The sequence below is a fragment of the Ovis aries genome, chromosome 20 (assembly GCF_016772045.2).
Source record: "Ovis aries strain OAR_USU_Benz2616 breed Rambouillet chromosome 20, ARS-UI_Ramb_v3.0, whole genome shotgun sequence".
Classification (NCBI taxonomy): Eukaryota; Metazoa; Chordata; class Mammalia; order Artiodactyla; family Bovidae; genus Ovis; species Ovis aries.
In genome coordinates, this window is record NC_056073.1 from 17,434,536 (window position 1) to 17,506,021 (window position 71,486).

Below are 71,486 nucleotides of genomic sequence, written 5' to 3' on the forward strand. Positions count from 1 at the left end.
AATTGCCATTTTCCGGCTGGTGGAAAATTGGAGAGGATGTGTGTGAGCCAATAAGCCCAGCATGGGGCATGGCAAAGGCCTTCCGTGAATAATGGTGACTATCAGCAGAGGAGATGGGGGACAAGCAGATGAATCCAGACAGCCTGGATCGGCCTGTGTAGACAACAGGAGGGAGAAGTTCTTGTGGACGGAGCTGCCCGGGAAGGCCAGTCCTGTGGGTGCTCAGCATGCGGATGGGCAGGAAGGGGCAACAAGTACACTCTGGGCATGAGAATCACAGGAGAAAACCTGGGATGGATAGAGAGGCAGCCACGGAGCAAGGGAGGAGAGGGAGGCCTGGAGTCACTGGGGAGAGGCCCAAGGGTGGGCAGGGCCTCCATACGCTGGGAGGAAATACCTCAAGGGTTTACCAGCTTAAGCAGCCTCTTGGGTAACCCCAGCTCATTTTGGAAAAAAATAGATGGTATTTATTTATTATAGAAGTGAGGGCACTTCTGGAGAAAGAGAATCGGCCAAGCCTAGGGCATGCTCCAGGACAGAGATCTTCAGCAAAACTTCTCTTGGGGAAGTCTCAGTGGTTACGGCCACGATTAAGGCTTTGGCCCTCCAGAGCAGCCTGTTCCCTGAGTCTACCTGAGGCCTTGAGCCCCAGCTGGCCCAGTCCAGCCACCGAGCGCAGAGGGACACAGAGACTGTGCCTCCACCCTCAGCCTGGGCAGGAGGAGGGAGGGGGGCTGAGGACAGGAGCTGTGTCTCTACCTTTGGGCTGGAGGCTCCAGCTGGCAAGGGTTGGTCCCTTCCCATACACTGGGGGTTTCCTGGGGGCTGGCTTGAGTCTTTTGCTCAGTGTCTCCCCCAGGATCCTGCGTGGAGATCCGTCCCAGTGTATTCCTGGGATTCAGGGCAAAACTCCTGCTTACTTAGAAAAGTATCCTCCCCGAACTGGGGAAAGGACAAGGGCTAAAACTAAACCAAGAGGCAATTTGGATGTTCTCTTACTTTCCATAATCTCAGAACACATTTTTCTGGCCTGCGAGGGGGTACCTCTCCTGGCCCCCAGTGCCGGGCCTTGGGGTTGGTTGGCACCAGGAAGTGCCAAGGATCTGGGTCTTGACAAGATAAATCCCTCTCCCCACCGTCTTGGCCAGCAGAGCAGAGCCAAGGCGGCCCCCCCATCCCCTACAAGGCAGGATCCTCCAGGGGCCGCCAGGCTGAGGCCGTTGTAAATAGCTTAACTGTGTTTACGTAGCAGCAACATGCGTGTTACCATTCACAGCGACCGCATTCCAGAGGGCAATCACGGGTGATTTACCCCGCTGCGCACGGCCGTCAGTCCCTGTGGTGGGTGGGTGGGTGGCCTCTGGGGCCCAGCTTTGCTGTCTCCTTCTGCTGCTGCTGCTGCTAAGTCGCTTCAGTCGTGTCCGACTCTGTGCGACCCCATAAACGGCAACCCACCAGGCTCCGCCATCCCTGGGATGTCTCCAGGGGACTGTTTTTAAAAAGCTGCTCCTACCTTGCTGTGCCCTGCCATGTGTGTGTTCTGGAACTGGGGACCCCTCTGCAGACTCCTCAGGGCCTTCTGAGGAGTCTGAAGGAGTCGTCGGGGGTGAGACTTCTGCAGCCCTTGGCCCTCCCCACCCCTCTTCTCATCTCTCCAGCTGGTGTTTGGAACTTGCCCATCACGTTCATAGAGATGGATGGACAAGGCTGCAGCCCTCTTCTCAGAACTGGCCCTGCTACCCGCAGCAGCCCCCAGCCAAGATATTATCAACAACTAACCTTTGTGGAGCCTCACTAGGCACCATTTTTCTAGGCTTATAGTTCAAAGAAAGTGCTGTCATGAACAAAACTGAGCAAGGAGAGTTTATAAAACTTGCTTGAGGATGCACAGTGGGTGAGGGGCAGAGTCGGACCCATCCGGGCAGCCTGCACTCCCAGCCACCACACTTCTCCAGCTCTCTCGTGCCATGAGCTCTGCCTGCACAGGTCTGACTGCTAGATGGGGCAGGGTGACCGAGTGGGAGATAGAGACCAGGAAGCAGAAGATTGCCAGCTGTCTATGCACGCTCCCATGCCCTGTGCATGCAGGTGCTTGCCAAGGAGGCGTGTGTGTCTCCCACAAAAACGTGCACATATGCATGGGTCCCTACCCACACAAGGGACTTCCCTGGTAGCTCAGAAGGTAAAGAATCTGCCTGCACTGCAGGAGACCTGGATTCGATCCCTGGGTCAGGAAGATCCCCTAGAGAAAGGAAAGGTGGCCCACTCGAGTATTCTTGCCTGGAGAATTCCAAGGATGGAGGGATCTGGCAGACTACAGTTCATGGAGTCAGAAAGAGTTGGACATGGACTGAGCGACTGACACCACCCACCCACACGCATATCCCATAAGTGCTTTTTATAAGCACCCTCTCACATACATCAGGGCGTGCACACATATCTATACCTGCACCCTCTGTAAATGAGTCCATCCTATATGGAGACGTACACTACATGCGCAGTCTCACGGACCCACATAAATGCAGACACGCACACCAACATGCATGCATGGGTGGGGAATGTCCCACCACTTTGCTAACCAAAAGCATCCTTCCTTTCCCTCGCTTCCAACCCAAGTGTCAGCCCTAACACAAATGAGGCAGAACTGCATCATCGTTCAACATCTCCTGTGTTCACTCAACCAGTATTTCCTGAGTACCCACTACATGCAGGGTCTCATGGCAGGGACTGGTGGAAGGCACAAATGGGGGCTCAGCCCAGCCTCTCAGGGGCACCATACACAGGGCAGAGGAGGGCCATGAGCCATAGGACACAGTCATCACTGTTGCCAAGAGCCAGCCTGTGTGTGTGTGTGCATATGCGCACATGAGCTCAGTCACATTCAACTCTTTGTGACCTCATGAACTGTAGCCTGCCAGGCTCCTCTGTTCATGGAATTCTCCAGGCAAGAATACTGGAATGAGTTGCCATTTCCTCCTCTAGAGGATCTTCCCAACCCAAGGATCGAACCCACATCTCCTGCGTCGAGAGCCAGCCTGGGGGATGCTAACTCAAAGAGGGCTCCGAGATCCACTATGGTGATCGTGTACGTGCTTCTGGAGGCCAAACTGCCTGCCCGATTGTAGGCACCCTTAGGGCCCTAAGTGTTCCTGCAGGCTTAAGGTCTGCAGGCGGCCCATCCAGGGACTCTGGATGGCTTTGGCAGGGCCTGGGACCTCTCCCCAACATGCTCACAGTCGAAGCAGAGCATGGCCAAGCCGGGTGAGTCACCAGGCAGGCCACACCCTGAATGCCTGCCTGCCCGCCGTCCCTCCAGTGTGCTGGCTCGGCTTTATCCACACAGCCCGCAAAGATGTTCATGGCACGAGTCTTCCTGATGCCCCGCTCCTCCGCCCGCCCTGCCATGCCCTGCACTGTGGGTTACTTAGGCTCTGCCCCAGCAATGAGGGGACAGGCCTTTTACACAATGCCTATTACCCAAGTGCCATGCCAAGAAGAACCCTGAGCTTGGAGCCAGGCAAACAACCTGCTGCCCAGGACTGGCTGGATGGGTGACCCGAAGGGGCCACACTTAGGAGGTCCCTGAGCCTGGTTTAAGCTCTGCTTTTGCCATCTTGAGAATTCTTAGTAGTTTTGAATAAGTTCTCTGAAGATGATGTATCCAGCCCCACCACCAAGACTTTCTGTGGATGGGTTAGCAGCTCTTCCCTGCCTGCTCCCACCTACCCCCCAGCCCCACCGCCCACCCCCAGCCTTCCTGCTGCTCCTGCCTGCCCCCAGCTGCCCTGCTGCTGCCAGGTCGGCCTCCTGCCCCGGGCTGGCCCCGACTGCCGAGATGTGGGCGGCTGTGGTTTCCCGGTGCCCACAGCGCGGCCGCAGCATGTTTGAAGATGAACTTGAGTGGTGTCTTCAGACTATGTTCCCTCTGTAGCCCAGTCTGTGGTCGCCCTTGCAGGCTCCCGCCCCATGGTCACTTGCCTGCCTGCTGCCACCCAGGCCATGAGAAGCTGAGAAGGAGGGGCCCCCAGATGGTACCCAGCTTCTGGCTCTCGGGTCATGCATGGACCGCTCAGCTCCAGCCCCACCACCCCTCAGGGACACTGCTGGCTGGACGCTGTCTCCCCCTCAGTTCCCTCAGCTGTGAAGTGGAGGTTAAGCAGTCCTCCCAGCAGCCCTGGTGGGAAGACTGCTAGTAGCACACAGGAAGCATCTGGTGGGAGTCTGGCATAGAGTGGGTGCCTGAGAGCATGTGGCTTCAGCCGCTCATTAGTTCAACATTTACAGAGCGCTGGGCAGGTGGAGGATGGAAGAGGAGGCCCGGCCAAGGGAGCTCGCAGGAGGAGTGGGGAGGGGCTGGGCTGGCTTTAGGCAGAAGGGTAAGTAGCTTAACCAGAATGCAGTCAGAATACTGCAGCATACACTTGAATGGTGGGGAGACCGAGGCCCTGGAAGAGGCGGTGACTTGCCTACAGTAGATCTTAGGGGTCTTGTTCCTCTGCCCACCAGACACTCCCAATGACAGGCTGTACTGTCTCCCTGGTCGTGCAAAAGTCACACCAGGCTTGGTACCCAGCTGCTGTGGCCATGTGGATGGGTTGTGTTCCAGCTTCATCTTCAGAGCATGAGCCCAGGTCTTCTTGATGGGATGTGGACATTACCCATGCCCCTTCCACCCTTTCAGGTAACTGAGTATTTATTAAGCACCCCCCTGTATACCCATCACCTGCAAAGGCTCCATGATCATTCTGGGGCACAACACAGCAGCCCTAGATATTTAGCTTGATAGAATCTAAAAGTTAAACATCTATAAAATAATCCATACCTCATCCATCATACTAAAGGTTAGTTGTACATGGAGAAACTCTTCTGTAATATGCAATTTAAATTAGGGAAGAAAAATGCTTACAATATAACTGAGAATATAGCATAGAACTTTGTTTATTTTGACCAGACAATGTAAGCTCTTATCCCAACACTTGTTATCAATGTAAAATTTCTCTTTAGAGGGAAACATATCAAATGCTTCTGCACGAGAAATAAATTATCATTTTCACTTTTGTATCCTCAATATAAATTCCTGCCCTTTGGCTTTTGGGATTAGGGGTGAGGAGGCCAGTATCCCTCCATTTCCACATCCCATAGCCCTAGGTACCACCAGGTAAGTGGTAGCCAGCTGCGGGTCCTCTTGCCTATTACCCCTTCCAATTCCCAGACTTTCCTCCTGCTCAGTTCTTGGGTTCACTTGCCTTCCGGGGGCTCAGTCCACTCCCAGCGGGTTTAGAGAAGACAGAGCCTTGGGAATGGCTTACTGAAAGCAGAGAGTTGCAAAGGGAAGCCTTCGTGACCGCTAAAGGCAGCTGGAGAGAGGAAGGGGTGGGGCCAGCAGCATCTTGAGAGGCTCACTGTGCTGGGATGTGGGGAAAGGGCTGTGGGGCCACAGTGGACACAGGCGGAGCTGATCGAAGGGAAATTCTGTAGTCCAGACACCAAGGAGCTAAGGGAGCTTGCGGACGAGCAGGGAGGGCTCAGAAGAGGTTTGGAGACAGAGCCCCTGCGCCTCCACTGGTCGCAACCCCACAACCTGACAGAGGCACCCATTCTTTGCCTCGCTGAGCCCTTGTCCAGCCTGTGGTCCCCAGGACTTGGGATTATGCAGCCCGGGAACCAGGCAATGAGTCTCATGTCTGCCCCAGGCTGCAAAATGGATTATATGTTTTTTTTTTTTTTTATTAGCCGTCCCTTATTAACTCATAATTACAATCGTGTAACATTTAATAGAGACACAAAGTGATCCCCATCGCTGCCCCACAGTCATTCATTAGCTAACAAGATGGAGCGGCTCATAAAAAAGGGCCGTTAAAAAAAATTCCGCAGAAATGGAAAGCAGGAGGTGATGCAAGCTGTGGTTAACAAAGGCCGGGGAGGCGTGAGCGGGTGTGAGAGGAATAACCCAACCCTGATAAGCCACAAAGCAGAGCCGGCAGCTCCCGCCTCCTTCTGCTGCCTGAGTCAGAGAAGCTGGGATGTGTTCAAAATCAAGCAATGTAATTAGCAGGTTGCATCATGCCCCTCGATTATAAATTACAATGGGCACAAAGAGGGTGGATGGAAGAGCAGGGATTATATGGGTAACTCAACCCTGGTGCCCAGGAGGGGGCTGGGAGCTGCCACCGGCCACTCACAGACCCTAGTAGCCTCTGCCTGTTGTATCACGGGACAGTGAGAGGCTTAATCAATGCCTGCTTTGTGGAACCTGGGATAATGATTTACAAACCAGAGGAATCGGGAGGTGCGAAAAAAAGATGACCCTCTTAACCCAGCCATTGTCTGCCCCCACAGCTGGAATGCCCAGCCCCCACACACTCCATGCACCTGTGCACACGGATGCCATTTGGGGATGATCCAGGTGAGGAGCCCTCATAGGGGCTGAGCCGATAAGATCTAAAGGGGCTGAGCAGGGATTTGAAGACACCGTCAGGGATGACTGACACTCAGCAAACAGAGATAGACTGCCGCGATGCTGAGGTTTGCAGAGCAGTGGGGGTGGGCGAGGGGATGGGAGCTCAGGTTGGATACAGGACAAGCTCCGTCCTGAGTCCAGCCCTAGGCTTTTCCACCAGCAGGTTGTGGGAGCCTGGGCATAGCCTCCTCTCTGACCCTCAGTTTCCCTGTTTCAATCCATCAGTGGGCTGTACGACCAGGGCAAGCCATTTCCCATCTACATGCCTCAGTTTCCCTAGCAAGCCTGACCTGAGCTGGCTGTATGACCTGAAATGAGCTCACTTTTGTGTTAGTGGGGACCTCGGTGTCCTGGTTTACCATGAGGGCAGTGACAATCATTCAAGTCCAGCTTGGACTGTCTCTGGGTCTAGAAGAAACACTCCCCAAAGCTCACCACGTAGCCAGGTAACCCACCCCTTGGAGGCCTGGCAGCTGTGCCATCTGGCCACCTGCGTGAATCACAATCTGGTGAGGCAGAGGAGAGTCAGCACAGGCACGCGGCAGGCTCAGGCAAAGCGAGGCACTGGTGGCACGGTTCCCCGAAGCCAGGGAGACACACCCTTCACTTCCTCCCGGTGGCAAAGGTTTGCCCTTTCCGTCTGACCTTTGAAAACAGCCTTCACTCCACAGTGTTTTCTTAGCAGCTCTATTCTTCCACAAGGAAAATAGTCCCATGAACTTCATTATCTCTGCAGAGGGAGGACAAGGAGATAGCTTTGCCCTTAAAGGTCAATGAACTCTGCTCTCTGCAAAACCAGACTCGGGGCAACTGACCAATAGGAAATTTTTGAGCAAGATCTGGCCCCAGCAGAGTTTCATTCTGGATCAGGGAGAGAGGTTGTGGCTGCCCCCTGAAGTGTGAACTTAGCCACTCTGGGGCCTCCGTTTCCTCAGTTCCATACTGATGGGAGAGGAGGAGGCGCCATCAACAGGAGGTGAAGGCTGAGCTGGAGTTCTGACCAAGGCTGCCTTCACTTGGACCAGGCCCCGAGTCTCTGGACTATCGTCCAGGCCATGGGGCTCATCGTTCGGGTCCCTTTGCTTATGCAGCCACGTAGTTGGAACTTGTGACTCTGATCACACTCTGCCCTGCTTAAAGCCCATCGAAGTCCCCCATCCCCAAAGTCCCAGGCCAGGGCCCCACCTTCCTCCCTGAGTTACCCTGAATGGCCCATGCCCCCTCAGCCCACCCCCCGCCATTTCACTCCTTCACTCCTTGGCTCAGGCTGATCCCCCTGCCCAGATTACTCTTCCCTCCTCTTGTTCAGATTCAGCCTTTGGACCTCATTCCTGTGTCACCTGCTCCCAGAAGCCCTCCCCTAGGTGCCTCTTCTGTGCTTCCCCCAGGCGCCGGCCCTGAGCAAAGCTCCATCTCAGCAAGAGCTGTGTCAAACTGCAACGTAGCCTGTGTCCTGGGTCTCAACTAGACAGTGAGCTCCCATACCCAGGGCAGTCCCTGCATACAGTCAGTCCCCAGAAGCGCCTTCCTTATTGAACTGCTGCCTTTTCCCACAACAAAGAAGAGGCAGATTTAGTCTGAGACCTTGGCCTGGGGGAGAATTATGGAAATTACTCATTCATTCATTCACTTACTCATCTGTGTAGTGAAGGGAGGTGGGGGGAGTACAAGACTCACCCACTTTGAACATTTTCCGGAAGATACTTCCAGGAGCCCCTGAACCTGGGGAGAAAAGTGTCTCTGAAGCCACCCCCCACCAGGGGGTGGGCAGACCCCCAGGTGGACAGTGACAGTAGGGTCACTGCCCAGTCTGCTTAGCCCAGCAGGTCCTGCCTCTTATCAGCTGCCATCTCCCTGCTCCCTCCGTCAACAGAAGCTGGGTGTGAGGAGGTGACGAGCGGGGGGGTGGGGGGGGGCGGGGGGGAGCGGGGGGGGGGCGGTGGGAGGCCTCTTCCCCACCTGTCAGGAGCTCCCGGCACGCCCTCCTGGTTGGTGCGGCAACCGTCCTTGCTTCCACATCGCCCAGGCAGGTGGCCATTCTTCTCCTGTGTCAGGATGACAGGAGATCCCTAAGTCGTGACCTCCCTCAGGCGTCTGTCCTTGGTACCCGTCTGCTCCTGAGCAGAGAGCCAAAATATGAACAGAGATGCAGCGCCTGGATACCCTGCTCAGCAACGACAAGACCGAGAACAGGTGTGCTCCCATTAGGTCAGACAGGAGACTTGGACTCAACATACGGACACGCCCACCCGGGTTCCCACAGCTCCTGGGGGCCCACTTCACCCTGCAAAACACCTCTTTTCCTTCTTTCCCCACCCTTGGAAGTTGAGGTATGCCCCATAGTTGGCCTGTACCACATCCAATGTAGGTAGAGATCTGAGTGACAATACATTAGTCATATGCTATGGGCTTCCCATGGGGCCGCAAAGAGTCAGACACAACTGAACAACTAACCACAGAGCAGGACATGGGCTTCCAACGTGGGCTCAGCGACAAAGAGTCCGCCTGCAATGCAGGGGACACCAGAGATGCGGGTTTGATCCCTGGGTTGGGGAGATCCCCCAGACTAGGAAATGGCAACCCATTCCACTCTTTGCCTGGAGAATCCCACGGACAGAGGAGCCTGGCAGGCTACAGTCCACAGGGTCACAAAGAGTCAGACATGACTGAGTGACTAACACTTTAACTTTTTTAACTTTCATATACCTGGCACTGTTTGAAGTACCTTATTTTCATTCAATCAATAATATTTATTGAGTGTCAGGCTCTGTTCCAGGCACTGAGGGTGTGGCATTAAGCAAGGCAAACATAGTTTCTGCTCTCAGGAACTTTCTAGTGGGAGAAACAGAATAAGCCAAGAGGGACTTCCCTGGTGGTCCAGTGGCTAAGACTCAGCCACTCACAGAGCAGGGGGTCCGGGTTTCATCCTCGGTCAGGGAACAAGATCACAAGTACCACAGCTAAGAGTTCACATCCTACAACTAAGACCCAGCACAACCAAATAAATAAATATAAATATTTTAAAAAAGAATAATCCAAGGACTTCCCTAGTGGTCTGGTGGTTAAAAATCTACCTACCAGCGCAGGGGTCTCTGGTCCGATCCCTGGTCTGGGAAGATCCCACATGTGGTGGGGCAACTAAGCTGGTGTGCCACAGTAGCTTACTGAGCCTGGGCTCTAAAGCCCACACACCACAGCTACTGAAGCCCACGTGCCCTGGAGCCCACGCTCCGCAATGAGAGGAGCCACCCCAAAGGGAAGCCCAGGCACCGCAACTAGAGAGTGGCCCCCACTTGCCAAAACTAGAGAAAGCCCATGTGCAGCCACCAAGACCTAGTGCAGCCAAGAATCAATTAATTTAGAAATGAATCATATAAGAAGTGAGTAGATAGAAAATAGATTAGGCATGAAAAGTCAATCAGGAGAAGGGGTGATCAGCGAAGGTGTTTGATTTGGTGACATTTAAGCTCGCCCTTGAAGACGCTGAGGGTGGGAGCATGGGACTATCTGCAGGACAAAAATGCTAGGCAGAGAGAAGCGTGAGTACAAAGGCTCTGGGGCAGGAAATGCTTGGTGAGTTCAAAAAGCAGCTAGGAGGCTGCTGTGGTTGGAGCAGAGTAAGAGAGGATCAGAGCACAGAGAATGAGATATTGTATGATATTAGCTGTGTGTTAACTCATTCAGTATCACAACAACATTGAGTACCAGGTACTACGGTTATTCCCTTTAGCTGATGAGAAAACTGAGCTATGGAGAAGGAAAGTAAACTGTCCACCCAGGGAAGGACTTCCCTGGTGGTCCCGCAGCTAAGACTTCTCCTTCCCAGTGCAGGGGGCCCAGGTTTGATCTCTGATCAGAGAACTACATCCTACATGCTACATGCCTCAACTAAGACTTGGTGCAGCCCAATGAGGAAAGTATATTTTAAAAGAAACTCACATTTAAAAAAGAAAATCACCCGGGGAGCTTGTAAAGAACCTGGTTATCAGATTTCTAATTTTAACAAGCTGCCCAGGAGATTATGACAGAATCTTCGTGATCCCAGCTTTGGTGAGCCACGGGGAGGTGGCTGTGGGCAGACTGGAGGGGAGGACAGCACACTGGACAGGGGCCAGAACCTGGTCGCTCTGTGATCTCTGGGACAACTAAGTGACTGCAGTCTCTGAACCTCAGTCTCTTCATCTGTGAAATGAGAGGGTTGAACTCCATCAGTGAATTCCCCACTTTCCAGATAGCAGTGGAATTCCCCATTTAATCAGGTCTTCAGTGGGGCTCACAATATGAAACAAGGCAATGAGTCTCTTTCTAGGGGGTGGAGGCCCTCATACCCTTGGCAGTCTCTGAAGTATAACTGACCGATTCCCTGAGCTCCAGTCTCTAGAGAGCATGGGCACCTGCTCAGCTGCTTTGGGTTCTAGATGGATACTCTCTTCAAGCAGTGGCCCCTGGAAAGACCCTCAGCCCCTGGTCCTATAAATACTGCTTTAGGGACTTCCCTCGTGGTCCAGTGGTTAAGAATCCACCTGCCAATGCAGGGGACACGGGTTCAATCCCTAGTCCGGGAAGATCTTACATGCCAAGGAGCAACAAAACCAATGTGCCACAATTCCTGAAGCCCGTGCTCCGCAACAAGAGAAGCCACTGCCCTGGGAAGGCCACAAATGGCAATGAAGAGTGGCCCCCGCTCGCCACAGTTGGAGAAAGCTCACGGGCAGCAAGGGGACCCAATGCAGTCAAAAGTCATCAGATAAATACATAATTTTAAAAAGATATTGCTTCGGGAGCCCTCCGAGGAGCTTGCTCCAAACCCAGCTGTAGACTCTGAGGAGGCCTGGGTGCTGATAACAGGATAAGTTTGGGAGGTAAGGGACCTGGTTCTGGCACGCAGTCAGTCTCCTTCAACTTGCCAGGTCCTTGCACCTGCTTGCTGTCCTTGTTGGGAAGGGGAAGTGGCATGTCCTTCCTGCTGATACTTGGAATGATCTTTGGACCAGTTGTTGAGGACCTGAGTAGTGAGTGGCAGCTGGGGGCGGGGGGCGGGGGCAGAGGCAGCAATTTGCTTCCACGAGCATGGGCCCTCTGACATCTTGAACTGACCCTCCTTCTTTGCCTTGGGATGGGAAGGACACCTCTGTCTGACCAGGCCCCTGGAATTGGCCAGGCCCTTCCTGGCTGAGATCCCCGCCTGTGGCCATATCATAGATGAGGAAAATGAGGGCTGGAGAGGTCAAGAGACCGGTTTGGAGTCACGTGGCTTCAAAAGTGGTGAGAAAGTATGAAAGTGAAAATGTTAGTCACTCAGTCAGATCCGACTCTGTGACTCCATGGACTGTAGCCCTCCAGGCTCCTCTGTCCATGGGATTCTTCAGGCAAGAATACTGCAGTGAGGTGCCATTTCCTTCTCCAGGGGATCTTCCCAACCCAGGGATCGAACCCAGGTCTCCTGTGTTGCAGGCAGATTCTTTACCATCCGAGCTATCTCCTCAAACCTCAAGTCTGGGGCTTCACTTGCTGTTGTTAGGGTCCTCGTGGACTCGGGGGAAAATGCCCTGCAGAAGACAGACAGACAGATTCCTATCCTGACAAAGCTTGCATCCAGGGGAGGGTAACCTCAGGTTGAAGTCCTTCCATACATTCCCTCAACATCTAGCACAGTCCCCTGCCTACAGCAGGTGCTAAATAGCTGTGATAATCTGCTCCGGAGTTAGGAGTGAAATGATTTTCCTATCTGAGCTGCCTTGGAGTCCCTCTGGAGGGCTGGCTTCCTCACCCAGAGAATGAGGACAATACTGTTCTTTCTCCAGCCTGGTAGAGAACAGGAAGAGGGTGTGGTGAACAGAGAAATTGGCATAGGCACCTACTATGTGCCATGCTAGGCCTCCCACTGCATGATGGAAATGACTTACTCCATTTTATGGAGAAGGAAACTGAAGTTGCAAAGCCAGACCCACATCGATCACCAAAGCTCTTCTTCTTTCCACTGCATCCTGCAACCTCCCTATCCTTGTCCCTGTGCCCAGCATGGCATTTGGTTTGCTCTGCTTTTTATCCTAAGATCCCAAGTAAGACAGGACAAGATTGAAATAAAGCCCATAGAATCCCTCCCTTCTGGTTGCAAACACTCAGGGGAGGAAAGAGCTGGGTTTGTGCTCAGAGTTCAGAGCCCCTTTTCTGCCCAGCATGCAGAGATGACACAGATTCCTCAGCACTTCCTTGAGGCTGGGGGGAGGTGCGGGGATCAAGTGGTCCATGGGGTCCCCTTCCCCCCAGGATGGATGCTGGCTGCTTTTGAAGGCCTCATCGGGGTCTAGGGCCTGGCTGCTGGCTCTGAAGTGTGAAAACCTCTCTCCCCAACACAGCCATGTGGGTGCATGGCCACCCACACAGGGCTATGGCCTTGGACAGACAGAAGTCCTGGAGTCAAGAGGCTGGGCTTGACCGGGGCACAGCTGGCTCCTGCGGGGAGACCTTCCCGGGCCCCCAGAGTGAGTCTATGTTCAGGCTCAGTCTGGGAAGTGGCCCAAGGGGAGGCCCAAGCCTTGAGTCCCCTGAAGTCTGCAGCTGCTCCTGGGACCACCCCATGAGATGGGGGCTACTGGGTCCCGGAGAGACCTGTGGGGCCGAGGAGGGGCGGTATTTTCTCAGCAGGATTTATGTGTGTGTGCGTGTGTGTGTGAGTGAGTGTTTAACAAGGAGTGGGGCCTGCCTGACTTCTGAGCCTGGAATTTATACAGCCCCTCGTTGGCGGCTGCAGTTTATCTTAAGCGAAAGAATAATAAACTAAGTTGACAAGATGATGTATTCAAAGCATCTTCCCGTCACTGCACAGAGGCCTGCCCGCTGTTAGGATGTCTGGTGTGGCGGGGACCGTGTTATCGAGTGTTTAGCCCCCACAGATTGTCAACAATGCATTGTTTGCAGGCTTGGGGCAAGGCGGAGATGGGCCGGGCTGGGGTGGGAATAGGGGGTCTGGCTGTAAGGGCTGGCGAGAGGAGAGCCTCCGCAAAGGGATCAGGGAGGTGTCTGCCTTTGATGGAAGCTCAGAGATCAATCCCTCCTCCTTGCCCTGATGTTCCCTTGCCTGCCTCCCAGAGTCCTCCCCACTGCCCTTTCCACTGTCCCAGCCCAGCCACGATTAGAGGGACAAACTCAGGCCCCCACTGCTGTCTGCAAGAGAGCACCCCTACCCTCCACTTCTCGTTTTTAACTTAAGCAAAGAAATCAACATTAAACCTCAGCTGCAAGACTTCCCTGGTGGTCTGGCGGTTAAAAATCTGCCTTCCAATGCAGGGGACTCAGGTTCCATCCCTGGTCAGGGAACTGAGATATCACAGGCCGCAGGGCAACTGAGCACACGCGCCGCGACTACTGAGCCGGGGCTCTTGAGCCTGGGCCACAATAACAGATCCCGCGTGCCGCAACGAGGATCCGGCATGCCGCAACCAGGGCCCGAAGCAGTCAAATAAATAAATAAATACCTTTTTAAAAAAAGAAAAGGCCTCAGCTTCAGAAAACAATGCCAGACTTACTAAGCCCTGGAAAGGATGAGAGAAAGCCAGTAACCTGGGCTCACTCGTGCGAGAGCTCTCACCCCAGTCTCCTGACCCTCTGCCAGACGACCTTGGGCCATCCCGAGGCCTCGGGGACCTCCCCTCCCTGCGTGGGAGGGAGCCACAGTGCCTGCCCCACCTATGTTATAAATGACACTGTTGCCACATATTAAGAGCTTATTATGGGGATGAAGTAAGATGAGGATTAGGCAAACACTTTTAAAACTTGGAAGCTGAAGATAAATTCAAATTATTCTTTTCTCAAAGCCCTCTAAGCTTTAGGCAGGAGAGCCTTGGCTCCTGCCTCAGCCAATGGGCTCTTTCCCTCAGCCTCCACTATTGGGAAGTCCTTTCTTACACCTTACCGCTCTTGTTTCACTTTTAGCTGTTCTTTTAGGATGTCTCACATACAGATTCCAGTTCCAAATCTCTCTAAGGGCACCTCTTCTTTTCTGGCTCTAATTGTCCTGATTTCATCTCTGCCCTGAGGCTTAGAACTCCACCTAAACCTTCCTATAGGAGTGTGTTCTTACCTCCTAAAAGGCTGCCCACTCCAGCATTCTGGCCTGGAAAATTCCATGGACTGTATAGTCCAAGGGGTTGCAAGGAGTCAGACACCACTGAGCGACTTTCCCTTTCCACTCCTAGACAGTAGGGGACTCTCCTTGGCCCCACAGACCATGGCCCCGCTGGGGGTGGCAGTAGCAAGGACGGGGCGGGGGAGGGGGGGAGAGAGGCTCCACATATGGAGTACTTGACTGAGCAAATGGGTCCATTCCAGGAGTCAAGCTGGAACCTCATTTGGTCTCTTAACAGCCAGTATTAGCCCCATTTTGCAGATAAGAAAACTGAGACCGGGGAAGACTCCAGCTTTTGCCCTCTGGCAGATAACAGAAGAAAGACTCAAGACCGTGCTATCTGACTGACTGCGGAGCTGCACTTGACCTGGCAACCTCAAAGCAAGGAGGTGGTGGTGGGGGGGGGGACACCCAAAGGCTGTAGAGCTCTAAGTCAAACAGCTGAACAGGTGGGGTCAAGGCCACAGGAAGAGCCATGGGGGCTGAGGGCGGGGGCTCAAGGCTGTGGGAGTAGGGCTGGAGTGAGGAGCTGGGTAGGAACAAAGGCCCTACCTGGAGGGGCCCCTGGGGAGAAGTTGACGAGGAGCTCAGACCTGAGCACAGGACAGGTGTGTGTTCTGGGCCACCCGGGCTGGGAACAGAGATATTGAACAGCAGACAACAGCCTTCTCAGAACCCCCCTCCCTGCCCACCCCGTCAGTAGGACTCAGCTATTTATTCACTCATTCGTTTACTTCTTCATCCCTTCACTTCATCCTTTATTTTACCCTGGAGTCCAGTCCCTCGCGGTCTAACAGGAAAGAAAGACTGATCAGGGCCCCAGAGGTCCCCCTTCACCTGTCCATTTCTTCCCCGTGTAATGAGCGCCTGCCCTGGGCCCTGAGTTCTGTCTGTACGCTCATGCGCAGGCGAGGGGTTGTAAGAAACAGAAACAGACTCGCGTGTTTATGTGCTCATCAAGTCAACTAAGATTTGAGCACCCTTCATGGAAGGCGACAGGGCCAAAGAGAGGACCAGGACATATCCTGCCCGCGGTGAACTCAGGCCAGTTGAGGACATGAGAAAAGAGCCCAAATGTTTCAGCTCCGACAGCATGCAGCTGCAAACTATACTGAGCAAGACACAGCAGGAGAGCATGATGGTCCCCAAAGGGAAGTGAGTGTGCCCTCGAATTTTGGTTCATTCACCTGCTAGTGAGCACCTTTTGTGTGCTGGGCGTTGCTACCAATGACAGGAGGGCCTCTGGAGGAGGTTATCTCTTTGATGGGCAGGCTACTGTTTTGGGCCCCCTTTTAGGGACAGGCCAATCTCGGGCTAGAGAACTGTGGTCATGAGGAGTGGGAAGCCACAGACACTTCCCAGCCACTGGGAAGGAGACGGTGGTTAGGAGCTGGAGGGCACTTGGCAATCCAGGCAGGGGAGACTGCACCTGGGCCGTTGTATGTTCTGGCCCCAGCCCCGAGTGACCCAGGGCCAGACCACAAGATGCAAGCCGAGAACAGGGGGTGAAGTGGGAGACTCTGGACTCTGGTAGAGCCGGAGGACCCTAGCTCCATGCAAGGACATACGTGGGGATCCTTGGGGCCAGTTCATTAGAACAGATAGCCTCATTCAGGACTTTCTGGAGTCCTGACTTGCACATATCCTCCCCATCTGGAGGGAGATTTGCCTGCCTATTTACATATGTTTGCATAAAGCCTGATCCTAACCATATTCATTTCAGGCATTTTGATTAGTGTCATTGCTGTCCTTTCCCAGCTGGCTGTCCCCATGCCTTTTGCTCCCCCTTCTGGAAGGGAAGATGGGGCAGGGACCATACCCAGCTGCAGACATCTCAGTGATCTCAGTGCTCCTTGGCAGCCTCGCTGGGGGAAGTCTGACGTAATTTTCCTGAGAGCCAATCAGCCTGCCTGGCCATACCATGCTCTGCCTGAAGTTGCTGTGAGTGAGGTGGTCCCTGAGGACCCGTAAGCTGAGCCATGTGCTCCACGTTCTTGCTGGGCCTCGGGGAGCGCCAGGCCAGAGTGAGAACCGCCCGCGGACTTCAGAGCGCTAATGGAGTGATGAGTGAGCGTCGCCTGGAAGTCTGGGGGCCATCCCATGTGGCTTGCCTCCTCTGACCAGAGGGTCGGGGGCCTGCACAGGGCTGGGCTTGGGACCTCGTCCAGGACCTGACTGCAGCCACTGGGTCTGCAGAGCACCTCTGCACAGCACGCATGCTCGTACACAGGTATACACGTACACATGGCAGAGTGGAAATTTGACTCTGCCGTTCTCCTACAGCCCGGAGCAGGGAGGGAGCTAGCAGCTCTAAAGTACTGTGTGACTCTAAGCAGGGCCCTTGGTTTTCTTGAGTGATGGTTTCCCCTTCTGTACCTCAAGAGTCTTCCCAGTGTTGGCTTTTTGCAAATGCATGCTGGCAGTCTCAGCTCATCATCCGGGCCCAGAGGGGATCCTCCTGTGGAGAAAAGGCCCCAGCCAACTCTGCCACCCAGAGGCTCATAGTCTTCCTCCCCTGGAAGCCTCCCTCTGGCCTCAGATCTTGGGCTTCAGTGAGCACCCAATGGACATGCCTGCAGCCAGTCAGCTTGCACTCAATGTGATGTCAGGGGGTGGGGAGTCAGGGTGGCGGACCCATGAAGCTGCTGAAAAAATGCAGGTGCCCCACCTTCAGTTCCACCCCCACCAGCAGCAGGAGCTGAGGGGTCATCTCCGAAGGTCTCTCGCCCCCCAGCCCTGACCTCATGCCCACTCCTCCACCTCCCTACCACACACATCCTGGGCCGTGCAGGGCTCAGCTTGTCACCGACAGGCTCTCCACTAAATGAGGTGGCTTGATTGCCCCTTATCTCAAGGGCTTATCTCTGTGGTCACTCGCCTGCCAGACTCCAGAGAGCCACTCAGCAGTCTTCTCGAGCCCCAATTCTCCCTGGCCCCGAAGAGACACTGGATTCCAGTGACCCTCAGGGCTGGTCAGTCAGGTTGGGGACAGAAAGGGGATGGATGTAGCTAAGAGGATGGCTTTCCCCCCTTGCCCGTCATCCTGACAGCTTCAGACATGTTCTCGCTCACTGCCTTGTGATCCAGATTTGAGAGGGCTCATGCCTCCCGATATTCAGCCATCCTGCTCCCAAAGCAAAACACAGGTGGTCATCGGCAGTACAGTTATCTACCTACTTCCTCAGGTCCCTGAGGTGGGGCTGTGTCTCCTCTCAGCCTGGGGCTCCCTGAGGCTGGGCTGTGTCTCCCCTCAGACTGGGGCTCCCTGAGGGTGAAGCTATTCTCCCCTTTGGTGACATTCTCAGTATCATCCAGCCTGAGACGGCCCAGCTTCAGCTTCACCTATTCCATGCATAAGTGGTCAGAACTCAGGCCCTATAGGAGGCCTTCTGTTGCTCAAGGATCATTCCTTAGAGCTGGGCCTGATGACTGGACAGCAGGGGCCAGAGGAAGGGTCATAGGGCACCTCTGACGGAAACAGGGAATCACCTGTGGGGATGTATATGCAGTTGCAACGGGAGGCAGCGGAATGGACAGGATGACCCTTTTATTGACTCTTTGGGTCAATAAACCGTTTTTAAGTGCTCAGTGTTCAGCACAGGATGACACTGGGAGGGGGAGGGCGAGCTTTTGCTCAGTTTTGTTTTGAATTGAGAGGGGGTGGTTGTTAATAAAGACAGAATGGAAAAAGGAAGGAAAGAAAGAGGACGGAAGGGTGGGAGAGGAGGAAGGAAAGAAGAAGGGAGAGAAAGAGGGAGGGAACTCACAACCTTTCCTCTTTTAAGTCTCCCGTCAGGGAGTTGATTTGTTTAAAATCCTCTTATCTCCACCACTTGCTTCTCCACTGGTTGAGAGGTCTGTGGAGCGAGGCTGGTTTTTCTCTCAGTGACAACAGAATTCCAGGCTCCACAAACGGCCCGTGGGTGTCTGGGCAGAAGAGGAAGATGGGTTTGAGCTGAAGGCCCCGGGCTGCCTTTCCCCACTCTTTCCCCACCCAGCTTCACCCCAGAAGCAGCTTTGTCCAGCCCCAGAGCTCCAAGACCCAGGATGGGGAACAGGCTGGCCAGCCTCTGGGGGAGGCTTGGGTCAGCTGGGTCTCCCTCCAGCCCCGTCTCCTCCCTGTCCCCTCAGGCCTGGGTGGTAGTCAGGGGATGTCCTCTCCTCACAGCCTTCCCCAGTGCCAGCCCCGCAGAGGCCTCCCAACCTTCAAGGCTCTCCTCCCCATTCTGTGGGCTCCTCTCCCCAAGTGCTTCCTCTTCCAGGAAGGAGCCCTTGATGCCCTCCTCTCCCTTAGCCACTCGTTCACGTGTTCATCCTTTCAACACATAGTTCTGAGCCCCTGAGATGTGCCAGGCATAGGAGATAAAGGGCCTGGGGAGCTCAGAGTCCAGTGGAGGAAACCAAATGTCAACAGTCAATTAAAGCCCTTTAGGGTGGGTTACAGCTCGCTGCAATCTGTAACAATCGTATCTAACATCGACTGAGGCCTTACTATGTGCCAGGCACTAAGTGTTTTACATGAGAAACTCATTTAATTCTGGAAACAACTCTGTCAGGTAGAGCTATCACCCTTGATATTTCACAAAGGTCCCATGTGTCCAAGGTCTCATTGTGTGACGGTCAGGCCTGAATGGAAACCCAGGTAGTCAGGGAGAGAATCGATTGAGCTCTCAGACCCACTCCTGATGGTTTCTACACACCCTCAGGGCCACTCTGGGCCCCTTGACCCCCACAAGAGTCCTGGGCCAATCCTGCTGCGTGCCCTGCTCCTTAGCAGGGCCGAGAGGCCCATCTTGAGTGATGTGGCTTGCATTTGGCCTTGGCTGCCCCAGCTGCCCCCTGCCTATGGCCCACCTCTCTGTGGAGATGGGGGCATCACTTCTAAGTCAGGCTGTACCCCTGGCAGTCACAGCCCCCAGTCTCCTCAACACTGGACCCAGAATGAACCCAGGGTAGGACTCTCTGAGCTAGCCAGGAGGAGGGTGGTTCAGAGGGGGAAGAAAGTGGTGCTGACTGTGAAGAAAGTGCCATTCCCCTCGGAGGAAAATTGTCTCTGAAAATATCTTGCTGGCTACTCTCAAGGCTCAGCTGCCACAAGGCTCAGAGAGACTGGTGAAGGACAGCTGTCATCTCAGGGGTTGATGGGAGACTGGGCCCCCGACAGGGTGGCCTCTGGAAACTCAGGTTGTGAATGTCTCTCCCTGGGCTCTTTTAGCAGGCTCAGCAGTGCTGGGGGATGTCCCAGGCCTGAGATGTAGGAAGGGAAAGAAAGGGAGAAAGTAGGAAAGGAATTGAGAGCAGGAAGTGTGCACAGGCACACCTGCATGCTGAACACCTACTGTGCGCCCCCCACCACCTGGTACTGGGTGCCCACACAGGGACGGAGGCCCCAGCCTCCAAGAAGCGCTCGAAGTTGGCTGTAGCTGGTGGTGGCCCGTGGGCCCCCAAATCCCAGTACGGAATGAGGGCTGGGGTGGAATGACCCATCCCCAAGTCAGCCAGGCTCACCGCTCCCACCCCACAGAGGCAGGACCAGATGATCACCTCTCTGTCCAAGGCCTTAGGCCCCAGTGCCCTTGCCTCCTGGCCCAGGAAAGGGAGACTCCAGCCCCCACCCCAGAGAGGAGGGCGTCAGCTCCTATCTCTGAAGTTAACCATGGAGGAGGCTTTGCTCGAGGGTCTGTTCAGGTCCAAGGTTAGGGTCTGACCCCATCTGCCTGGCCCATGCCCAACAAGACCAGTGCAGGTGAGATGAATGATCCTTGGCACTGCCTTGTTCTTCGCTGTGGGGGGACAGAGCACAAAGAAGGCTCCTCACACCTCATAAGCCTCTCCCACTGGCCTGGAAGCCTCTCTAGGTCAGGTAGGAAAGCGAGAACCTACCAGAGCTGATGCCAGAGCTGATGGCCTGCCTTGTCCTGGCGCCAAGGAGCCTGAGGAGGAAGGTGGGACCAGCCAGGATGAGGCCTCCTCTTCAGACCAGGCCCTCCTAGCTCCTGGTTGCCAAAGCTGAGCCCTGAGCAAGTAAGTATGCACGTGGGTATTTGTGTGATCATATGTGTCTACCAGCCTACACGTATATGTGTGTGTGTGCATGTGCCTGTGTAGGCCTATGAATATGGAGGTCTGGGAACTTGAGGACTTGGCCGCTCCTTACTTCCAAAACCGCAAGGCCATCGGCTGGCCTCAAGTTTCGATTTTCCCAAGGCCCAGACAGGCTGATGAGAAGCAAACCCAACTGAGCTGCCCATGGGCACAGGTGGCCCAGTAACCCACTGGCTTGCCTGCTCCTGGGAGCCGGGTGGCCTCAGACCACTGAGGGACCCCCCTGGGCCTTCCCCATCACAAGGCAGAGGAGCAGTTCACGAGGCCAGGGCAGCCAGGCTGGCCCAAGATGAGGCTGGGGAGCCCCTCTGCTAGGGAAGCCGCCTGCTCACCTGCCCTCCAAGCAGGCCTGGGGTGGGTTAGGAGATCTGCACTTGTGACACGCGCCCCAGGTCAGCCGGGGTGGCACAAACACAGCAAAGTGTAATAGTTAAGATACCAGGTTTATCTCTACCTGAGTTTGGACCTCCACTTGATTTCTCCCCATCCTTAAAGTAGGGTTAATAATGTGACTTCGTAGAGATAACGTCAAGTCACAGGTGCTCAGAAGACAGTAGAAACAATAACAGGCAGAGTAACAGTAACAGCAGGTGGCCTCAGCCCAGCTCTGGTTGTGTGCCGAGTGCTCTCTGCCATCACACGACTCATATCCAGGAGGCTGGGGTACTGAGTGCAGGACCCCAGTCCTGTCCGCTCCCTTGTAAATGGCAAGCAGAAGCCTCCTTGCTGTGGGTACCATGTGGGCTGCGGGCGCAGTCCCACAGCTGACCTTGTTCACCTAATTAGGGCTCCCAGAAGCCCCTGCTCTCCTGGGAGATGCAACCCAGAGCCCCTAGGAGCCAGACCTCTTTCCTCCAGGCTAATTGGCGAATCATTTGCTGCCTTGATAGCGGAAGGTCTAGACATGACTGCTCCCGGGCTGAGCACTCCTGCCCACCACCCTGGCCCCTCAGAGCAGCGAAGGATTAACATGCAGGCTGCGTTTGCTCACCTAATTCCTTATCGAGCCCCTGTCCTCTGACAAGAGAGGCAGACAGTGTCTTTTTCCGGCAAAGGACCCTGGGAGGCCTCTGGACAAGGGGAGGAAGGGACAGCAGGAGATGCGGGGAGAAGAGGAAGCCAGGGCAGCTCTCCCCGCATCCTCGCTGCCCAGCCTCACCTATTCCCTCTCAGTAGACAGGGAGGACAGCTGCGGGCCAGAGCCATCTCAGCTCCCACTTAAACCCCCACTGAGAGAGGGACCCCAAACCACTGTTTTGAGAGAAGAAACCCCAGTGAGGGTTGGCAGCTGAGCCACCGTTCCATGATGTGGCACCTGCCTTGAACCCAGGTCTCCAGACACTCAACTGGGCACTTACGCCATATCTCCTGCCAGTGGGGCAGAGACAGAAAGCACTGCGTGGGTCCCCAGATTGGGGTTCCACTGGCAGAGGAGTCAGGGGGTACAGGCTACAAAGGGTGGGCCCCACCAGGGAGAGAAGGTGGAGGGGAGCAAAGCAGGAAGGAGGAGCCCACTCCAACGGGGAGGGACGGTTTGGGCCACGGGAGACGCCAGAGACTCCAGCAAGCTGAGAGACACGAGGCCTCAGTCCAGAGAAGAGCAGGTGCGGGTGCTCAGCCTCTGCTTGAATCACTCCGTTTCACTCCATCCCAGTCTGTTTACAACCTCTTGAGGTCCATATTATAATTCCTCTTTCCCAGATGAGAAAACGGGAGTCTAGAAAATCTCTACAACGTACCCAGGTTCGCACAGCTGTAGCGAGCAGAATAGTGAACCGCTTGTCCTGGCATCCAGCTTTGGAGGAGGTCCCAGGTCACCCCCCAAAACCAGTGCCAAAGAAAGGCAGAAGTCTCAGTCCTCATCCTTCAACCCCACCTCTCAATGTGCTTGATGCAGGAGTCAGCTAAGAATCCAAATGTCAGCCCCCAGCTGCCCACCAGCCCTCAGCTCCCATGCTGCTCAGCCCCATGCTAGGAGTTGCTCAATCTCCCCCGCCTCCAGGAAGCTTCCTGACCATCCCACCCCAACTGCCTCTGCCAGACCTCCAGAGCAGACCCTGTATTGGCCGAGATGCGGAAGGTGGGATCCTGATCTATTTGGATGGCTGCATGATGCAGGGCTTTGTGTGGGTCCAGACTCACACAGCTCTGGCTTTAAAACCTAGCTCTCAGGGACTGCCCTGGTGGTCCAGTGGCTGAGACTCCACACTCTCAGTGCAGGGGCCTCGGGTTCCATCCCCGGTCAGGGAACTAGATCCGAGTTTCCATGCCATAACTAAGGACTCCACATGCCACACAAAGATCAAAGACCCTGTGTGTCACAACTAAGACCCAGGACAGCCAAATAAATAAATAAATAGTTTAAAAAGAAGAAGAAAGAAAGAAACTTTAGCTCTCAGTTGTGTATTGTTTGGCAATCTGTGCCTCAGTTTCCTCATCTGTAAAATAGGGCTAATAATGGCACCAACTTCAAAGTAGGTAAAGATATAGAGATGCCACTGGGGAAGGAGTCCCCCAGAAAGGGTTAAAATCAGATTTGAAAAGCGCATGTTCTCTCTCTGACGTCCTAGAACATATTAATGGCACTTGGAATCTGAACTTCGAAGCTAGGAGAAGAGGATGAGGCCCACATTAGAGGCTGCCCAGGTCTACGGATTCCTGGACCAGTGCTCCTCCGCCTTGGCCGTGAAACCACAGGGTCACTGTAGCTGTGAGTGCTCAGCACCGGGCCCTCCCGGCCCCCACGCTCCCTCCTGCAGGGGCTGTCTCCACCTTCACCCCCGTGGTCTGAGGTCTGTCTCGGGCGTGGGGCTCTCTGCAACAGGCGCCTATTGTCTGCTGGCCTGAGTGCACCTGTAGTGTTCTTCCCAGCCCGGTGAGTCAGCTCTTGGCAAGCCGTGGGACAGCCACTCCACATCTTCTTAAGCTTGAAAGAAGACCTTTCTTTTCGCTTTTCTCCCCCTTCCTCCCTCTGCTCTCCATGAAGTGGTCATCTCCGCAGGGCAGCTGAGAACAGCATTCTCTGCCAGGATTTCTTGAGTCTTCTTGGTCAGAAGGCAGGGTGAGGCCTGGGAAACAAAGACGAGGCAGCCGAGTGCTGGCCAAAGCCCCTGAGCTGCTTGAGGGCACTGCTCATGCCTCCAGACTCCCTGCTTCCAGTGGGGGCACCTAAGTCAGGGCAAGTGCAGCCACACTTCAGTTATCCAGAGCCCACACAGTGTTCTGGGATCAGAAGACTTTCTTTTCTAGCTCAGTTCAGTCCAGTCACTCGTCATGGCCGACTCTTTAAGACCCGATGAGCTGCAGCATGCCAGGCTTCCCTGTCCATCACCAACTCCTGGAGCTTGTTCAAACCCATGTCCATCGAGTTGCACTTAGTATTTATTTTTATTTATTTGGTTGCACCGGGTCTTAGTTGCATGTGGGCTCTTAGCTGAGGCATGCAGAATCTTTTAGTTGTGGCATGTGCTTCCACACAGTTCAGTTGACCTGACCAGGGATGGGACCAGGGCCCTCTATATTGGGAGCATGGAGTCTTAGCCAGTGGACCACCAGGGAAGTCCCCAAAAGGCTTCTGAAGAGACTAAGGATGCTCCCAAGAGTTGTCTGACAAGAGTCTGACAATTAAACTTTACTGATCTACTTTTCCGCTACCTGAATCAGAACCTATCTGCCCTTACCTTACACGCTAGTCTTGCATGGCTAGTTATCTAGCTTACATACGTATTAAAGGTTTAAAGTCAGAATGGGGGGAAAAGCGATTAAGAATATTTTCTTCAACAGTAAAAGGTATCAAGTGAAGATACAAACAATAAAAAGGAGACCCAAGAACTCAGAATTCAGGGTAGGGGCAAAGAAAATGACATCCCCCACTTTCTAGGGGCATCGCTATGGTTCAGCTACAATAGAGGATGTTTTCAGTGGGAAGGCTGTGGATTATGGTCAATCTCTGCTTAAGAAGATTTGAAAAAGTGTGACATATATGTTTTTGTTAGAACTTTCAAAGAACATAATTTCATATTTCTTTGTGTTTTTGACATTTAAAGAGTTAAGTAAATGAGAGTTAATAAAGACAGACAAAGTGGTCTAGACCAATGCTCCCACTGAGAACAACCAGAACAGCTGGACAAAATAGTTTCAAAATCTCCATAAAGGCATCAGGAAGCTAACAAGACAGAAATGAATTTCCAGACCACACCTGAGACCTAGAAAAGTACACGTGGCATTTAGGGCCATTTTTCCCCTAAGAGTGTCTGCCCATCTGGGAGAAGGTCAGCTGAAAGTCCAAGAAGCCAAACAACTCTTTTGACAGCCTTAGGGGACTAAGACAAGGATTGGAGCTCCAGGCTTATCAAGAGGTGAGACTTAGGGAACCCTATCTCTCTGGGCAAGCACCACGAGAAAGCTTTACCCTAGGAGTTAGGGGTAAGCCAGAAGAAGACAGCTCAGTTTCCAACCATCCGGCCCCTAAAACTGAAGTAGGTATTCTGTGCTATCAGTGCCCCAGGCACCTGACAGACACAAATGTGAATCGTTTCTGAAGGATGGTAACATCATTCTGAACCTCAGATTATTTTTACAAACAAGACTGTAAATGTAATGTCTAATGCATAATCGAAAATATCCATATACGCGAGGGGTCAGATAACAAAATTTTTAAAATTTTTAAAGTCAGAAATGATAAGTAGAAGCAGATCCAGAAAGGCTACATGTATTAGAGTTATCAGTAAAGATTTAAAGTAACTATGCCTGCTATGTTCCAAGAGATTGTTGCGGTTATACTTGCTGTTTAACAAATTATCCCCAGAACTTAGTGGTATAAACAATGATTCTTTTGTCTTGTGATTTTGTGAGTCAGGAGTTCAGGAGGGGCTCAGCCGGGCAGTTCTCACTCAGGGTCTCTCTTACAGTTGCTGTCAGATGTCAGCTAGGGCTGGACAGCCAAAGCGGCTCCCTCACAGGGCTGGTAGTTGGCGCCGGTCATTGGCTGTGAGCCTGGCTAGTGTTGTTGACCAGAGTCCTATGCGTGGCCTCTCCAGCATGGCAGTTTCAGAGTAGTTGGATGTCTTACATGACAGTTGAATTCCTCCAGAGTGAGTGTCCCAAAAAGAGCTAGGCAGAAGATGCAGGGCTTTCTCTGATATTAGCCTCACAAATCACACAAGCGTCGCTTCTGGTAAATTCTACTGGGCATGAAGAAGTGACTTAGAACCGTCCAGATTCAGTCAAACAAAGAGAAAACACAGACCTCCCCCCACGACTCAATGGGAGGAATGTTGGAAATTTTGCAGTCAAGTTTTTTTTAGCTCATCTTTCTTGTTTGTTTAACTTTATTTATTTTTAATTGGAGGAGAACTGCTTTACAACATTCTGTTGATTTCTGCAGTCGGATTTGAAAACTTCCACAGAGGCAAAAAAGGTAAGTTGCTCTAGTTGAGAAAATTCCAGCAGATTGATGATCTCTTGTGAGCAATGAGATAGTCTAGGCTTTATCCAAATGAACTGTGCATCACCCCCAGGAGAATCTGAACATCTTCACAGCCCAAGGCACTGCTAGAGATGGTCAAGATATAATGGGTGTCCCAGCTTCACATCCACATTGACAATGATATCTCCTTCCCCTCACATCTCCTGAGGTCTCTGCTTTCCCCCTAAGTGGCAAGGAAACTTCTCAGAAAGCCTGAGAATCTTAAAAGCATGCAGTGGCAGAATTAGAAATTATCTCGGGTGTGGTATCTATCTACCCAGGGGCTCCCCAAACCCAGCTGATCATTTAGGGCACCTTCTAAGATATAAGATTCTCAGACTAGGGCAAGAGACTCACAACTTCGAGATCTGCCAGGGATTAGAATCTAAAATAGTCAAGGAACTTCTTTTATCTACAAGAATAAAGACAGGAAATCCAATACAAAAAAAAAAAAAAATGAGCGAAACAATAAGAACAGGCAAGCCACAAAAGAGGAAACACAATAACCAAGGATATGAAAAGATGGGAAAATTCATTAGTCATCAGAGAGATGCTTCAAACAATAGTATGCCTATCCATACCCAACTGAAGCACAAAGTAGAAAGGTGGATTATACCTGCTATGGGGAGAGAAGACTCCTGTGCCCTGGAGGTTGGAGGATAAGCTTATATATCCATCCTGAGAGCAGCTATCTGGCTGTATTTAGTGAAACTAAGTATGCAAACACCCCATATCCCAGAATTCCACAAATGAGTATAGAGCCTGGAATAATGATTATATAGGGTGAAAAGAGGATACATACAGGGTGCTTGCGAAAGCAAAATCTAGGGTAGTGGGGAGTTGGAGGTAGCTTAGGGTCCATCCCATGGAGGGTGGATAAGTAAGCTGTGTCTCCCTTCCACATGGTGGGCAGAAACAAGCCAGATGTACATGCCAGGCTGCATGGATCTCTCTTTAAATCTTTGTTTATTTACCTGGCTGTGCCAGGTCTTAGTTGCCGATGCAAGGTCTTCAATCTTTGTTGCAGCATGCAGGATCTTTTCAGCCGCAGCCTGCAATATATTATAGCTGCAGCATGCAAACTCTCAGTTGCGGCATGTGGGATCTAGTTCCCTGACCGGGAACGGAGCCTGGGCCCCTGCTTTGGGAGTGCAGAGTGTTAGCCACTGGACCACCAGGGAAGTCCCACGGATCTTAATAGAAGTGTTCACTTAAAAGAAATAGAGGAGCTTATAGCATAACACTATTTATGTAAATGATAAAACATACAGAAAACAACACGACCCAGTATACAAAGATGCATATTTCAAGACCACTATCAGGCACACAGAATGAGGGTCTGGAGGCAGGGGTTGGGACTGGTGGGAAATGGGAGTGGAGATTGGATGAAGGAGAAAAACAAAATGAAAAATAATATTAAAGGAGGCTTTGAACAGAACAATGACGGTAGTGTAATTAGTTCACTTGTCTTCATCTGGGATAAAAATAAATAAGTAAAGTCGATTTCTAGACTGAGCTTCAGATGACTTGCTGTGAGTCCAGAATTATAGGTCCTAGTGATTCTTCTAATGCCCTCCGCAACATCCAAGATAGGTGTCATCAGTGGCTACCTGGATACATCCAATGATGCGGAGCTCATTCCTGTACTAAGTATTAGAAAGTACTTCTTATTATATTATACTGTTAAATTATATAGTATGACATTTATATATCATAATTATACTATTACAATACAATTCAGTTCTAATAATTAGAAAGGTTTTCCTGAGGCCAAAATTCATTTCCTTGTACCTCCCAAACCATTGATCCAAGTTTTATTCTTTGAAGTAAATACAGTAATCAAGTCTATGCTGTTTCCACACGCCAGCCCTTCAGTGACCCGCTCTCTTTAGCACCAACCCTGCCTCCACTCTAGCCAAGCTGTCCCCTCAAGTCTGATCTGGCTCTGGGTGCTTTTCCTCAAACAAGGCTCCCTCAGAGAGGTGCCACATTCTGGGTACAGCCTGACCAAAACTCAGAGTATAAGAGGACACACACCTCCTTCAGCCTGGGCCCTATGCTCCTATTAATATAACCTCAGATTACAGTTGCTTTTTTCTAAGCATTTCTCAATGAATTTATGGTCAACCAAGGCTGCAGTCCATGGGGTCACTAATAGTCAGACCCGTCTGAGCGACTTCACTTTCACTTTTCACTTTCATGCATTGGAGAAGGAAATGGCAACCCACTCCAGTATTCTTGCCCGGAGAATCCCAGGGACGGGGGAGCCTGGTGGGCTACAGAGTCAGACACGACTGAAGTGACTTAGCAGCAGCAGCAGCAGCAGCAAACTTCTAGACCTTTTTCAGTAGAACTGCTATGAGGCCTGCTCCATCCATTTTCCTCTACACACCAGAGACTCACACGCATACACTCATATACACATTTGGCCAATGAACCATGCACTAGTATTCAGCCAAGATTCATTCTACCAGACTTTCAAAACAGAGTTTGTTTCAGCACCCTCTCCACCTCCAGTGCCACCGGAGATGCATCTTCCTCCCTTCACATAAACCTGGCCAAGATGGTTTGGGAGGGGCCCCACTTCCCAGCGTAGCATCCTCCCTGGTGCTCAGTGCCTCCCAGAGTGTAAAGTCACAGGGTCCTTCCTCTCCTGGAGTCCAGGATGCCTACCACCCGTGGGACCACCGTCCTTGGGTTCACTGCTGAGCAAGCATTCACGGTGAGAAGCCAGTGGCATTTCTGCTGTTGGCCGCATGAGCAAGGATCCCACTCACCTCAGACAAATTTATTCAACAATCATGTTTTATGAGCATGTTTGGGGCCAGACCTTGTGCTAGACGCTGGGAACACAAAGGAATACAACCCAGCTCCTGCCCTGGAGGAAATGCACAAAGACTTGGCCACCGCTGGCTGCCATGATGGCTTGTGATCAGGCGGTTACACGAGTCGAGGCCGTGGGGCTGGCCACTTCTGCAGATTTTCTCTCTGCCAGTGTCACAGTCTCCATCAGGAGCATGCCCTCCCATGCAACCAGCTCTGGGTTGTGAGACCTGTAGAGCCTTTATCTGATGGGATAGCCTGAGCATGTGTCCCCAAAGGCATCACTTCTAGTCTCAAACATCTCGAGTATGCTCAATCGAAGATTTCCCAGGCAAGAATACTGGAGTGGGTTGCCATTTCCTCCTCCACGGGATCTTCCCGACCCGAGGATTGAACCCGCATCTCCTGTGCCTCCGGCATTGCAGGTGGGTTCTTTACTACTGAGCAGCCTCAAAGGGAAGTAAGCAGCAGCTGGGAATGGTTGAGCAGAACCAAGATACCAGCCCAGGCTCTTCCTATGTTACCCTGAGCACGCCCTCTCCCTGCCTCCTCCCCACCCCTCCCCTGCTCCTGTCCACTGTTCTCCTAAAGGGAAAGAAGTAGGAGGGGATCTTCCTCTGTACCAAGCCCTGCCTGAGAGGACTCCCACCTGAGTCCTGACCTTCCCTCAGGGCTTGTCTCCACTTGGGAGTCAGAAATGAGCACAGAGCTATGCCCTGGTGAGAGATAAGGTTCCTGGGCATTAAGTTCAGAAGAGAGGCCACCCAGCAGTGGACAGTGGTGAAACTGCGTGAGATGGTGAATTTACAGAGCACTTTGCAGCTTTCCAGCCCCTTCTCCTGTCACCTCCAGTGAACTGGCAGGCAGGGAGGCGGCAGCGCTGGCCAGAGAGGGCAGCGGAGGCCTGGGTGAGCAGGTCCCCACGCCCAGCTGCCTCCCTCAGGGCAGGAAGCAAGAGCTCTGGAAGACTCTGCGGGTCCCCCAGATCTGTTTTCTTTTTTAAAATTCATTATTCATTTATTTATTTCACTGCACCAGGTCCTAGTGCTAGCATGCAGGGTCTTTAATTGCAGCACATGAGATCAGTTCTCTGACCAGGGATTGAACCCAGGACCCCTGCATTGGGAATGTAATCTTGGCCACTGGACCACCAGGAAAGTCTCTCTTTTTTCTTTTTAACTGATTTTTGTTGGAGTATTTAGATGCTTTACGACATTGTGCTAGTTTCTGCTGTACAGCAAAGCGATTCAGTTACATGTATACATATATCCCTCCTTTGGATTTCTGTCTCACATAGGTGGCCACAGGGCATTGGCTAGAGTTCCCTGGGCCATGCAGGAGGTTCTTATTACTTTTCTATTTTTTACATTGCATCAATAGTGTGTGGATGTCAACCTCAATCTCCAAATTCATTCCACTCCTCCTTTCCCCCTTGGTATCCTTGTGTTTGTTCTCTACATCTGTGTCTGTATTTCTTTGCAAATAAGATCATCTATACCATTTTTCTAGATTCCACATGTATGCATTAATATATGATACCTGTTTTTCTCTTTCTGATTTACTTCACTCTGTAGGATACTCTCTAGGTTCATCCATCTCTGCAAATAACCCAATTTCATGTCTTTCTATGGCTGAGTAACACTCCATTGTGTATATATATCACAACTTCCTTATCTCCCATCCCTCTGTTGACGGACATTTAGGTTGTTCCCTTGTCTTGGCTACTGTACACAGTGCTTCAGTGAACACTAGGGTGCATGTGTCTTTTTGCACTATGATTTTCTCTGGGTATATGCCCAGTGGTGGGATTGCTGGGTCATATGGTAGTTCTATTTTTAGTTTTTTAAGGACCCTCCATACTGATTTCCATAGTGGCTTTATCAGGTTACATTCCCACCAACAGTGTAGGAAGGTTCCCTTTTCTCCACATCCTCTAGAGCGTTTGTTGTTTGTAGATCTTGGGATGACAGCTGTTCTGACCCATGTGAGATGGTACCTCATTGTAATTTAAATTTGCATTTCTCTAATAATTAGTGATGTTGAGCCTCTTTTCACGTGTATGTTGGTACCCATCACCCAGATCTGTTTTCTGCAGGTGGGGGACCCGTGCTTAGCCAGGGTGGGGAGGTTGGGCGTGGCCTTGCTGGCAGCACCTCTCTGCACTGGGGCCCAGGGGCCCAAAAGTGAAGTGTGAGCAGCAGGTAACCCTGTAGACCTGAGAAGCAGCATTCAAACTGGCTGCACTCAAGCCCTGAGCCCCAAGAGCCACCTCCACTCACCCCACAGCTCAACCAAGGACCAGGGATGGCAGGGGGCCCCTCAGTCTCACAAGCCCAGCTCTCCCAGTTCACATCCCCTCACCCAGGATCCCAGCCTCTTCTCTGAAGCGTGGGCAGCAGTTTGACATACTCCACTGGGGTCTGCTGGGAGATGGCGGGTCTTGGGCCGAACCCCTCTGCATGGATGCTCCAGGGTAATGGAAGGCAGGGCTGTTCTGGGCCAGGGCCCTGCAGGCCTGCCACCCCTACCCAGGAAGTGCCTCCATTCAAATTTGCTGACGTCTTAGAGCCCCAGCCCCCTTGAGTGGCTTATGGAGGCCTCTGAGCTAAATGAGGTGATGCGGGTGGCGCATTTTGGAAGCAGTCAGCACACGGCCAGAGTGTGCTGAATGTGAGGAGCTGTTACTGTCGTCGTCAGTGTTACTGCTCAGTTCTAGGCTGCTCCCCACCATTGCCTGAGGTCAGGGGCATTCTGTTAAGGTCTGAAAGACCAACGCCCCATGTGAGAGTCCCGGAGAGCTCCCCACAGGGAGTGGCGCTTTTTAATGTGGCTCAGAGATAAAAGAGACAGTCCTGAGATTTGGGGGTGGGGGCGAGGGGTGGGGGGGGGGGAACACACGATCTTGAGATGTGGGGGTGGGGAGGGGGAGGGTGTGTGTGTGATGTGGTTCAGCCACAGAAACACCACCCTGGAGCCAGCAGAGAGACGCCACAGGAGACTCAACACAGAAAAGGAGAAGAGGAGGCCTTGGCTACTCCATCTCAGAGGCCTGGTTCTCTGGGCATATTCCCTGCAGCATTTAAACCTTCCAGCCTCATCTCTGCCACAGTATGGAATCAGGGGCCAGGGCCTGTGTCCCTCCATCACTCAGCCACTCCCTCCTTCCGTCATTCACCTGGGCTGCACTGAGCATCTCTCATGAGTCCAGGTACCAAGTTAAGGATTCAGGATCGACAGGACACTCCTGCCCTTGGATTGCTGTTGACACTTCCTTGAGCAGCCTCACCCTTCTCTCCAAGATCAATGTGGAATGGACCAGAATCTGGTGAGAGAACCCCCAAAAGGTCAGGGTCTTATGCGCCAAGCTGCCCCTCTCTGTCAGGAGGATATTTTCAGTGCCAGTCTTGGATCCAGGGCTCCCTTTCATTAAAACAGGTGGCATTTCCTTACTGTCTCATTGCCCATCAGGGAAAAGAAGTGCCCCTTTCTCTTCCCTGGTCCTGGCAGTGGCCTCTCAGCCGCTCAAGACCTGGTTCCTCCTACCCCTCTGACCTCTTCTGCCACTACTCCCCTTCTTACTCATTCCACTCTAGCCCCTTTGCTCTTCTTCCAATCAACTGGCTCGGCTACGACCCCAGGGCCTTTGCATATGCTGTTCCCTCTTATGCAACACGTTCCCCTCATTTTGCACATGGCTCCCTCTTTCAGGTCATTACTCAAATGTTATCGTCTCCGTGTAGGCTTCCCTACCTCTCTGCTACAATCACATCACCTGCTGACACCCATACCCCTATCCCTTATCCCTTCTCACCGCCCCCTAATACACTTATTTTGCTGTTTTCACCTTCCACTAGAATGCCAGCTCCATGAGGTCAAGAACCTCGGTCAGTTTTGCCCAAGGGCCTGGCACATAGTGTGTCCTCAGTAAAAATGCTGACCAGGAAAGGAGGGGAATGCCTAGAGAGTTACATACCCCGAGGAGACCTTAGCCCTGATGGGGGATGTTAAGAGTCCAGTAAATCCTACTGGGTGCTGACCTGCAGCCAGGAGCACAAGAATGGGAGAGTTGCTATGCAGAGTACTAAGTGAAGAATCAATGGGGCTGTGCCCGTTACCCCCTCAGCGCCCCCGCATTCTGGCTGCAGTTTGATGTGTCTGAGATGAAGCATTTCCCCAAACCCAATTCAAATCTCATCCCAAAAGAAGCCTGTTCTATTAATGCCCCCTGACTTTAGCTGGCTTTCTGCCCAGTTTTTCAGCCTCAGCTCAGGGAGATACCCCCTGCAAGAAGCAGCAAAGAATGCAATGAGGAGACATTGGCTAACTGACACCTCCTGTGTGCCAGGCACATCCCATGCTCTCTCCCTCCACAGCAGCCCATTTTACAGATAAAGAAACTGAGGTCCAGAGAAATTATATACCTTGCCCAGTGTCACAGAACTAATAAGTGAGGGAGCAGAACGCTCACCCAGGGTTCTGACCTCTTGCACTTCCTCCAATCCCAGAGGCCATGGGAGGGACTTCATTAGGTTCAGCTGGAAGTGTGGATTGGGGACTCTGCAGAGGGGTCTCCATGGGGCATTCCTGAGAAGGCCTGGGTCCCCACGGATGCTGCCAACGCTTCCACTCCAGCCGCAGGTTGAAGGCCCCACGCTGGGTGGGCAGCGGGAGTGCCTCAAGGCCATCTCCGGGGTCAGGGCCGGTTTGCTCGGCTCCCGCTGGCTGCCAGCTCCCTCTGCTGGACCCAGACCCAAGGACGCACTCAGACACGGGGACGCCGCTGTCTGTCTGCACTTAGGCTCTGGCAGCCCCTCCCTGTCACCTGTGGGCAGTCACACGTGGGGCACCTGCTGGGTTCCTCCAGTATCTGGAGAGGGATCCTCCAAAGGATCATCTCTGGATCACCTGGGAGCCTCACTCTGGGGGAGAGAACAGGGGACGGGTTCCAATCCCAGCCACCACCATGCTCTGTTCAGACACAGCCGTGGTCTCTAAGACGGGGCTGCGTCTCCTCCATCAGGCGGGGGCTCCCTGAGAATAGGGACCATTCTGTCATCAGACTGGAAACTCTCTAAGGGCAAGGCCCTGCTGTCCTCCTCAGACTGGGAGCTACCTGTGGGCAGGGGCTGCCTCCCCTCTTCAGACTGAACGCTCCTGCGTCATGGGGCTGCACCACTGTGATATAAACCCACCTAACACCCCCCTCACCCCGGTACCCTGGATCACCTTCTCAGCAGCCGGGCCCCTCCTGGCTCCGGGCACCTGCTTCTGCCACGCTCCCCACTCCCCAGGCTCCCCTTCCCCACCTCCAGAGCTGAGCTGAGTCTAGGCAGTGCTGGCAAGTGCCACCCTGACCTCAGCAGTCCCAGAGGCGACTCGGTGAGTGGCCTAAGAGCTGTGCCAGGAATGGGACGTGACTGCCCCCCCGAACTCAGCTGCAGGCTCGGCCATGGGGAAAGCGATACCTCGGAGAGGTGGAGTGACCAGTGACATCAGCCTACGTGACTGTCGGCCCAGCTTTCCCCTCTGCCCTCCACCCCCCACCCACACTGCCTGCCTGCCACACTGACCTTCAGCTCAGGGGCACAGGCCTTTCTACGTGCCTACCCCAAGGACAGGGGCAGTACCCAGGGGGAGGGGCTGCTCTCGGACTCCTTGTCTTCGAGTAAGGGGACCGAGGAGGCCACAGGTCCCAGCCCTCTCCAGCCCGGGCTTCTGGGGCAGGAGACAGCCACTTCCCAGGTGACCCCTTCCCGCTCTGCTGGCAGCCCTGCCCTGAGGGAAATGAGCGATCTCTTGGCTCCACTATGGATCTTCCTCTTGAGTGCCTGGCAGGCCTCCGGGCGCTGGAGGCCAATGTAGAGGGCACCTGGTTCCCCACCCAGGCCTGCTGACAGAGGAGGCAGGCCTGCATCTCTATGGGGGCAAAACCTCAGCCAGACTGGGCAGGGCCGGCTGTCTTAAGCAGTCAAGCTCACCTACCTTAGATGATCACCACTTGCCCCTGAGATGCTTTCCAGAGAATCCTGTTGCTGCAACAGCTCTTCTCAAATGCCCCCAAACTTTCACCCCAAGGATGCCGGTTCCAGAGCTTGGGCAGACCAGCAAGAGATGCCCCAAATTAGACCAGCAGTTGCCAGGCTTGTTTCATTGTGCACCCTTATTGGGAAATATGATATGAATACATACTCAGTATATGTGTATTTCTTTAAAATTATATGCATTGAGGCCAACATGACAGCTAGCCTGAGGTATAATACTAGTTGGGGCAAGTAACAAATCAGCAGAACAGTACAACACTTAACAGGGATATCCAGGAACAAGAAAGCCGGCGTGAGCCTAGATAAGCTCCCGTATATCTCTGGGGGTATGGAAGGCTGTGTGCACACTAAGAGGAGACTGGAGAGGGCCTCAGCTATCAACCCATCCCTGGCTAAGCACAATGAGAGTAACAGTTGGGGCAGACTCATAAATTGCCTAAACCTTGAATGTGTTCCCCAACCCACACACAAAAGCATTGGCAGAGGATGCAAGCCTAACTGGATCAAGGCATTTAAGCACAATTTCTGACCAGTCATTGGCAGAACTCTAAGCTTTGCTGACCTGGGGCAATTCCTAGGAAGCCAGACTTAAAAATAAAAAGAAGAATTTTAAAAATAAACTGAGCAGAGGCACCAGCAGCCTCACACTGTGAGGAAGACAGATTCCATAGGATTAGTCTTGGCAAATCACTGCACAAACAACAAACACAAAACTCAACAACAATAACCCTGGTCACGATCGTGAGGAGTCAGAGTTCAGAGTTGCTATAACAAGTTGTCTAAAGTGTCCAGTTTTCCAATACAATTCTTTAAAATGTCCAGTTTGCAACAGAAAATTACAAGGCATGCAAAGAAACAGGAAAATGTGATCTATTCAGAGGGAAATAAATGGTTGATAGGAACTGTCTCTGTGGTGGTCCACATGCTGCACTTATCAGCCAAAGACTTTAAAGCAATTATTATAGAGAACTGAAAGAGACCGTGTGTAAAGAATTAAAGGAAAAACAACAATTGACTCATCAAATAGAGGATATCAGTAGAGAGACAGAAATTGTGTGTGTACGTGTGTGTGTATGAAAGCTAATGGAAATTCTGGAATTGAAAAGTAAAGTAACTGAAATTAAAAATTCACTAGAGGAACTTCCCTGGTGGCCCAGTGGTAAAGAATCTACCTGCCAGCGCAGGGGACACAGGTTCGATTCCTGGTCCATGAAGATTCCACGTGCTATAGAGCGGTTAAGCCCATGAACCACAAACTGCTGAGCCCGCTGCTCTCTAGAGCCTGTGCTCTATAGCAAGAGAAGGCACTGCAATGAGAGGCCTGAGCACGGCAGCAAAAAATAACCCCCTCTCCCTGCAACTGGAGAAAGCCCGCACGCACGCAGCAACAAAGACGCATCACAGCCAAAAATAAAATAAAGAGTATCTTTTTAAAAAATTCGCTAGAGAGGTTCAGTAGCATCTTTGAGCTGGAATAATAAAGAACCAGCAAACTTAAAGATGGATCAATTGAGATTATTTGATTTAAAGAACAAAAAGAAAAGAGGAATGAAAAAAGTGAACAGAGCCTCGAGTACTTGTGTAACACTGAACACACTATACACTCAATGGGAGTTCAAGAAGAGGAGAGAATTAGAAAAAAAAATTTTTTTGAAGAAATAATGGTCCAAAACTCCCCAATGTTTTGATGAAAAACATTAATTTACACTTCTAAACAAAGCCCGAGTAGATATCGTAAAACTGCTGAAAGAGACAGAGAAAATCTTGAAAGCAGTGAGAGGAAAATGATACATCATGCGAAGGAACCACAGTAAAGTGAAAGTGAAAGTCGCTCAGTCGTCTCCAACTCTTTGAGACCCCCATGGACTATACACTCCATGGGATTCTCCAGGCCAGAATACTGGAGTGGGTAGCCATTCCCTTCTCCAGGGGATCTTCCCACCCCAGGGATCGAACCCAGGTCTCCTACATTGCAGGTGGATTGTAGCTGAGCCACAAGGGAAACCCAACCAGAGTAAAGTTAAACAGGTAATTTTGTATCAGAAACAAGAGAAGCCAGGAGTGAAGTGGCATAATCAAGAGGTCTCTGTCCAATAAAATTTCTTTCAAAAATGAAGATGAAGACAATCCCAGAAAACAAAGCATGAGAATTTGTCGCTTATAGGCAAGCCTTAAAAAAACAACCTAGATGTGGACTCCCTGGTGATCCAGTGGTTAAGAAACTACCTTGCAACGCAAGGAACACAGGTTGGATCCCTGATCTGGGAAGATCCCACATGACATGGAGTAATTATCCCCGCCTGCCCTAGAGCCTGTGCTCTGCAAAAAGAGAAGCCACTGCAGGGAGACGCTCGCATACCACTGTGAAAATTAACCCCCCACTTGCCACAACTAGAGAAAGGCCACATGCAGCAACGCAGACCCAGTGCAGCCAAAAATACTACTACTAAAGGACACCCTTGGGGTGAAAGGAAAGGACACGACAGTAACTCGAACCCACATGAGGAAATAGCACTAAGAAAGGCAACCGTAGAAGTAAATTAAATACAAGGACACTGCAAACATATGTTTCTCTTTTATTCTCTTAATCAAGTTCGAAAACAATTGTCAGGTGAATAACAGAAAGAGAATAGAGGGACTTCCCTGGTGGTCCAGCGGTTAAGAATCACCCTGCAATGAAGGGAATGCAGGTTCGATCCCTGGTCTGGGAACTAAGATCTCTCATGCCAAGAGGTAACTAAGGCCGAATAACACAAGGAAAGATCCTGAAGGACAAACAAAGATTCCGTGTGCCACAACTAAGACTCAACACAGCCAGATAAATTTTTAAAAAAATTTTTTAAGGGGGAGAAAAGAGTTATACCGGAGACAGGAAAGGACACCAGAAGGTAACGTGAATTCATAGAAGAAAATGAAAAAAGCACCAGAAATGATAAAGATGTGGCTTAATACAAAAAATTCTATAAATATATTTTTTCCTTTCTTGTCTTAAATTTTTAGCAAGACATGAGATGATATAAAGCAATCATTAGAACACTATTCTTGGATTTATAACATATATGGATATAATATGTGACAACAATAGCACAAAGGGTAAGTGAGGGAAGTGAGCTATATTAGAGCAAAATTTTGATAATTTAGTAGAACTGAGTTGGTATTGATCTGAAGCATATTGTGATAAGTTACATATTGTAGTGGAACTGAGATTAATAACTCAGTTATTATCTCTAGAACTGAGATGAATAACTCAAAAATGTAATAAAGAAACAACAGCAAAGGTATTAAAAAGCACATTAGAAAAGTATTTAGCAGGAAAAAAGACAGTAAAGGAAAAAGCACAATGAAAACAAAAAAAGACACGAAGGACACAGAAACTTTGTGAGAAAGCCAGCTATATCAATAATTATACCAAATATGAGTAACTTAAGCAGATTAAATGTGGATGACTTCATCACTATTGGACTAGATTTTTTAAAAAAAGATTCAATTTTACACTCCTTACAACAGATGTGTTAAATCCATAGACATTAATAGGTTGAAAGCAAAAGAATGAAAAATATACACCGTTTAAACCAAAACCATAAGAGAAGCAGAGTGTCTACACCAACATTAGATAAAATGGACTTTAAGACCAGAACATATACTAAAGGCAGAGATGTTTTGTAATGATGAAAGGGTCAGTTCATCAAGAGGATATAATAATGAGCATCTAACAATGGAGTCCCAAAATACATGAACAAAGCCTGACAGAATTGAAGGGAGAAACAGAGAATTCCATGATAGTAGCTAGAAGGACGCACTACTAAACAGGAGAAAGCATTTGCAAATGAGGACTGATAAGGGGTTAATATCCACAATATATAAATAGCTCACGTAACTCAACATCAAAAAAAGAAAGGAAGAAAGAAAGAAACCTAGTTTAAAGATGGGTAAAAGACCTGAATAGACATTTTTCTAAAGAGGAAATTCAGATGGCCAGCAGGCACATGAAAAGATGCTCAATATCATTAATCATCAGAAAAATGCAAATTAAAACCACAATGAGATATCACCTCAGGCCCGCCAGAATGGCAACATCAAAAAGAAGGTTAATAAGCAATACTGGCGAGAATATGGAGAACAGGGCATCCTGGAGACCGCTGGTGGGAATGTAACTTGGTGCAGTCCCTGTGAAAAATAGTGCGAGGTTTTCTCAAAAAAACTAAAACTAGAACTACCATGTGACCCAGTAACTCCACTCCTGGATATATATCCGAAAAAAAATGGAAACACCAATTCAAAAAGATAAATGCACCTCAGTGTTCACAGCAGCATCATTTACAATTGCCAAGATACGGAACCAACCTTAGTGTTCCTCAATAGATGAATGGATGAAGAAGATACATTGTATATATATACACACACATATATGTCTTATGTATATACAAATAGTAGTCAGCCATAAAAAGGAATAAAATTTTGCCTTTTGCAGCAACATGGATGGACTTGGAGGGTATTATTCTAAAAGTGAAATAAGTAAAACAAAGAAAGACAAAATACTATATGGTATCACTTATACGTGAAATCTAGAAAAATAAAACAAATTAGTGAATATAACAAAAAAGAAACAGACTCACAGGTATAGAGAACAAACTAGTGATTACCAATGGGGAGAGGCAAGAGGGAAGGGACAAAATAGGTTTGGGGATTAAGAGATACAAACTTAATGTATAAAGTAAGCTACAAGGATATGTGGTGCAACATGGGGAGTATAACCAATATTTTATAATAACTATAAATGGGGTGTAAACTTTAAAAATTGTGAATCACTACATCATACATCATAACTTATAAGATATTGTACATCAACTATTCTTCAACAAGAAAATTTTAAAATTAAAAAATTTAAGTGGTTAAATGGATAAATAAAAACCAAAAGAAAAAAATTTAATATATGCCTTTCAAAGTACTAGGGGAAAAACTCAAGAACATGCAACCTATACAGGAAAATAAAAAGGAAAAACTAGAGTAGTTGAAGATTTCAGAACTTCACTTTCAATGATGTGTGGAACAACTAGCCAGAAAATCAGCAAGAATATACAAGACTTGAACAATACTATCAAACAAATTAATCTGCCATGTATTAGAACACTACCCAACAACGGGTAAAGAATCTGCCTGCAATGTGGGAGACCTGGGTTCAATCCCTGGGTTGGGAAGATCCTCTGGAGAAGGGAAAGGCTACCCACTCCAGTATTCTGGCCTGGAGATTTCCATGGACTGTATAGCCCATGGGATCGCAAACAGTCACACACGACTGAGTGACTCACACTTTCATCCAACAACAGCAGGATTATACATTATTTTCAAGTGCACAAAGAATATTCACCAAGATAGACAATATGTAGGCTATAAAAACAAGTCTCAATAAATTGAAAAAGATTAAAATCACACAAAATATGTTCTCTAACCAAATAGAATTCAATGAGAAACCAGCAACAGGAGAAAATTTGGGAAATCCCCAACTCTTTGACATGAAACAACATATTTCTAAACAACTCATGGGTTAAAAAGGAAATCCCAAGGCAAATTTTTAAATATTTTGAACCAAATGACCACACATAATACCAAAATTTATACAGTGCAGTTAAAGCAGTGCTTAGCAGTGAATTCATAGCTTTAAAAATTTGTACTAGAAAAAGGTGTCAAATCAAGAACCTGAACTTCTACAGTAAGAAATTAGAAAAAAGAAAAGCAAACTAACCCCAAAGCAATCACAAGTAATGAAATAGCAGAGATTAGAAATCAATGAAATAGAAAGCAGAAAAACAAACAAACAAAAAAAAACCAGTGAAATTAAAATTTAAGATTAATAGAACTGACAAACTTTCAATTGACCAAGAGAAAGGAGGGGGAAGGAAAAAAAAAATACAAGTTACCCAAATAAAAACCAAAGAGGGAATATCACTAACAACCCCACAGAAATTAAGAGTGATAAAGGAATACTATGAACAACTTTATGCCAACAAATTAGACAACTTAGATACTTAACATCATTAGTCTTTGTGTGTTAGTCGCTCAGTAGTGTCTGACTCTTTGTGACCCCATGGACTGTAGCCCACCAGGCTCCTGTGTCCATGGCATTCTCCAGGCAAGAATACTGGAGTGGGTAGTCATTCCCTTCTCCAGGGAATCTTCCCAAGACTAAACCCAGGTCTCCTGCATTGCAGGTGGTTTCTTTATTCCCTAAGTCACCAAAGAAACCATTAGTCATTAAAGAAATACAAACTAAAACCACAATGACAGACTTGCCCTTCAGTCCAGTGGTCAAGACTGCACTCCAATGCAGGGAGCAAGGGTTTGATCCCTCGCCAGGGAATTAAGATCCCATATGCCACATGGCATAGCCAAAAAGAAAACAAAAACAATGAGATATCACCTCAGATCCACTAGAATGGCTATAATCAAAAGATAATAACAAGTGTTGCTGAGGACATGGAGAAATGGGAACCTCTCTCTAAAAAGCTTAACATGAGTTTACTCTATGATGCAAGAATTTCACTCCTAGGTATATACCCAAGAGAAATGAAAACTTATGTTCACATAAAACCCAAAAATGTTCATAGCAGCATTATTCATAACAGTCAAAAAGTGGAGACAACTCAAATAACCATCAACTGGCAGATGGATCAATAAAAAAATAAAAATAAAACAATCTAATCACACAACGGGATACTATTCAGCTGTAAAAAGGAGTGAAATACTGAGGCATGTAAAAACATGAATGAATCACGAAAACATTATGCAAAGTTAAAAAAAAGGTGTAAAGTACCATACATCGTATGATTCCATTTTTTTAAAAAATTAATTATTTGGCTGTGCTGGGTCTTAGTTGTGGCATGTAGGATCTTCGATGCAGCATGTGGGATCTTTAGCTGTGACACGTGGAATCTAGTTCCTTAACCAGGGATTGAATCTCAGCACCCCTGCATTGGGAGTGCAGAGTCTCAGCCACTGGACCACCAGGGGAGCCCCTGTATGATTCCAGTTATATGAAATGTCCAGGAAAGGTAAATCCACAAAGACAAGGAAGTAGATCAGCAGTGGCCTGGGGGCTGACTACAAATCAGCAGGAGGAATCTCTGGGTGGGTGATGGAAATGTTCTAAAATTGGATTGTGGTGATGGTTGTACAATAAATCGCACATTTAAAATGGGTGAATTTATGGTATTTAAGTCATACTCGACAAAGCTCTCTCAAAATGATGTATGAAAGTGTTAGTCACTCAGTTGTGTCCAACTGTTTTCGACTGCATGGACTGTAGCCCACAAGGCTCCTCTGTCCACGGGATTTCCCAGGCAAGAATACTGGTTCAGTTCAGTTCAGTCGCTCAGTTATGCCCAACTCTGAGACCCCATGAACTGCAGCACGGCAGGCCTCCCTGTCCATCAACAACTCCCAGAGTTCACTCAAACTCACGACCATCGAGTCGGTGATGCCATCCAACCATCTCATCCTCTGTCATCCCCTTCTCCTCCTGCCCTCAATCTTTCCCAACATCAGGGTCTTTTCCAATGAGTCAGTTCTTCACATCAGGTGGCCATAGTATTGGAGTTTCAGCTTCAGCATCAATCCTTCCAATGAACACCCAAGACTGATCTCCTTTAGGATAGACTGGTTGGATCTCCTTGCAGTCCAAGGGACTCTCAAGAGTCTTCTCCAACAACACAGTTCAAAAGCAACAATTCTTCGGCACTCAGCCTTCTTCACAGTCCAACTCTCACATCCATACATGACCACTGGAAAAACCATAGCCTTAACTAAATGGACCTTTGTTGGCAAAGTAATGTCTCTGCTTTTTAATATGCTATCTAGACTGGTCACAACTTTCCTTCCAAGGAGCAAATGTCTTTTAATTTCTTGGCTGTAGTCACCATTTGCAGTGATTTTGGAGCCCCAAAAAACAAAGTCAGCCACTGTTTCCACACCTATTTGCCATGAAGTGATGGGACCAGACTCCATGATCTTAGTTTCCTGAATGTTGAGCTTTAAACCAACTTTCCCACTCTCCTCTTTCACTTTCATCAAGAGGCTGTTTAGTTCTTCTTCACTTTCTGCCATAAGGTGGTGTCATCTGTATATCTGAGGTTATTGATATTTCTACCAGCAATCTTGATTCCAGCTTATCCTTTTCCAGTATGAAAAGGCAAAAAGATACGACACTGAATGATGAACTCCCCAGCTCGGTAGGTGCCCAATATGCTACTGGAGATCAGTGGAGAAATAACTCCAGAAAGAATGAAGGGATGGAGCCAAAGCAAAAACAATACCCAGCTGTGGATGTGACTGGTGATAGAAGCAAGGTCCGATGCTGTAAAGAGCAATATTGCATAGGAACCTGGAATGTTAGGTCCATGAATCAAGGCAAATTGGAAGTGGTCAAGCAGGAGATGGCAAGGGTGAACATCAACATTCTAGGAATCAGCAAACTAAAATGGACTGGAATGGGTGAATTTAACTCAGATGACCATTATATCTACTACTGTGGGCAGGAATCCCTTAGAAGAAATGGAGTAGCCATCATAGTCAACAAAAGAGTCTGAAATGCAGTACTTGGATGCAATCTCAAAACGACAGAATGATCTCTGTTCGTTTCCAAGGCAAACCATTCAATATCACGGTGATCCAAGTCTATGCTCTGACCAGTAACGCTGAAGAAGCTGAAGTTGAATGGTTCTATGAAGACCTACAAGACCTTTTAGAACTAACACCCAAAAAAAGATGTCTTTTTCATTATAGGGGACTGGAATGCAAAAGTAGGAAGTCAAGAAATACCTGGAGTAGCAGAAAAATTTGGCCTTGGAGTACAGAATGAAACAGGGCAAAGGCTAATAGAGTTTTGACAGGGGAACAGACTGGTCATAGCAAACACCCTCTTCCAACAACACAAGAGAAGACTGTACACATGGACATCACCAGATGGTCAACACTGAAATCAGATTGATTATATTCTTTGCAGCCAACGATGGAGAAGCTCTGTACAGTCAACAAAAACAAGATCAGGAGCTGACTGTGGCTCAGATCATGAACTCCTTATTGCAAAATTCAGACTTAAATTGAAGAAAGTAGGAAAACCACTAGACCATTCAGGTATGACCTACACCAAATCCCTTATGATTATACAGCAGAAGTGAGAAATAAATTTAAGGGACTAGATCTGATAGACAGAGTGCCTGATGAACTATGGATGGAGGTTCGTGACATTGTACAGGAGAAAGAAAACAAGACCATCTCCAAGAAAGAGAAATGCAAAAAAGCAAAATGGTTGTCTGTGAAGGCCTTACAAATAGCTGTGAAAAGAAGAGAAGCCAAAAGCAAAGGAGAAAAGGAAAGATATACCCATTTGAATGCAGAGTTCCAAAGAAAAGCAAGGAGAGATAAGAAAGCCTTCCTCAGTGATCAGTGCAAAGAAAGAGGAAAACAATAGAATGGCAAAGAGTAGAGATCTCTTCAAGAGAATTAGAGCTACCAAGGGAACATTTCATGCAAAGATGGGCTCGATAAAGGGCAGAAATGGTATGGACCTAACAGAAGCAGAAGATATTAAGAACAGGTGGCAAGAATACACAGAACTGTACAACAAAGATCTTCGTGACCCAGATAATCATGATGGTGTGATCATTCATCTACAGCCAGACATCTTGGAATGAGAAGTCAAGTGGACCTTCAGTTCAGTTCAGTTCAGTCGCTCAGTTGTGTCCGACTCTTTGCGACCCCATGAACTGCAGCACGCCACGCCTCCCTGTCCATCACCAACTCCCAGAGTTCACTCAGATCTTAGGAAGCATCATTAGGAACAAAGCTAGTGAAGGTGATGGAATTCCAGTGGAGCTATTTCAAATCCTAAAAGATGATGCTGTGAAAGTGCTGCACTCAATATGCCAGCAAATTTGGAAAACTCAGCCTTCGCCACAGGACTAAAGGTCAGTTTTCATTCCAATCCCAAAGAAAGGCAATGCCAAAGAGTGCTCAAACTACCACACAATTGCACTCATCTCACATGCTAGTAAAGTAATGCTCAAAATTCTGCAAGCCAGGCTTCAGCAATACGTGAACCGTGAACTTCCAGATGTTCAAGCTGGTTTTAGAAAAGGCAGAGGAACCAGAGAGCAAATTGCCAACATCTGTTGAATCATCGAAAAAACAAGAGAGTTTCAGAAAAACATCTATTTCTGCTTTATTGACTATGCCAAAGCCTTTGACTGTGTGGATCACAACAAACTGTGGAAAATTCTGAGAGAGATGGGAATACCAGACCACCTGACCTGCCTCTTGAGAAACCTGTATGCAGGTCAGGAAGCAACAGTTAGAACTGGACATGGAACAACAGACTGTTTCCAAATAGGAAAAGGAGTACAAGAACACTGGAGTGGGTAGCCATTCCCTTCTCCAGGGGATCTTCCAGACCCAGGGATCGAACCCCAGTCTCCAGCAATGCAGCCACGTTCTTCACTGTCTGAACCACAAGGGAAGCCCCTGTATAGAGCCCCTGTATATTTTATACACATTCACACACAAAAAAGAAATTTTAAAGGATGAGATAAAATGAATATAAAAATTTCTAGTTAATTCCTTCCTGACCTCTTCCCACTTTGGAGACAACTAAACTAACTACAAGAAAGGATGTGTTCTCCAGTGGTTAGAGACGTGGGCCCTGGAGCCAGGCTGCCTGAGTTCAGATCTCAGCTCTGCCACCTAACAGCTGAATGACTCTGAGGGAGCAATGAAAGCTCTTGGGGGTTCTGTCTCCCTGTCTATAAAATGGGCATGATTGATGTAATGAAGATCCTGCATGCTGCAGCTAAGACCCAACGCAGCCAAATAAAGAAATACATAAAAATTGTAAATACATTTTTCAATGGGGATGATAAGAATTGATAATTAAGCAGGATTTCCGGGGCTCCTGGCAAGAGACAAGGGGGAGGGGCCACTCCCAACCCACCCCTGGGGGGCGGGGTGACCACAGGACGCAGGCCCATTGCCCCTTTGGAATCGTCCTCATTCCCAACTCCTGGGCAAGGCAGGTTCACCAAGCCAACACATAAAGGAACTACTGTGTGCTCAGCACCAAGCCAGTCAGTCTGAAGGATGATGTTCCCCAGGCGCACACGGTATACAGACTGCCTCATCGATTCACAGAGTCTGATCACTATTGTGAGCATGGAGAAATGCAGACCCTGAGAGGACACTAACTCCTCAGAACACCAGTAGAGCTGGCACTTCTCATGGCTGGAAAGAACGCTGAAAAGGAAATGTTAACAATGCCACGGCAATTCTGAGCAGCACAAGGAAGAGGGAGTGGGGAGGGAACCTTCCAGGTGGTGCCCACAGGAGCAGGGTATGCCTGTGAGGAGGGGAACCTAGACCCGCCAGCCTGTCACCAGCCTCTGCAGAGCGGAGAATGCAGACAACCTATGCACAGGGCCCCAAACTCCCGCAGATCAGGTCGGCGCCCCTCAGCCCCTGCTCAGACCCTGGACCCAAGCTCTATTCTGGATCCACAGGCCCTGTCCAAACCTCACTGGCCCGAGAGGATGTCCAAGTTCGTGGACCCCAGACTGCAGCTGTTCCCGGGTTACTGGCACTGACCTGACAGCTCCCAGGTCCTCGCTGAGTCATCAGCCTCGACCAAGTCACCCTCCTTGCAAACCTGGAGGGGGCTGCAGATGTGTGGGCTCTGGCCCCCCACCCTTCAGAGGCTGCAGAGGGAGGGGAGCGGGTGGGTTTCCAGGAGCCTGCCCTCTGCCCACCCCAACTTCCTGCTCTCTCCATTGAGCATTCACAGACTCATAAGTGAAGTTGCTCAGTCGTGTCTGACTCTTTGCAAACCCGTGGACTTTAGCCTACCAGGCTCCTCTGTCCATGGGATTTTCCAGGCAATAGTCCTGGAAGGGATTGCCATTTCCTTTTCCAGGAGATCTTCCCAATCCAGGGATCGAACCCGGGTCTCCCGCATTGTAGACAGACGCTTAACTGTCACCCTCTAAAAATTACTTTCACCCCAAGTTGACTTCTAGAGATCACTCTTCAGAATAGGGCTCCAGCTAGAGAATTGCAGACAACCCTCTCCCACCCCAACTGTCTCTGCTGACCGCTTTCTGCTGTATCTCCGCTAGTCCATCCTCTGGCCACTGTCCCCTCCCAGCTCTCCCTCTTCTCCCTCCCTTTTGGGTAGCTCACACATGGCACAGAACAAAGATTCAGGAGAATGCCAGTGATACTCCAGGGCTGAGTCCCCAGTTCTGCCCTTTATTGCTGTGAGATCTTGGACAAGCTGTTTGACCTCCCTGTACCTCCGTTTCTTCACCTAAGAAGTGGAGATAATAATAGCACCTATCTCTTAGTTATTGGGAAGACTGGGATTAGAGACTGGCATTACTACTGACTCCTTACCCACCCTCCTTCCCCCACCTCCCAGCCTTCACTCTCTCCCCCTATACATATCCAGGGATTACACAGAGAGGTGAGACACATATAAGCATTTCATTAGAACCACTGCCTTTCTGAGACATGAGGGCAGTAGTGTGTTGGAGCCAATTTGCTTGGGTTTAGACAATGAGAAACATCTCTTCCCCACTTCTTCCTCATTAACTGCATTTGGTAGGCTGAAATCAACCATGGTGGAAATATTTACGCCACAGACATTGGCAAATGCTACAAATAAAGACTTTTCCCCAGAAAGTTGGTTGTTAAACAATTACCAGCACATCACTGCCTGGAGATCAGGGTACCCTGGGCATAATCACTATAGTTAACCCCTGGGAAAAGGCTGGAGGAGCCCTGAAGGGGCTGTGAGTAGAGATAGCCTGCCCCCTTTTTCCCCCACCCCACCTCCCAGCTCCACTGCAACCCTGTTCCTGAACCACTGAGATTGCCTCCTGACTGGGGTCCCCACCATAACTCAACCTCCTCCAATCTCCTCCCTAACCTGGAGAGCAAACCCATTCTAGGCCTTCTTCTTAGAATGAAGATAGGCCCACCAGGCTCTTCCTCTGAGTACTTCCCAGCCTTATTTGTATTGCTCATTGCTGCCTTGGGCTTCCCTGGTGGCTCAGAGGTTAAAGCCTCTGCCTGGAATGTGGGAGACCGAGGTTTGATCCTCGGGTTTGGAAGAGTCCCCTGGAAAAGGAAAGGGCAACCCACTCCAGTACTCTTGCCTGGAGAATCCCCTGGAGGGAGGAGCCTGGTAGGCTACAGTCCATGGGGTCCCAAAGAGTTGGGCATGACTGAGTGACTTCACTTTCTTTCACTTTCTTTTTCTTTCATTCCTGCCTCAGGGCCTTTGCCCCGGTTATTCTCCTCTGCCTGGGCTGCAATTCCCAGCCTCCATGCCCATTTCCCAGAGCAAACTGCTAATCTTCAGATCTCAGGGGTTTCCAGGAAGACCTTCCCTAATTGTTCACCCTACCTCCAGGGAACTGTGCTTATCACTGTTTTTATCATTTTTATAGGGGTGATTATCTTATGTCTCACTCACAAAGATGGTAAGCTTCAGGAAGAAATGTGATAAATATCTGCCCTATGGATGAATGAGTGAATAAATGAAAGATCTAGTTGGAATCCTGGCTTTAGGGAGTAAGCAACCCCTTTTAAATCACGTGGGGAAGGCTATGCCTGTAGTCAGGGCCTGGGCCCCGGGTCAGAGTCTAGGTTCTCTGTCCCATCTTTGACCCACCGTGGGACCTGGCAGCCTCTGTTTCCTCTTCTGTACAACAGGATAATAATAAGGGCAATTACGTGTTTGGCATAACCCCAAAGTTGCTATGAGATCTGATACGGCATCAACGCGAGAAATTTCTATGAACTGTCCAAACAAGTCTGTAGAGAGCTTGGGTTTAGGTCCCAGCCCCACTGCACGATAGCTGGGTTAGGTTGGAGAAGTTACTCAATCTCCTTGAGTTTTCATCTCCTCAGCTGTGCAGTGCAATCCCAACCTCACAGGGCAGTGGGCAGGTCAATCGCTCAGCCCCGAGTCTAACGCGGAGTAAGCACGGAGCTCTGTGGGTGGCCAGGGCAACTGTTACCTTTGGCTCCAAACCTCTCTTACACAGGATCTGTGTGGAACTGCTTACTGAGAAACCAGAGGATGATGGGACAGGATGTGTTTTTATAGTACACCTGGGCCAGGAGGGTGGATCAAGCCTCCTGGGGAGAGGCCTCCCCGAGCATCTCTTCTGGGCCAGGCACCGTGCTGCACACACAGCAGCGGGCAGCAGGCCCTCTGGGTCGGCCCCAGGCGGTTCCTTCCACAGCAGTAGCCCAGGAAGAAGGTGAGGCCGGCCACCGGCCGGGGAGCGTCTGGGGAGGCTCCGGCCATAGGCAGGAGCCTGGGGGAAGCAGGCCACAGGACATTATGCAGTGAGGTTGGCCTGCTCAGAGTGCGGGAATAGAGCCTCCCACTTGGACAGGCCATGCTGAGCACTTGACTGGAGCGTGGAAAGGCAGGTACCGCATCTGAGCACCTGCTGCAGGTCAGGCTCTAGCCTGGGCACTTCACACCGCATCGGAACAATCCTGCCAGGAGGCGCTCCTAGCTCACTTGTTTCTGTCATTTGCTGTTGGTGTGCTGGGTCTTCATTGCCATGCGGGCTTTTCTCTAGTTGCGGCGAGCAGGGGGTACTCTCTAGTTGCGGTGCACGGGCTTCTCATTGCAGTGGCTTCTCTTGTTGCAGAGAGCTCGGGCTCCAGGGCGCACGGGCTGTCTAGCTGTGGCTGCTGGGCTCTAGAGCACAGGCTCAATAGTTGTGGCACACAGGCTTAGTTGTTCCGCGCCATGTGGGTTCTTCCTAGATCAGGGATTGAGCCCGGGGCTCCTGCACTGGCAAGTGGATTCTTTACCACTGAGCCACCAGGAAGCCCTCCTAGCTCACTTTTAAAGGGAGGAAACAGAGGCTCAGAGCAGGGGTGGGTGACTTGCCCAAGGTCACTTAGCCAAAATGTGCTCAGCCACGAATCCTAATCCTAAACCAGCCGCTTTCCCTGCCCCATCCTGGTTCTCTGGGGAAGGAGGCCAGGCCCTAGGAAGACCTGCTCTGGGCTGCCTCAGGGGAAGGAAACGGAGTACCAGGGCTCAGGGGCCTGGACACTGTCTCCCAAGTCTCTTCCACTTCCAAGTAGAGGTGGGGACTCTGTGTTCCTCTAGAAGAGTAATATCATTAAGAGTATTATTAGATATAATTTAATGAGCGGTTATTATGTGCTGGTGAGCTTTCATTAACTCATTAATCCTCAAAACAGCCCTGTGGCTGGGTCCCATGATTATCCCCATATACAGATGAGAAATTGAAGTCCCCCAAAGCCAGCATGGATTCCTCTGGCACCTCTTCTGCTTCCTTGGAAAAATAAGGTGTGTGGTCAGGGCACTGTGGGACACTGAACCAGAGGCACGTCATGACTGAGGAAAGGATGAGTGGGTTGGGAAGTCCCCCCTCACGTCTGCCCCAAGTCCCCCGGGCTGCAGTGAGAGCCTCACATTCCATAGCTTCTCTGGGCCAGTCGGCAGCCACCCCCCACCTCGTGGCCTTGGCCCGTCCTCTCCTGGGGGGTCGATTCTTCTTTGTTCCCCCAGCCCCAGGGAAGCGTCCTTACCCCAGAGGGGCTGGCTGAGGTCATGGGTCTGTGCCCCCTCCCCAGGCCAGCCCGGCCATGCTGGCAGCCCCGTCAATCAGGTGCAGCCAGCTCAGCAGCTGGCCTTTTATTTCCTAAATTAAAAGAGCTTGTGATTCCTGATTGAATTAAAGGCGGGAAGGTCAGTTCTAAGACCAGCAGAGAGGGTTCAATCACGGGAGACTGGAGGCAGCCAGGGTGGGCAGGAGGGCGGGACGTGGAGCAGACGAGGTTGGGGCTGTCACTTCTCGCCCAGACTAGCCCGAGGTGGAGCATGGTGGAGGACGGTTACACCCCCCAACACACACACAAGCCTTTGGAGCATGTTGGTTTGAATCAGAGAAGTTTCATTTCCCTTTTGCCTCTTGCACAGTAGGCAGCCTTCACCACTGTACTAGGAAGCCTCACTTGCTTATCTATCGGTTAAATACCCTCAGAAAACTGCCTTCCACACTACGCCTCACTTCCTATTGACAGCAAGTTCTTTTTGGCTTCTCTTCCAAATTCCATGTTGGGGACTTCCCTGGTGGTCCAGTGGTTAAGAATCCACCTGCCAATGCAGGGGACGCGAGTTTGATCTCTGATCCAGGGATCCTGAGCTCTGCAACAGGAGAAGCCACTGCGCAGGCCTGGATGGGAGGGGAGTTTGCGGGAGAAAGGATACACGCATATGCTGAGTCCCTTCACAGTTCACCTGAAACTATCATGACATTGTTGATCAGTTATACCCCAATACAAAATAAAAAGTTTTTAAAAAAAGAAAAATTAAAAAAAAAGAGAAGCTACTGCACACAGCAACTAGAGAGTAGCCCCCACTCACCGCAGCTAGAGACAGCCAGTACAGCCATAATTAAACAAATAAAAGCAAAACAAACTCCATGTTGGACCTGCAGGAGATGTGGAGGATGGAGCTTCTTGCTCTGGAGTCATAAAGGACATTTAGCCCGCTTTTCCTCCACATGTGACTCAGGCTCTGGGTGCCACAAACCTCTAGAGCCTTCCCAGAAAGTGAAGTCGCTCAGTCGTGTGCGACTCTTTGCGACCCCATGGACGGTAGCCTACCAGGCTCCGCAGTCCATGGGATTTTCCAGGCAAGAATATTGGAGTGGGCTGCCACTTCCTTCTCCAGGGGATCTTCCCAACCCAGGGATCAAACCTGGGTCTCCTGCATTGCAGACAGATGCTTTACCATCTGAGCCACTACGGAAGCCCCTTCCCAGAGACCTGGGCATAAGAGAAGATTGCAGTGAGCCTCAGGAGACCTCGGTCCTGGCTGTGTGCCCTGGGTAAAACCCCCTTTTTTTGTCATGGGACTCAGTTTCCCCTTTTATGCAATGGGCAGCACAGCCCTTACAAGGTTGGCCCCCGGCCTTCCTTTCTGGATAGCCAGGGTTAGGATGTGGCTTCTCACGTGGTCTGGCAGTGAGGCCCTCTTGTGTAACCATGGGGACCCCTGCCAAAGGACTAGTCAGGAGTGGCCAGGCCTTGATCCCTGCCCCTGCCAGGTGCATAGGGAAACCCTGGAGAAAAGGCCCCAATGTCTTCCAAGAAGAAACAGGCTTTCCCATGGTAGGTGTGAATGGGGTTAGACGTCAGGAGGAACTGACTTCCCAAATGAGGGTGGTTTCTGAAACAGATCATACAAAAGCCCTCTCTCCTTCCTACCTCCCCACCTCAGCCCTAGTGGCATCTCCATGGGGGAAGCCTAAGATATAAGGGTCACTCTGCAGCCTGTGAGACTGAGGTCAGACATGGAAAAGAACTTCCAAATAGTGGGCTAGATAAGGAGTGTCCTACATCATCAAAGAAGGGGTTGCCCTGGGGCCTGTTAAGGAACTGGGGAGTCACAGGCCACACCGGAGGCAGTGGAGGTGAGATCTGGGCCGGGGTCCAGCGAGCAGCGTCCTCCTCGCTGGCCTTGAGCAGATCCTTCTCCTCTTCTGCAGATGGGAGGTGATGATGCCAGCTTACCAAACAAGGTAGGCTCAGGCTGCCAATGGCAGGGTGATGTGGCGGCTGAGAGACAGTGTTGCGGGTGGCTTTGCCCTGTGTATTTGGGTGTTGTACATCCTTCCAGAAGTAAACCATATCATATTTTTAGTGCCTTGGCATAGGTTGTGCCCTTCTCTACAGGCAGATCCATGGCCCTTTCCAGCTGCTCTTGCAAGTACTTTGAGTTCATTGAATTCACTGAATCTTCTAAGTGACTGTTGTTAGCCCCATTCAGAGAGCACACCAAGACTCAGAGAGGACTGGTCCAAGCTTAGCACTAGCCCTTACTTAGCAGCCTCCAGGGCAGTGCTCCCATGGTGGATATATTCCAGTCTCTGCACTGTCCAACATGGTAGTCACCGGTCCCATGTGGCTTTCATCTTTTACTTCTTAAAATATATATTTATTTATTTGGCTGCACTGGGTCTTAGTTGTGGTGCATGGAGTCTTCAATCTTCCTTCTGGCTTGCAAATTCTTAGCTGCAGCATGTGGGATCTAGTTCCCTGACCAAGGATCAAACCTGGGCCCCCTGCATTGGCAGCACAGAGTCTTACCCACTGGACCACCAGGGAAGTTCCCCATGTGGCTCTTAAGCATTTTCCATGTAACTCATCCAACTGGGGAACTTTGGATTCTAATTTTACTTAATTTTAGTAACAGCCACATGGGGCTAATGGCTACTGTACTTCAGACTCTGCTGAGCCATGAGCAGGGACCATCGAGATGTATCCCCGTCATGTTCCAACCACCCTCCTCCTGGCTGCTCCCAGGCCAGACTTCCAGGAAGGCTCTGCCTTTTTTCCCACATTCCTCTGTGAGGGCTCCTTTGTCCCACCCACAGCTACCTGCAGATTCCCTGCCTGCCCTGAAGGTGTCCTGGAAGGCAGGGGCTGCCCGGGGCCGTCTGTGTGAGCTCCCGGTAGGGTCTGACCCTGTGAGGTCTAAAAGCCTCACGTGACACCAGGCAGAGAACGCTGCTCCCCATTCCAGAGGGGACCCAGCCCTCCTTGGTGGACGCTTAGTGACCCACGACAACCGCGGAGGCATGTGTCGACAGCCCTCCCACACCAGGGCCTCAAGCTGGAGGATTCCCTCTGGGTCACACCCTCTCCTGGGTCTGACAGGCCTCCAGCTCTGTCCCCAGGGCCCTAACACAGCCCTGGACGCTGGAGCCACAGGAAGGGGTCAGGCACAGGCGCCAGGGTCATGGGAGCTGGAAGGTTCCATTCCCCCAGAGAACTCCCTGGGGGAGCTCTGGAGGACTGCAGGGGAAGAGATGGACTTCCCAGAGGGCCATGACGTAGGAATGTTTTCAGCGAGGTGGGCAGGTGGGAGGAAGCATCTGCTGCAGGAAGAAGAGCGAAGTCAAGGGCACAGAGGCTTTCTGGTTTGGCTTCATGGTCACATGGGAAAGAAGGGTCAAATCTACAGAGAGCCAGGTCAGAGCACGCAGCTGGCTGATCACATCGATAGCCACGTGCGGCAGCGCGCCTTGCAGGCCAGCGCCTTCCGGACCCGTCACACCCATCGTCTCACTTGGTCCTCACAATCGCCTGAGGGGTGGATATGCCAGACAAACGAGGAAATGCAGGCTCCAAAAGAAAGCCACCTGCCCAGGTCCCAGAGCTGGCAGGTTGTGCCCCCGACCGCCTGGCCTCGCCCGACGCTGCACACGCCCGCCTCCTTCCTGAGACTCTGCCACTTCACTCTGCAAACAACAGATTTCAAGGAAGGTCTGGCCGGGTGTGTGCTGATTGCTGAGTGGGAATGGTGAGTGGGAATGGGAAAGGCTGGAGGCTGGGAGCCAGAGCAGGAATGGCTGCTTAATTGGGAAATAGGAAGCCTGACCTGAGGTTCTTAGGAAACTGGATCAGGAGGGTGAGGGAAGGCCAGGTGGTGGGGGTGGGGCAGAGGAGGACTGGGTTAGAGAAGGAGTTTTGAGTTTAGAGCATGTTAAATTTGAGGGGCCCTGAGAACTTCAGGGCTCTGCAGCTCAGAGAAAAAGCCCTGAGGTAGGGACTTCCCTGGCCATCTAGTGGTTAAGACTTCCCCTTCTAAATGCAGGGGGTGTGGGTTCAATCCCTGGTCAGGAAGCTAAGATCCCACATGCCTGAGGGCCAAAAACCAAAATAGAAGCAATATTGTAACAAATTCAGTAAGGACTTTAAAAAAAAATGGTGCAGTTCAGTTCAATCGCTCAGTGTCCGACTCTTTGCGACCCCATGAATTGCAGCACACCAGGCCTCCCTGTCCATCACCAACTCCCGGAGTTCACTCAGACTCACGTCCACCGAGTCCGTGATGCCATCCAGCCATCTCATCCTCTGTCGTCCCCTTCTCCTCCTGCCCCCAATCCCTCCCAGCATCAGAGTCTTTTCCAATGAGTCAACTCTTCACATGAGGTGGCCGAAGTACTAGAGTTTCAGCTTTAGCATCATTCCTTCCAAAGAAATCCCAGGGCTGATCTCCTTCAGAATGGACTGGTTGCATCTCCTTGCAGTCCAAGGGACTCTCAAGAGTCTTCTCCAACACCACAGTTCAGAAGCATCAATTCTTTGGTGCTCAGCCTTCTTCACAGTCCAACTCTCACATCCATACATGACCGCAGGAAAAACCATAGCCTTGACTAGACGGACCTTAGTCAGCAGAGTAATGTCTCTGTTTTTGAATATGTTATCTAGGTTAACATTAAAAAAAAAATCTTAAAAAGAAAAACACTCGAGGTAGAAGAAAGGATTTGGAGGTCAGTGAAGATCATGGCATCCGGTCCCATCACTTCATGGGAAATAGATGGGGAAACAGTGGAAACAGTGTCAGACTTTATTTTGGGGGGCTCCAAAATCACTGCAGATGGTGACTGCAGCCATGAAATTAAAAGACGCTTACTCCTTGGAAGAAAAGTTATGACCAACCTAGACAGCATATTCAAAAGCAGAGACATTACTTTGCCAACTAAGGTCCATCTAGTCAAGGCTATGGTTTTCCCAGTGGTCATGGATGGATGTGAGAGTTGGACTGTGAAGAAGGCTGAGCACCGAAGGATTGATGCTTCTGAACTGTGGTGTTGGAGAAGACTCTTGAGAGTCCCTTGGACTGCAAGGAGATGCAACCAGTCCATTCTGAAGGAGATCAACCCTGGGATTTCTTTGGAAGGAATGATGCTAAAGCTGAAGCTCCAGTACTTTGGCTACCTCATGTGAAGAGTTGACTCATTGGAAAAGACTCTGATGCTGGGAGGGATTGGGGGCAGGAGGAGAAGGAAACAACAGAGGATGAGATGGCTGGATGGCATCACGGACTCGATGGACATGAGTCTGAGTGAACTCTGGGAGTTGGTGATGGACAGGGAGGCCTGGCATGCTGCGATTCATGGGGTCGCAAAGAGTGGGACACGACTGAGCGACTGAACTGAACTGAACTGAACTGTGGACAGTTGAGGCCTCAGGTGGACTGATGAGGAAGGGAGACCCCAGTCTCACCCTAAGGCCTTCTGGTCTCTCCGGGACCAGAAGTGGTAGGCCTTCAAGGACATGGAGGAGGAGACCCCGGGGAACATAGGAGATCAGAGGCTCGGCTCAGGAAGATGGGAACGCAGAGGCCCCAGCTGATTTGGTGCCCAGGAGGTCCTGGCGGGGCCTGCAAAGCAAGGACCAGGGGTGAGCAGGGGCAGAAGACAGGCTGTGTGGTGGGAAGTGGGGGTGGGGGGCATTCTCGGGGAAGAAGAGGAAGATGGGGCAGTGTTTGGAGGGGCAGTGTGGTGCACCTCTGGGGGGCTCCAGGCACGCCCCATTGTCTGCCTGCCTGGCTCCATCTCGTGAGAGCGGCTCCTCTGAGCTCCTCCCCAACACCCTCCCCAGAGTACTTTAAAAAGTGCTGAGCCCACTGCAGGCCCTGGGAAGGGTTTGCTGATTCACAGAGGTGGAGGGCATAGCAGCCAGAAGATGGAAGAGCCCTCACCCTGCCCTGGGGAGGGCGGGCATCCTGAGGCCTGGGCACACGGTGGCCTGGAGGATGCAGGCGGGGCAGTAGCACCCCCGCCATCCTGCACACACACTCTGTGCCCAGGTGGAGGTCAGCAAGGGCCGGCCCCAAGAGCCAGGAAAAGAGAGACAGACCCATGGATGGACGGATAGCCCCTGAGGCAGAGGAGAAGAGAGTGCCATATGAGCAGTCCTAGCACAACGGTTCTCCAGGACAGGGCACAATTCCCGCCAGCGGGGAATCAAGGAGGGCTCCGTGGAGGAAGTGGCGCAAGTGCTGGGCCCTGTAGAGGTAGAGGGAAAGCGCACAGGCAGGAGGTGGAGAGGCCTTGCCAGCATCTGGCCGGGGGCCTGGTTGGTTAGCTCCTGTGGGGGCTGGCTGTGAGGGATGAGTGACATGAGACCAAAAGGAAGCTGGGTTCCAGTAGAGAGAGCTTTGAATGTCCCACTGAAGACTCTGAACTTTATCCTGCGGGCAGAAGCGAGCACTTGCAGGATTGACTGCACGAGGGACCCCTGTGGTAGGGGGTGTTGTGGGAGGGCAGCAGGGTCCTGAGTGGGAGAGCAGAGGAAGGGAACTCTCCCACAGCCAGGCTGGTAAAAATAGCTAGGAATTCCGCCAGGATAAAAATAGACGTGGGCGGGGGTGTTCACCTGTACCGACAGGTAGGAAAAGTATGTCATGGCTGAGGGCCACCTGACAGGTCATGAGAGGGAGCCGGATCCCCATAGAGTGGCTGCTTCCTCCTCCACCCTTGGAGACCCAGACCCTCTGGGCAGCTCTGAGCAAGGTCTGACCACGAGGTGCGGTCTGGAGTTGGCTCTCCTGGGCCTGCAGGCCACCCTCTCTCTCCCGCTCCGGTTCAGGGCAGGCCTGGCTTTGGACATCTTCTGAGAGTCCTCTGGACATCTGCCTTACTTTCATCTTGTTTCTGAAAAGAGTCTCTTCCCCGAGGGCAAAGCATCTCTCTCCTAGATGTCTGCACTGGGTTTTTTTTTCTTGCTGCTGTTATTTTTAGCTGTGCTCAGTTGCTCAAATGTGTCCAACTCTTCGGGACCCCATGTGCTGTGGCCCGCCAGGATCCTCTGTCTGTGGGATTTCGCAGGCAAGAATACTGGAGTGGATTGCCATTTCCTTCTCCAGGGGATCTTCCCGACCCAGGGATTGAACCTGAGTCTCCTGCGTTGGCAGGCAGGTTCTTTACCACTGAGCCATCAGAGAAGCCTATTTTTAGTTACTATTCAGTAAACTGTACTTTGTCTTCCTTCTAGTATACAGTTCTATGAATTTTAACCTATGTCTAGATTCGTGCAACCACCACCACAATTCAGGATATAGAACTGTTCCTCATCCACTAAAAATCCCTCATGCTATCCCTTTATAATAAGTTACACCCTCACCACACCCATAACCCTGGCAACCACTAATCTGTTTTCCATCACTATAATTTTGTCTCTTTGAGACTGTCAACTAAATGGAATTGTCCAGCACGTAACCTTTAGACTAGTTTCTCTCACGGAGCACAAATGTCTGAGATCCATCCAAGTTGTTGCATGTCTCAATATTGTGCCTCTTAATTGTTGAGTAGTATTCCATTGTCTGGATGTACCATACTTTATTTAACCATTCACTCACTGAAGGACATTTAAATCGTTTCCAGCTTTCGACTATTATAAATAGAACTGCTGTGAACATTCACGTACAAACTTTCACGTGAAGAAAAGTTTTCATTTCTCTGGGATTGCTGGGTCATTTGGGAAGCATGTGTTTAACTTTACAAGAAACCAACATACCTTTTTTCCAAGTGCATGTACCAATGTACATTGAGGGTCCCACTTCCTCTGCATTCTTATCAGCATTTGGTTCTGTCAAATAGTTTTTTTTTAAATTCTTTCATTACATATAATTGTATGTTTTGGGGTTTTGTGTGGGTTTTTTTTTTTCCTTTTTTGGCTGCACTGAGTCTTCATTGTGTTGCAAGGGTTCTCTAGTGCAGAATGACTTTAGTTTCCCTGCAGCACATGGGATCTTAGTTCCCCAACCAGGGATCAAACCTGTGTCCCCTGCATTGGAAAGCAAATTCCTAACCACTGGACCACCAAGGAAGTCCCGAGAGTTTTTATTAGAGCTATCCTTATAGGTGTGTTTTTTCTGGAGTTTGTGTGGTGTATCTCATCAAGATTTCCACTCGCATTTGCCTCATGGCTAATGATGTTGAATATCTGCTCATGCATTCGGCTCTCATCGTCACATCCTTATGGTGAAGTGTCTGCAGAAGTCCTTTGTCCAGTCTTTAATTGGGTGGCTTGTTTTCTTGCTGTTGAGCTTTGAGAGTTCTTTACAGAATCTGGATAGAAGTCCTTTTCTGGCAGTGCGGTTTGCAGATATTTTTTCCCACTCTGAAGTTAGTCTCTTCATTCTTTTGGCAGTGTCTTTGGCATAGCAAAAGTTTTTCATTTTAATGAAGTTTGATTTATCAGTTTTTCCTTTCATGAATCATGTGTTGGTATCATTTTTAAAGCCCTTCACATCACCCTGAGTCATGAAGATTTTCACTTATGTGATCTTCTGAAAGTTTTACAGTTTTATGTTTTACATTTAGATCTCTGATCCATTTTGATTTGCTCTTTGTATTTAGGTCAGCGCTAATATTTTTGCTCAGGGTGACCAGTTGCTCTAATGCCATCTGTTGAAAAGACTACGTTTCCTCCACCAACATGTCTATACCACTGTACCTGCTGATCACACTTATGTGTATCAGTTTCTGGACATTCTATTCTATTTCATTGATCTATTCCATCACTTTGCCTTGATTACTGTCTTGATGACTGTAGTTTTATGCTAAGTCTTAAAATTGGATGGATTCCTCCTACTTTATTCTTTTGTTTTCAAAATTGTTTTTTGTTATTCTAGTTCTGCAGATGGTGACTGCAGCCATGAAATTAAAAGACGCTTACTCCTTGGAAGAAAAGTTATGACCAACCTAGACAGTATATTCAAAAGCAGAGACATTACTCTGCCTACTAAAGTCCGTCTAGTCAAGGCTATGGTTTTCCTGTGGTCATGTATGGATGTGAGAGTTGGACTGTGAAGAAGGCTGAGCGCCGAAGAATTGATGCTTTTGAACTGTGGTGTTGGAGAAGACTCTTGAGAGTCCCTTGGACTGCAAGGAGATGCAACCAGTCCATTCTGAAGGAGATCAGCCCTGGGATTTCTTTGGAAGGAATGATGCTAAAGCTGAAACTCTAGTACTTTGGCTACCTCATGCGAAGAGTTGACTCATTGGAAAAGACTCTGATGCTGGGAGGGATTAGGGGTAGGAGGAGAAGGGGACGACAGAGGATGAGATGGCTGGATGGCATCACAGACTTGATGGACGTGAGTCTGAGTGAACTCTCGGAGTTGGTGATGGACAGGGAGGCCTGGCGTGCTGCGATTCATGGGGTCACAAAGAGTGGGACACGACTGAGCGCCTGAACTGAACTGAACTGAACCCATCTGTAAATTTTAGAATCTACTTGTTAATATCTAACCCATGTTAATTTCTAGCCCTTGTTAATATCTAATTTCTGCTGAAATACTGTTCATCATTGTGTCCAATCCATAATTCACTTTGGGAAAATTGACATCTTTAGTACATTGAACCTTCCAACCTATGGATACAGTATACTGTTGATTTGTATCAGTCCTCATTGATTTCTCTTTTTTTTGGCCACACCTGTAAGGCATGTGGGATCTTAGTTCCCTGACCAGGGATTGAATCCAGGCCCCCTGCAGTGGAAACATGAAGTCTTAGCCACTGCGCCACCAGGGAAGTCCCTTCATTGATTTCTTGCAAAAACATTCTGTAGTCTTCAGCATATAGATCCTGCATAGCACATTATGGTCTTCATTTGTTCAGCTAATACTTGGCTCTTCCATTAGACTATCAGCCCCGCAAGGGCAGGGATCATATCCATGTTGCACCTGCTATGTTCAGTGAGCTCCCTGGGGTCTGCCCTTATGTGAAGGGCAGGGTATGAAGCAGGCTCTCACTAAGTATTTCTGAGTGAATGACAGTACTTCTGCATTCATTTTATGTAATCTTCTCTAAATCCCTTCAGGATAGAGATTATGCTCCTTACTTCATGAAGGAGAAAACCCAGGCTTGGAAAGGAGCTGTAGTAGCATCATTCTAAGACTGGAGCTAAAGATTCACATCCTTTGGCATACATACCCTATAAAATCCCCACCCTTTGAGTGTGGAAAATACCCCTGAATATGATGAGATATCATTTCTGTGATTAGATCACACTCTATGGCAAAGATGAAAGGATTTTGCAGATGTAATTCAAGTCCCTAAGCAGTTGACTTTGAGTTAATCACAAAGGAGATTTTCTTGGGTGGATCTGACCTAATCAGGTGTGCCTTTAAAAAAAAGAAAGAATTTTTTAAGAAAATGTGGACCATTTTTAAAGTCTTTATTGAATCAGTTTCCCAGGGGGCACTATTGGTAAAGAACCCCCCCTGCCAATGCAGGAGATGCGAGGGATTCAGGTTCCATCTCTGGGTCAGGAAGATCCCCTGGAGTAGGAAATGGCACCCCTCTTCAGTATTTTTGCCTGGAAAATTCCATGCGCAGAGGAGCCTGGTGGGCTACAGTCCATGGGGTCACAAAGAGTCGGACACAACCGAGCAACTTTCCTTCCCTTTCCCTTTTTGGCCATGAAGCCTATGGGATCTTATCTCCCCAACGAAGATCGAACCCACACCCCCTGCATTGGAAGGTGAAGTCTTAATCACTAAGCTGCCAGGGAAGCCCCTGCCCCTAGGTGTGCCTTTTAAATGAGAGTCTAGAGGACACAGATGGAACAAGTCACAGAGATCTGAAATAGCCCAGGTGCCCTCCTGTTGGCCTTGAGGAAGCAAACTGCCATGTTATGGAGCGGGTCACATGGCCGGGAAGAACATGGGCCTCTAGGTTGGGGCCCCCAGTCCCCCAGCTGCAAGGAACTTGGCAGAGATGATCTCAGATGACATCATAGTCCCAGCCAACACTTTGATTTCAGCCTGCTGCAACCCAGGACAGAGAACCCAGTGATGCTGTGCCCAGACTTCTGAGCTACAGAAACTGTGCAATAAGAGATGGGCGTGGTTTTAAGCTAAGTTTATGGTGATTTGTTATGCAGCAATAGGAAATGAATACAAGGCCCTATGCTGGGGTCCCCACGTGAGTCTCTAGGCTGCCAAGAGCTTTCTCCCTGCTATTCAAGCAGCTCCTGATGGCTTCTCCTCTTAGGGAGCAAGAGGAGCCTTCCAAGTTCATGCCTTTAGTTCTGCCGTATTTTGTTTTTCTGTTTGGACCTCAGGCTTACAGAGCTCTGTGATACTCATTAATGGTCCATAGGCAGCCCATTTCAATTTATGTTGGTTAGTTAGTTGGTTTTAATAGCACAATAAACTTACTTACCACCACCCAGAACAATAGCTAGTTCTTGTTCTAACATCCATAAAGTCACCACCCAGAACAATAGCTAGTTCTTGAGAATAGCCACATCTCACCAAGGCCCTCACTCCGCTCAGCCCTTCCACCTAAATTTAACATTCATCATTCCCTTGCTTAATACTTTATAGAGTTTAATCACATCCATGTGGATTCCATAAAATTCATTTTAACATTTTAATGGTTTTTAACTTCATAAAAAGAATCATGGGGTAACATAATTTCTAGGGATTTTTTCATCTCAATTTTTTGTTGCCAAGATTCATGCATAATGTGGCAAGCTAAAGGAGGCCATTCGTTTTAACTGCTGTATAGTATTTCATCCTGTGACCACACAGCCGCAGCCTGTCCATCCACTCTGCTGCTGATGGGTATCTGGGTGGTTTCCAGCCCTGCTATCATCAACCGCGCTACTCTGAACATTCTCATGCAAGTATCCTGGTTAATTAATCCATTTCTGTGTCTATTCTGCTTGAATAATGGCAAGGAAAGGACTTTGTTTCTTTGTCACAGGGGAAACAGGAGCCTAATAGAACTTCCCGCTAGGGCCCCACCATTGACTGATTGCTCCCACTGCACTCACCCCAAACTGCTGCTCCCAAAAGATACATCCAAACGCTGTCAGCCCAGACACCCAGATATGGGGCCCTGAGCCCTGCTGCCACCCACCCAGGGAGTGTCAAGAGCACACAGCTGCTCCCCACTCACCCCCACCTGAGTTTCAAACTCAAGAATCAGCTCCAAGGAAGCTCCTTGACCACAGTGGCAGCTCCCTCACGGCTTTGGCCTCAAGGACGTCACTCTGTGCACTTGGAACTCAATATTCCAGAGTGTCCCCTGGCCTAGACCACCACAGAACAAGTGATGATGGCAAGTGCAGCAGCAAGTTGGCCAAGCGGGAAGTGAAATATAGCCCCAGGCCAGCCCCTGCCCTTGCCAGACCTCGATGGAGACCCTGGTTGAGTCACTGACCCCTCTGGAGCTATAGTGTCCTCACACAGCCCAGAGGCAATGCCCACCCAATGAGATAAGAGGTTTGACATCTGGCTGGAGGGAAAGTACGAGAGGGTGGAAAGGCCTGAGAGCAGTTCAGGGTCCTTCCTGTGCAAAGCACTCTAGCCAGGGCTGAATAGAAGTGATGCTCATGCCCAGAGTCCCTAACTGTATTGTCACATGAAGCAGGAGGGGACGACACCCTCTCCATGCTGTGATCCTGTCTCCCTGCCCCCTGACTGCCCTCTCAGCACGAGCTGACCTCACCTCCATGGGTGGCATGGGGAATGAGAGTCCTGGCTATGGGACAAGGGAGCCCAGCAGCTACGGACTCAGCCCTCTGCAAACAGAACTGAATCAAAACCCCAGCTCCACCCCTTTCCAGCTGTGTGACCAGGCAGCTTGCCTAAGATTTTAAATCCTCAGTTTCCTCACCTAGACAATGCACTGTGATGTCGTGATTAGCAGTCCCCTCCTCGTGCTCCTGCCTTGACTCTGCCACTGACTAGATATGTGACCCTGGATAAGTCACTGAATCTTCCGGTGCTTTCGTTTCCTCAACTGTAAACTAGGGTTGCAAATGCTAGCCACCTCACAAACGAAAATTAAATGAGCTGATGTTTGTAAAGAGATTGAGTGCCTAGCACACAGTAAGATCTCAGTAGTGACGATCAGAGTGATAGCCAGCATCATTCACTCATTTGCTTAAGTAGTTTCAGTGGTGGCGGGAAGTCAACTATGAACCAGGCTCTTTGTCTGAAACTGTGGGGGAGGGACCTCCCTCGTGGTCCCGTGGCTAAGACACTTTGCTCCCAGGTTTGCAGGGGGCCCAGGTGTGATTCCTGGTCAGGGAACTAGATCCCACAGGCTGCAACGAAGATCCTGCACACTGCAATGAAGATTGAAGATTCTGCGTGCCGCAACTAAGACCTGGTGCAGCCAAATAAATACACATATATATATAAGCTACAGGGGAAACAGCAGAGAAATACTGCCTTCAAAATTCAAACTCTCACCACCTAATGACTCTGAGACAGACCCAGGCACCCAAGAAGGGCAGAGGAGGGGCTGCGCTGCCTGTGAACTGGGTGCTTGGCTAGAGAGAAACCAGGGCGCTTCATGAGGAAGGTGGCACTTAGGGATGGGACCTTTAGGAGGACTGGGGGTTTGTACGGAGAGGGAAGAGGGCAGTGAGAAGTGCTTTATCCAGACATTACTGTCCAGCAATGTGGGGAACACACCCCCAGGTGCAGCTAAGTCTTAGCCCTTCCCTGTTCAGAGAAGAAATCGAGGACCAGAAAGAAGGGGTCCTGCAAAGCCCAGTTGGTGACAGAGACCCTAGGACTCCAGGCCACACTCTGACACCAGTGAAGCTCCATCGCCCTGCCTGATCAGCTACTGCTGTGGAGCGGAGCACCCCAGAACTGAGTGGCTGAACCAAGTCGCTTGATAATGTCTCATGTGCCTGTGGGTTGGGGTCCTGGGATGGGCCCGGGAAGGGCTCTGGCTCAAGTTGTGTCCTGTGGTTTTAGTCCAATGGTGGCTGGAGCTGGAGCTGCAGGAGGCAGTCTGGACGTCTCTGCTCTTCACATAGTCAGGGCCTGGCCCTATGGTCTCTCAGCATGAGTACTTTGGGCTTCCTCCCAGTACATGCAGCCTCTGGGCTCCAGCAGCAAGCTTCCAGCCAGCAGTTTGGACATCTTCTCTGTCTCAGCCCTAGAGTCATGCAATCTCTTCTGCCACCTCCTATTGGGCACAAATCCACCCAGATTCAAGGGAAGTGGGGCCAGACTCCACCTCTTGACAAGAGTGTACAAGGTTCTAGAAGAAACTGTAGGATGGGAGACTTGGGGAAAGTAACACCTGCCACCTGTACCTCCTGACCCCTGGCCTTGCTGCCCCTCCAGGGGGACATACCCCACCTGTAAGCAGGGGTTCCCCTAATAACACACCTTGAGAAGGGCAGTGGATGGAGGCGGGGAGTTAGAGAGTGCAGGGCCAGTTACATAGTAGAGTGAAAGGATCTCAGGTGGGAGATCCCCAGGCTGAGAAGGAAGCATTCCTTCCACTCCAGCCAGAAGCCAAGCATGGGAAAAAGAAGCAGCCAGCTGACGCTGCCGGCCCAGTTCTGGATGGGGGAGGAAACTGGGCTTCCCCACATCCCAAAGGTCAGAAGGAGACATGAGTTATCCCCGAAGTGGGGTCAGGGTCCAGGCCCCAGGTCCAGCCAGCCTCCCACTCAATACTCCTGTGTTCCCATGTCACGTTAGTGGTAAAGAACCCTGCTGCCAATTCAGGAGATGCAAGAGACTTGGATTTGATTGCTGGGTCAGGAAGATCCCTGGAGAAGGAAATGGCGTCCCACTCCAGTATTCTTGCCTGGAGAATTCCATGGACAGAGGAGCCTGGAAGGCCACAGTCCATGGGGCCACAAAGAGTCAGATGCAACTGAGCACACACATCAAAACATCCCAGGTCCTGGCTGCAGGCTAACCCGGTCCAGTCCGCCAACACCAGAACTGCCTCTCACAGGCCTCAGAAGAGGGAAGCAGGGCTGTCAAAGCCCCCGCCTGGGATGGGGTCCACGGGCAGAGTCCTCATGGGCCTCACACCTGCAGGAGTTCCCCAAAAGTCAGCTGACGCCTCTGCTAACAGAGGCCTGCAGGCAGGAGGACCCAGATGGAGGAGAACAAGCCTTACCTCCAGGGGTCAGGAATCAGAGGCCGAGCCAGGCCCACCCACCACCCACAAATCCCCAAAGCCGGGCCTGGGGAGAGGGGACCTGCTCACACCTGCCACCACCATGAAATATAGTTGACCCTTGAATGATGTGGAGGGTGAGAGGTGTTAAGGTACACGTGATTCATAGTCCTCTGCATCCACCCAACCGCAGACCATGTCTGACTGTAGTATTTATTATTGAAAATTATTTGCATAGAAGTGGACCTGAGCAGCTGAAACTCACATTGTTCAAGAGTCAACTGTGTGCTTGATTATTCAAAGCACCTGTCCCGAGGTTCTCCCGCAGGCTGCCAGGATCCAGGGGGATGCCCACACCTTGTGCAGTCCATGGGGCAGCTAGGCAAACATCAGGCGTCATTTCTGTGGGCTCTACACAGGGAGGGGCCAGCCTAGAGCTGTGGGTTTTGGGCCACTCTGCACAGCTTATGTGATCTCTGTTCCCTGACAAGGGATTGAAACCAAGCCCTCAGCAGTGAAAACGCCAAGTTCTAACCACTAGACCACTAGGGAGTTCCCAAGCTGTGCTTTAGAAGATTACTCTTGGGAGAAGGTTAGAGGGGGCAGTCTTCCACTTGCCTCCCACCCCGGCCCCCAGGAATTAGATTCTTCAGAGAGAAAGCCTCTATCTTAGCCTGGTTTCCTCCAAGAGTGGGGTTTGAGAGGGCTTTGGGCTGGAGTACAGATAATTTATTTTTGAAGTCACCCCAGGGAGCAGGAGTGACAAAGGACAGGGGACAGAGTGAGACAGGGAAGTGGAGTCAGCCAGTACCAGGAGGTTTTAGCACATTATCTACCCTAAGGGTGACTGGTGACCCAGCAGGAACCGATTTAAAAGTCTTAGGACATATGTCTCAGAATTGTCTGCCCAGGGCTTCCCTGGTGACTCAGGGGTAAAGACTCTGCCTGCCAATGCTATTGACTTGGGTTTGATCCTTGATCCGTGAAGATCCCACATGCAGTGGGGCAACTAAGCCCGTGTGCCACAACTATTGAGCCCGTGCTCTACAGCCTGGGAGCCGCAACTACTGAGCCCACGTGCTGCAGCTGCCGAAGCCCGTGGGCCCTAGATCCCACTCTCCGCAACAAGAGCAGCCGCTGCAACAAGCCTTGCACTGTGACGAAGGGTAGCTCCTGCTCGCTGCAACTAGAGAAAACCCACACAGCAGTGAAGACCCAGCACAGCCAAAATTAAATCGTTTGGGGGTTTTTTTTGGTCTGTCTGCTCAGGAGGGCAAATAGGGAAACATTTATCTGTTGGCTTCTGTCCTTCTATTGAGCAAAAGTGTCCCCCAGGGACCTTCTTTCGAAGGTGTGCACACGGGGGAGACCTCAGGGGGTCTCAGGCTCCAAGGAGGAGATCCCCGTGTAGGACCTCGGAGAAACCCCAGGGAAGGAGGTGGGAGGCTCTGGGCTCAGCTAGGCTCTGTCTGATGGCACCTGCATGGAGGGGTTTGAAGAAGCGTGGGGCCTAGAGGAGCTTGGACCCTGGTGTCCCTCATGGGCCTTAGCCTTCCTGCCTTCGTCAAGCCATCAGCCGCATCAGTAGCTGCCTGCAGGGCCAGCTTTTGAGGATGTGAAAAATACTTTCCTATAGCCAGGGAAAGCTCAAAGCTTGCCCCCTCCCCAGCCCCCGCTCCCTGGTGTGGAAGCAGGCGAGTTCTAAGTACTTGGTTGCAGAGCCCTGCTCTGTCCAGCTCAAGGACCAGTCTGGTTTAGCTTCTGAACAGCTTCCCTCGCCAGGGAGCCTAGGCCTGGAAGGAAGCTTAGTCTGTTCTGCCTGGAACTGTGGCCAGAATCTCCCCCTAAGCGCCTGGCTGCTCGTGGCCCCCCGCCCAGCCTCTCCGCAAGCGCTTGTTTCCTGCCCAGCCAGCCGACCTCACTTCATTTCTCTGGCAGCAGCTCGGTCGGGCTTCACCTTCCCCCTGCTCAGCGTCTTGCTCTTTTCCGGGCCGCACCCCCAGCGCCTTCCCACCTACCCCGCCAGCTCCAGACATTGGCAAGGGCTGTCCCGGCCCCCCATGGCTTGGCCCTTTCTGAGCCTCTTTGGGGCCCTGCCCGAATCAGCAATGACAAGTACCCTCTCTTCCTTCTCCCTCGCACAAGGTGACCATTGTCCACCGCACAAGGGAGGACCATCCGTGTTCACGCTGCAGCAGAGAAAGGATGTTTACCCGGGAGAGTCCTCAGCCCTGCTTCACGCTGCGTGCAGCCACTCCACTCCGTGTCACATGCAGGCCAAGCGTGCGTCTCTCCCAGGCCCACGTCACAGGTGCAGAAAGCAGGCCTGCAGGGCACAGAATGGGCAGGCGGGCTCAGGAGAGGCCCAAAGGCTCAGAACAGGATCAGACCAGGCCCACAGGTGGCCTCCACTTGCAGAAACGAGGCTTTGGCAGGTCTTACCCCTGGGGGTTCCCTCTGTTCAGGCCCTGAGACACTCTCCTCCATCTCATCTCTCCTTCCCACCTCCTCATTCAACCCTGACAGCTCCCCTCCCCACAGCGGGTGTTCTGATCGCCACAGCTTTTTAATATTTATTTGCTTATTTGGCTGCCTTCATTCTTAGTTGCGGCACACAGGGTATTTCATTGCGCCAGGACTCGGCCTCTTCACTGTGGGGTGCAGGCTCGGTTGCCCCACTGCATGTGGCATCCTAGTTCTCCAACCAGGGATCAAACCCACATTCTCTGCATTGGGAAGTGGATTCTTAACCACTGGACCACCAGGGGGGTCCCTGATTCCACTTTGATAGATAAGGGCACAGAAGCTCCGAGAGATTTGTCAGCTTCCGCATAAGGAGAGGAGAAGAAAAGTGGATAGAGGGAAGGAAGGAGAAAGGGAGGTCTCTATCAGCACCACTTTTTTTTTTTTTTTGAGTATAGCTGCCTCACATGGTTGTTAGTTTCCGCCGTACATCGAAGTGAGTCGGCTATATGTATACATATATCCCCTCTCTTGGATCTCCCTCTCACGCACCCCCCATCCCACACCTCTGGGTCATCACAGAACACCAGGCTGAGCTCTCTATACTCTACAGGAGAATCTTACGATGGAAGAGATGGCAGAGCTGGCTCCGAGGAGGTTTCTAGTCTTCGTCTTGGGAGATAGGGTGATGAATTGCTCAAGGTCACATGGAACATCTCCCACTGAGCTGGGGCTTGGGGATTCGGACACTGGGGTGGTAACTTCATGGTCACCCTCTGCAGGATAGAAAGAAGGTTCTAAGCCAGGACACGCCTGCCCTGGAGGCAGGGAGATACATGAGGTCTTGTGCCTGGCCTGTCCAGCCCGCAGCCTTGGCAGGGGCCACACAGAGAGTGGGCCACATAGAGAGGGAGCACTGCCAGTCACTCCAGACACTTTCACTGGCTTTGCCCCCTACCCTCTGGCCAAGCCCTAGAGTCCTGGGCTGGAGCTGAAGCTGGGCCAAGACCAGCGAGCTTGGAGGGAACCTTTCCAACAGGAGGTACTGTGGAGAGGAGCTGAAAAGGGGGTGGGCGTGGCATCCCTGGACAGTCAGAATTTTAGAATTGATGAAGTCCTTCCAGCTCAAGACTTTGTGTCTATGCAGAGTGAGGTGTGTTTCTCTCCATACCCTTGCTGCTAAGTCGCTTCAGTCGTGTCTGACTCTGTGCAACCTCATAGACAGCAGCCCACCAGGCTCCCCAGTCCCTGGGATTCTCCAGGCAAGAACACTGGAGTGGGTTGCCATTTCCTTCTCCAGTGCATGAAAGTGAAAGGGAAGTTGCTCAGTCATGTCCAACTCTTAGCAACCCCATGGACTACAGCCTACCAGGTTCCTCTGTCCATGGGATTGTCCAGGCAAGAGTACTGGAGTGGGGTGCCATTGCCTTCTCCACTCCATACCCTTAGGGTGCCCCCAAATCCTACCAGGCTGTAGTCAGGGGGATCTCAGAGACACAGCCCCCCAAGGTTTTTATGGCTGCAAACAAATCAGCCCCTCAACATAGTAGCCTAAATAACAATGGTTTCTTAATTTTTCACATTTCTGGGTGTGGTCCTGGCTGTTCTGAAAATCTTACCTGGGACCAGGTCACTTGATCAGCTGTATTCAGCTGGAAGGTCCAAGTGGCTTCCGTCACAAATCTTGGGGCTCCATGCCTGCTCTCTCCTCCACTTAGTGTCTCATCCTCGAGGGCCTCTCTCTCCTGCAGAATACCCTAGACATCCTTCCAGCATGGTGGGGGCTGAGTGGCAAGGAGGGAGAAAAGAAGTGAGGGGAACGGCTAGGCCCCTCAAGGGCTAAGCTTGGAACTGGCATAATTTCACTTCTGCTGCATTTTTTTCCATCGAAGCAAGCCACAGGGCCCAGCCAGATTCAGGGGGAGAGAAAGTAGACTCCACCATTTTTTTTTTTCTTCAATTTTTTAATGTATTCGGCTATACTGGGTCTGGGTCTTCATTGGGGCATGTGAGATCTTTAGATGGAGCATGTGAACCCTTAGTTGCATCATGCAGAATCTAGATTCTGACCAGGATTTGAACCTAGGCCCCCTACTTTGGGAATGCGTAGTCTTAGCCACTGGTCCACCAGGGAACCCCCAGTATCTACCTCTTGATGGTAGAAAAAGCAAAAAATCCCTGGCCATCTTTAATCCATTTCAGAGAGGTGGGAATTCACCAGTTTTGAGAAAGTCAGGACAGAGCCCAGGGGGCCTGATGGATGAGGCTCCACCCCTGCCCGTGGGACTCTCTCCCATCAGCTCCTAGATGACAACTTCCCCCAGTGCTCTGCCCACAGTAGCCCCAGAGGCCTGGACTGCTGGAGGAAGGGCTGGGGTCAAATGAGGCTGTGCAGGGAGGTGGGGAGGGCATGTGGCCTTCTGTACCAGCTGTCGAGGCATCTGAAGGTGGGTCTCTTTTGAGCGATATGAGGGGAGGGCACTTATTCATTGCAGAAACCCACCCCATGAAGGCTCTGGCTGGGACCAAGCTTGAGGGGGCTGAACCATGGGACAGGACAGGCTCATCTCACTGTCATGGGGGACCCCAGATCCCCCTCTTCTTGTCTTCCAGGTGTCCTTTGCAGAAGTGCTTACCTGGTCTTAGCAGGCCCAGACACTGGGCAGCCATCTGGGTCCCTGAAGACTCTCGATTCCCATCACTCTCCTCCTGGCTCTCATCTAACTTATCCATGGAGCCCCTTGACAGCCATTTACTGAGCACTGGCTGCGGGCCAGGCGCTGTGCTAGTCACTGAGGTTCTATCAGTGAGCAAAATAAACAAAATCCTTGTCTTCTTGTCCAGATTGGAGGAGAGGGAGTGTGTTTATAGATAATAAACAAAATAAATAAGTAAATTATAGAGTGCTGCATTCATTTCTTGTGGCTGCCATAACAAATTACCCCAAACTTGGTGGCTTAAAACATCAGAAATGTATTCCCACATGGTTCTGGAAACTAAAAGTCTCAAATCAAGGTGTTGGCAAGGCCACACTCCCTTCACGGGCTCCAGGAGGAGAGAATTGGGCCTCTTCCAGAATAGTGGTGCCTGGCAATCCCTGGAGCTTCTTAGCTCGTGGCAGTGCCCTTCCAAAGACCGCTTCCATCTTTACATGCCTTTCTCCCCATGTCTCTGTTTTCTCCTCTTCTTATAAGGACACGAGTAT

General features: G+C 50.6%; 1 long non-coding RNA gene and 1 other non-coding gene across 2 annotated transcripts; one reads left to right on the forward strand and one right to left on the reverse strand.

Annotated features, from left to right (window-relative positions):
* Positions 1-53,161: 53,161 nt before the first annotated feature.
* Positions 53,162-53,234, reverse strand: TRNAG-GCC (transfer RNA glycine (anticodon GCC)). Its single transcript has one exon. It is a non-coding gene; the product is annotated as a tRNA-Gly (tRNA).
* A 981-nt stretch (positions 53,235-54,215) lies between these two features.
* Positions 54,216-60,221, forward strand: LOC132658282 (uncharacterized). Its single transcript, XR_009597691.1, has 2 exons — positions 54,216-54,432; positions 59,557-60,221. It is a non-coding gene; the product is annotated as an uncharacterized LOC132658282 (long non-coding RNA).
* Positions 60,222-71,486: the final 11,265 nt, after the last annotated feature.